General features: G+C 43.8%; 3 protein-coding genes across 6 annotated transcripts in view; 1 reads left to right on the forward strand and 2 right to left on the reverse strand.

Annotated features, from left to right (window-relative positions):
- Positions 1 to 489: 489 nt before the first annotated feature.
- On the reverse strand, positions 490 to 28,455 carry POLR1E (RNA polymerase I subunit E). Its single transcript, XM_074953561.1, has 12 exons — positions 28,341 to 28,455; positions 26,371 to 26,474; positions 22,813 to 22,889; positions 17,912 to 17,997; positions 17,034 to 17,089; positions 14,391 to 14,535; positions 12,998 to 13,105; positions 12,265 to 12,361; positions 10,399 to 10,532; positions 6,694 to 6,775; positions 3,809 to 3,940; positions 490 to 989 (listed from the first exon to the last, which is right to left on the reverse strand). The coding sequence occupies exons 1-12, from the start codon at positions 28,402 to 28,404 to the stop codon at positions 830 to 832; spliced, it is 1,245 nt and encodes a 414-aa protein (XP_074809662.1). The 5' UTR covers positions 28,405 to 28,455; the 3' UTR covers positions 490 to 829.
- Positions 28,456 to 31,949: 3,494 nt separating this feature from the next.
- Positions 31,950 to 52,251, forward strand: ZBTB5 (zinc finger and BTB domain containing 5). Of its 2 annotated transcripts, none has more exons than XM_074953562.1 (2): positions 31,950 to 32,234; positions 50,065 to 52,251. In XM_074953562.1, the coding sequence occupies exon 2, from the start codon at positions 50,069 to 50,071 to the stop codon at positions 52,094 to 52,096; it is 2,028 nt and encodes a 675-aa protein (XP_074809663.1). In that variant the 5' UTR covers positions 31,950 to 32,234; positions 50,065 to 50,068; the 3' UTR covers positions 52,097 to 52,251. The 2 variants fall into 2 exon arrangements, with proteins under 2 accessions (XP_074809663.1, XP_074809664.1); XM_074953563.1 differs by lacking the exon at positions 31,950 to 32,234 and adding an exon at positions 33,307 to 33,318.
- Positions 52,252 to 64,758: 12,507 nt separating this feature from the next.
- The window catches only part of GRHPR (glyoxylate and hydroxypyruvate reductase), a 14,300-nt gene continuing 7,349 nt past the window's right edge, over positions 64,759 to 71,709 (reverse strand). For 2 of the 3 annotated variants that reach the window (XM_074953564.1, XM_074953565.1), the window contains exons 6-10: positions 71,097 to 71,201; positions 69,824 to 69,959; positions 68,559 to 68,689; positions 65,412 to 65,537; positions 64,759 to 65,070 (exon numbers count right to left, since the gene is read on the reverse strand). In XM_074953564.1, the coding sequence (XP_074809665.1) occupies positions 64,949 to 65,070; positions 65,412 to 65,537; positions 68,559 to 68,689; positions 69,824 to 69,959; positions 71,097 to 71,201 (620 nt within the window). In that variant the 3' untranslated portion in view covers positions 64,759 to 64,948. The remainder of the gene's footprint in view (positions 65,071 to 65,411; positions 65,538 to 68,558; positions 68,690 to 69,823; positions 69,960 to 71,096; positions 71,202 to 71,709) is intronic. The other variant, XM_074953566.1, reaches the window with a different exon arrangement.

Raw genomic sequence — 71,709 nt, forward strand, 5'->3', positions numbered from 1 at the left:
CTGTAACATTTTTGCCGAGTGCTTTGGTGTAGAAGAATGAAATCAGCTCTCTACTTAACTAGAAAAATGCTGAACTTCCACTGATTCCCTCTTATCACATTTAGCAATGATGGGAAACTGCAGAAGTTCAGAGAGCCAGAGGCATGTGCAGGTTAGTAACAATATGCTCCAGCCAAAAACAACTGAAATAACACCAGCTAACGCTGTTGCCAAAGGTCACAAAGCAAGTAAGGGTAGGAATCAAGATTAGGAGGAGTTCCCATTCCCCCAGCTGACTAGTTAGAGGGTGAGAACTTCCTTTTAATATTAATTACAATACGCTCCCAGAGGCACAGACAGCAAGAGAGGAAGAGGAGCTGATCAGGTTAGAAAGTCTGGACTCCTTTTCAGATGCACAGCCACAAACCACATTTGTTCAGCAGACTGCGTTGGCCACAGAGCATTCACTCTCCTGCCTGCCTTCTTTCACAGACTTGATGTGCCCACAACTGATCCAGGACTAATGGAAGTTTGTGAGGTCTGCATGGCCTCTCCTATCTTCTCCTCCCTTCTTGCCACCCCCTATCCCCTAAAAGCATGGGTGTAGCTGTGTAGAAAGGAGGAGAGGGTTTTGGTTTATTTTCAAAAAGGACTGATTACAGAGATGAACGTCAGCCAAACCCATTACTAGTATCAGCCTTGTCCAGTTCCACTGTCTGGCAAAATAGCCCTTCTAGGAGCTCAGATTTCAAGTGGGATCAGGGAACTGGCATCAGCTTTGTTCTTGCAGAGGCTCCTTCCCTGTCCTTTCAGCCAGTGTTCTCCTCAGTGAGATGTGCACAGTATTCCTTTATTTCATCTTCTTGCGCTTCCGCTGGCTCCCTGATGGCTTGTACACAGGTAAGGGCAGAGAGAGGGTGGCCAACTTGTGGTCTTCATCGTCCGTGAGTCCTGACGGCCCCTTCCTTTTGGAGATCTTCAGCCTCATGGCTTTAGCGATCTCCAGTATTCTGACAAAAATAAAAACATCCATATCAGTGAATGCAAGAGTGTACATTCCTGTGTCAAATCACAAACACTCAGTAGCGCAAGGCAGCCCCCTGGATCAGAGCAATTAGGCTTTCACCTCGGAGGAGCAAGAATCAGGTCAGACGCAAGCAGTAACTTGGCTCTATGGCTGTTCTCTGGAGCAGTGACTGGCAATATGGCTGGCCTGCCCAGCTTTGGGTAATGAGAATAGCCTGTTGCTTTATTTAGTGGCTCATAATCCCAAGTGTGTGGAAGTTATTCAGTCCATGCCAGTCCGGGGAGAGATGAAGTAAAAGCAATCTACATTTTGTAACGGGCACAGCTCAAGTATTTATTGATTGATAGCACGGCACGCTGCCCTGCAGGAGAGCCCAGCTGATTTCCAGACACTCAGGAGGAAAGAGAGAGAATGTCCTGTGGTGCTCAACTGCAAACTCTTTTGGCTGTCTAGGATGCAGCTCTGATGGCCTCTAAGGGCTTGTCTATACTGCCCGCCGGATTGGCGGGCAGCGATTGATCCAGCGGGGGTCGATTTATCGCGTCTAATCTAGACGCGATAAATCGACGGCCGAGTTCTCTCCCGTCAACTCCGGTACTCCACCGGAGAGAGAGGTGCAGGCGGAGTCGACCGGGGAGCGGCAGCTGTCAACTCACCGCAGTGAAGACACCGCGGTGAGTAGATCTAAGTACGTCGACTTCTAGCTGAAGTTGTGTAACTTAGATTGATGCCCCCCATCCAGTGTAGACCAGGCCTATGAGACCTCGCAGTAGAATTAAAGCAGTAACACGTCAGCAAGGAGAACATGTAGAACTTTTTAATCAGGGATGCAAAATCCTTACTCAGAGAACTAAATCACTCCTGAATATAATGATCACAGCAATTTCTCATTCTTCCCGTGGCACATGGCGCATCTGAATGTGATTAACAATGCTGCCTGTTCTAGTAAAAGTCCTAGGCTCTCATTTTAGTGTATTCTGATTGATCCCCAATGCAAGCTTTGCATCTGTGTTTCAATGAACAATGCCGTTTGCAAGGAGATTAAAGAAGTGGCTTTTTTCCAGTTTGAGGCTCACTCTGACTTTCGTTTTTCTGACTTCTCTTCACTCATTGTTTCAGGATCCCCAAAAAGACAGCTGTACAAGTCAAGAATCTGTTGTATCTAATATGGCTCACAAAAGGCAGCGTGACCTTTCCAAAAGCCATTTACTTCATCTTTAAAAATGGGGTCTAACCGGCTTCAAACACTGCCATTAAAACCATTATTCCACATCAGTTCCAAACAGCAAAATTACTGGAATCAGCAACAGCATCCACTGCCACAACATGTACAAATGGAGTCACCCTCTGAAAAGCCAGGCAACTAATAGGTCGGATTACTTCCATTTACCATTGGAATTTAAGCTTTCTAGTCGAGAATCATTTCATTATTTTCTACAGGATTTTGTTATGGGGAATAATTGATTTCTTGTTGAAGTTGTTAATTCTGCAGGACACAGATCTCGAGATGGGTTTTTCATACCCTGCAATAGCATCTTTAGAGATCTTGTCAGGGAAGGGTCATCCTTATGAACCAGGTCAAGCTACAAAGCATGTCCTTGGAGTTGCTATTTCTCCCACTGAGGTGCAGCAAGCTAAGCATGGTTGAACTCAAATTGCTGACCGGGGGCCAATACATTTCAATTCCAGATGGTATTATGCAGCTGCTCTCTGCTAACAGCCAGTCTCCCCAACCTGCATGTCAAGGATTCCCTAAGCGAGTCCATTAGATTAAATCAAGAATTGATCATAATTGTATTCTCCAATAGCCTGAGTCACACCCCTTCAAAGTCAGTGGAAAGACCCCTCTGAGTTTTATGGACTCTGGATCAGGCCCTGATTGAGACCTGTTGATAAAGGCACACTTTACACTTAATACTCAGTAAATATGGCACAGACATACTTCTTGTCCCATGGGAAATTAAGCGCTAGGAAGTAACTTCTCAATGAAGATACCGGAGCAAGTGTTCTTCATTAAGGACCCAATCCTGCCCCCACCACAGTTGTCCTTGCTAGTCCCAATTAGCCAAACTCTCATCTCCTGATGCCATGTGCAATTACCCTCCCCAAATTTCAGGAAAACACGTCTCCTCTGCACCAGGCGCAGGCAAGGCATTTAGGGGGGACTGGATTACTGGCTGTGCCAAGGGGGCATGTGCTCACAATTGGTTTTGTTTAAAAACCTGAGTTCCAACCTTTATGACAGAGACTGTTGCCTCCTGACAATTAAACACGGATCACGGACCCAGCGGGGAGTCAGAACTCCGCTTCCCCCTTGTTGTGAAGAGGAGGAGAATAGACTGGAAAACACAGAGGCATTGTTACTCAGTGGACAGAGCACTGGATTGGACTCAGAATTCTACTGGCTCTGTCACTGGCCTGCTGAGTGACCTTGGGCAAGTCACTTTCCCTCCATGCCTCAGTTTACCCATCTGTAAAAGGGGACAAGGATGCCAAACTCCTCTGTAAAGTGCTTTGAAATCTACTGATGAAAAGTGTTCGATAAGAGCTCAGTATTATTAGTTATTTTAAAAATTACCCCATTACACCCCAATCCTGCACTGAGCACTGCCTGGGTGCACCCCACTGACAAGAACGGGGGGAGCCTGTATGGCACTCAGGGCAGCATCTGGATCAAACACCCAACTGCTCAATCGAGGAACTGAAGACAAACCCCCAGTGCTGCCTTCCTCCCCTCCCCCCCAAATTATTAAAAATGACTGAACGCTTCGTGTTCTTTCAATTAACAGAAACGTCACTCACCTGTTCTCGCGGAGTTTCATGTCCCTCTGTAGCACAGTCAGGTCTGTTTGGAAGTTGTTAATGTGCAAGGCTAAGGCTATGACGTAGGCTGTAATTTTAGCTTTCATCGAAGCAGAGATTAAATTCTGGATACTTGAGAATAAGAGGGTAGGGAAGAGACAAAATGTGACACTTTTTAACAGAGCCAAAAGCATAACCCTTTGGGACTGTGTCTGCCTACATCCGATGGCAAAACCTGGGATTATATTCCTAGTAAAAGGGATGGGGAATACTGGTGACAACAGCAGCATTATCTCCACTACCAGCCCTTTTGTGAACGACTGAAAAACTGTGTGTGTCAAATTTGCAAATAGTTTTGGGTTGACCAAAACTGCAACTTTCATCAAATCTAGTGGGCTGAAAGATTTCACCCAGCTCTAGTTATAAATCAACACAGCTCTCACAGCAGACGGGTCTAGAGGATTGTTTTTCATGCTGACGTTGTACATTTATGTTCAGAACTCCTGGCCCCTTCATAGTAACGCCGATAAAAAAAGTATGAAGAGACAATGACTGTAAAGCAAAAAAGTTTGGCCCTTCTGCACACAGCCACCTCGGTTGCAGCCAACAAAATTCAATAAAACCACAAGCAGCTTCTTGGAAACGTTATTAAACTAAAACAGCTTCCCAGCGGACCGCCCCCTTGGCAGATGCTTATTTTAATTACTTTCCATGTGTCCGTGTCCTTTGGACAGCCTTTCCTAACTCAAACCTCTGCATTTCTAAGTGTGTGTATTCTGGCGCCTCCGGCTGGCAGTCACTAAACTGCTGAAAGGCTGGTCTATGGCATGCAGGCAAAGAATCTAGTGCCCAAGAAGAGCAGAAGCCAGTGCCACAGCTCTGACCAGTGTCCAGAACTTTTCTTTTAAAGCTGTAAACTGGAGAGCTTGGTCAGAAGCAGGCATCTATCATGGGGAAGAGGTGAAGTCCTAAACGTGCTTTAGTTTGGTGATCTGGGACCAGCCTGCGCCGCCAGGCACAGCAGGGGTTGGGGACCTGCCTTGACTCAGTGGTGACACCAGAGGGTCCTGGCCTGGGAGGTACAATGGCAGCTGGAGCTCCCTGGCAGTACCTTAGGAGGGTACAGTGTGTGCTCTCCTGCTTTCCACTCATAGAGGTGTCTTCTCCTGGCTAGCCCACTCTATGGCACAAGCGAGAATTCCTGGGTTCTATTCCTAGCTTTACTGCGGCTGACACTACCACAATTCACTACACCTCCACTTATTGGGCTAGCTTCTCTGCTCTGCAACATCATGCTCAGAGGACCAAGGAGACTGGAGGAGCATCACAGTCTGGCTACTCCTCCTGCCAGCCTGACATGCTCCCTGGGGTGGGGGTGAGGGAGGAGGCTGCGAGAGGGTGCACAGGGGCTGCGCAACTCCCCAGCCAATGAGACATAGCCGGTCTTTCCTTCCACTGTGCTGCCGGAGTAGGGCAGAGAGTCTGCCCTGCCAAGACAGCAACGATGGTGCGCTAAGGTCGCAGGCTGCTGGCAGGTTTCATTCACGGATGTCTGTAAAATGCTTCAGAAAGAGAAGGCCCCAGGAAGATGTAGGCCTTGTCTACACACACACACACGCACTGGTTTCATTAAATGGGGTTAGTTAAACTGACACAGGCCCCTGTATGGGCACACCTAGGCCTAGTCTACACTGGAAAAGTTTTGCTGGCATCGCTACCCTGGCATCATTATACCAGCAAACCCTCCGAGTGTAGACACAGCTCATATCTGCATAAAAGAGCTCCTGCCATCTTAGCTAACACTGGTCCCCCAAGAGAGAGAAGCTACACTGGCAAAGCTCTGATTCCAGTATAACTGCATCCATGCTAGGGCTAGTTCCATCATAAAAGGTCACACCTGTAACCAACACAGCTATACCAGGACACGTTTTAAATTGGTTTCCAACTGGTTTTATCGGTTTAACTTCTGCCTGAAATCCGACATAAGCCAGATTTAAACGGACTGAAGAGCTTCCGAGTGCAAAGTTGCATTGACTTACTGCCTCAGGGCAGGGCTAGACTGGAAACTTCAAACGCTGTCGTGGGAACGCTCCCGCGGCAGCCCTTTGCAGTGCGAGGGTGGCCGCGCCAGCGCTGAGAGCTCTCCCAGCGCTCCTGGTAATCCACCTCCACGAGCGCTCGGAGCCTGTCCACACTAGCGCTTTAAAGCACTCAGACTTGCTGCGCTCAGGGGGGTGATTTTTCACGCCCCCGAGCCAGCAAGTTAGAGCGCTATAAAATGTAAGTATAGCCAAGCCCTCAGTTTCAAATCACAACTTTAGTTAAACTGGTGTGTAGTCAGGGGTTGCATTTTCAGTAGTTCCCCAGTGACCTGGGATCCCAAGCCCCCAGTGAGTTCAATAGCACTTGAGCTCCTAAGTAGCATGATCTCTTACAAATGGGGCTGGGTTCCTAAGTCACTCAGATGCTTGTGAGCATTTTACCCCCAGCCTTTGTACGATGTGAAATAAAATACCTGATTTTAAAATACAAGCCATTGGGCCAGAGTCTCCTCTCACACTGGTGTGACTCCACTGACCTCAACAGAGCCACTCCTGATTTACACTGGCATAAGGCTGAGGAGAATGAGAGCCAGCGTTTCCACACAATCACTGCCTGAAGTACCGATGATTGCTCAGCATGGTGACAGCCCCTTCCATTTTCTACACAGAAAAATCTCTGTACTGAAATCTACAGGCATTAAGAAGGGAAGATGCCAATAATTCAGATTTCTTTATATTACTGTTGAGATGATTTCCTGATAACATGGGCAGAGTTATGATCCCTTGATCTGAACTTTCCTGTGTCACGAACATCAATTTCAAACAAAACAAACCATTCGCTACCTGCCATTGTTGTACGTCAGCACTGTGAAGTTTTTCATGAGTTTGCTGTTAATGATGTGTGGACAGTCAGGGCCCATTGCATCTAGAAGAAAAAGCTTTTTGCAATAAAATGATAAACACGCATTCTGAACATAATGGGGCTTCAATAAAATTAACACTTAAGAACTATGATTACACTGTGCTGGTTTTATACTGCTTCTATGACATCTTTAAGGGAACAACTTAAAAATATATAAAATCAGTGTCTTGACAAACTACTTAGAGCTTCTAGGGTAAGATTTTCAAACCGTGTCTAAATGATTTACAATCTTAAACCCCATTTTCAAAAGAGATCTAGGTGTTTACAAGCCAAAATCCCACGGACTTCAATCAGACTTAGGCTCCTAATGGCCTGTCACTTTTGAAAATGGGACTTGGAAGCTTTTGAAAATTTTACCCCTAGAATGTAGGGCAAGCTTCTGTACCATCTATGGACTGTCATTTTGTTCTTTGTTTGTACAGTGCCTCGCACAGTGGAGTCCTGGTCCAGAATGAGGACCCCTAGGCACTTTTTAAAAAAATATTAATAATAATAAATTAAATTACATAAAGTATTAATACGATATCATTCCTTCCTTATCTGTGTTTCCATTACCAGAAGGTTATTAACACAAATAGTTTTTCAAAAAAACTGAATTTCCTTTTCACCACTTAGGGGTTGTCTACACTTGAAATGCTCCTGCTGCTGTAATGCTTCAGTGTAGACATTACCTGTGCTGAGAAGCAGGGTTCTCCCATCGGTATCGTTAATCCACCTCTCCAAGAGGTAGTAGCTAGATCAGTGGAAGAATTCTTCCATCAACCTCACACTGTCTACACTGGGGGTTAGGTCAGCTTAACTGCATCATGCAGGAGCGTGGATTTTTTCACACCCCTGACCGACGTAGATGGGTCGACAACTTTTTTGTGTAGACTGGGCCTTAGAATGGTGAGGTTCACTTTTATTTCATACCACTTTGACTTTTGGACTCCCATGCATCAGGGTGGCTGGGTTCCCAATACAACTGAGGAATGTTTAAAGAAAGTTTTTTCTACAGAAATCTAAAGCGAAGATTTTCAAACCTGCTCAGCGGATTGAGAAGCACAATTTCCGCAGAAGACAATGGGAATTATGCATCCAAATCCCCGTTGAAAATCCACACCTCAATGTTTTGTGTGGAGCTTTTAAGAACTGTCGTTACTGCACCTTTAAAAGCAAGATCATTTTGGATGCAGAGTTCAAAAGAGCTTGTTAGTTGCAACCAATGGAGGAGAAGTTGGCTGGAGACTGAACGTACAAATAAAGTGAGGCTGGATAAACTTGTAAATAAGGGATACCCTCAGTTCTGCAAGCTCTCGTCAAGTGTCTCATGATATTTGGTGTTTTTCTTAAATCTCCAGCTGCTGGAATCAGGAGATTGGATGAGAATCTCAGCTTTCATTTAAAAAAAAAAAAATCCTAACCTTCTCGATTGGGGAGAAAACCTTGAAAACATAAAAGTGTGATCCTGAAAGCCCAGAAACTAGAAAGCAAAAAAAATCCGCCAAAAATTTATTTAAAAAAATAAAATCTCATTGTTTTTAAACCAATCATTATTAAGAACATAAGAACAGCCACACTGGGTCAGACCAAAGGTCCATCTAGCTCAGTATCCTGTCTTCTGACAGTGGCCAATGCCAGGTGCCCCAGAGGGAATGAACAGAACAGGTAATCATCAAGTGATCCATCCCCTGTTGCCCATTCCCAGCTTCTGGCAAACAGAGGCTAGGGACACCATCCCTGCCCATCCTGGCTAATAGCCATTGATGGACCTATCCTCCATGAACTTATCTAGTTCTTTGTTGAATCCTATTATAGTCTTGGCCTTCACAACATCCTCTGGCAAGGAGTTCCACAGGTTGACTGCATTGTGTGAAAAAATACTTCCTTTTGTTTGTTTTAAACCTGCTGCCTATTAATTTCATTTGGTGACCCCCTAGTTCTTATGTTATGAGAAGGAGTAAATAACACTTTCTTATTCACTTTCTCCACACCAGTTGATTTTTTTGAGATCTATCACATCCCCCCTTAGTCGTCTCTTTTCCTAGCTGAAAAGTCCCAGTCTTATTAATCGTTCCTCATACAAAAGCCGTTCCATACCCCTAATAATTTTTGTTGTCATTTTCTGATTCTTTTCCAATTCCAATATATCTTTTCTGAGATGGGGAGACGACATCTGCACGCAGTATTCAAGGTGTGGACGTACCATGGATTTATATAAAGGCAATATGATATTTTCTGTCTTATTATCTATCCCTTTCCTAATGATTCCCAACATTCTAATTGCTTTTTTGACTGCTGCTGCACAGTGAGTGGATGTTTTCAGAGAACTGTCCACAATGACTCCAAGATCTTTCTTGAGTGGTAACAGCTAATTTAGACCCAATAATTTTATATTTATTCTGGGGGGCCTGGCTCACGATTTTTGAATGGGTTGGGTTGGCAATGCTGTGCTAAGGTGATGATTTTGACACCATTCTGAACCAATTAACAAAAAAACTGTTTAAAAAAAAAAAGACCTTCTTGATAACAGCATGAGAAAAAAGCAACATATGAAAGAATATTTGGTTCAATGTCGATGCCTCAAGGGTCTTCCCAGTGATCTGCACAACATGCGGAGAAAGGGAAGATTGTATGATAGCAGAAGGCTGGAGTAAATGTCATTAGAAGAGCCAGCTGGGTACTGGAAGTTTAGATGTGCATTTCCCACCAGATTTCTAAATTATTTCTGTCCAGAAACAAAACCAAACAAAAAATTTCAAAATTTCCTACAAGACATTTCCAATAAAAATTGTTTCAGGCTGAAACTTTTAGTTTGGATAAAACCCCCAAAAAATTATTCTGAATTTTTACCTTTTAAAATGTCACATTATGGTTTATAAAGTGAAAAAAACTGAAATGAAAAGTCATTTCAAAATAGACAATCAAAATGTCCTGTGTTGAAAAATAAATGGGAACTTATTGGAATCCTCTGTTCCAATCCTCCCCCCCAAATCTCATGGAAACAGACATGTTTCCGAAAAACCAGCATTTTCTGATGGAAAAATATTCAGTTGGAGCATTTCTGACAGGAGTTACTCTGGTCTTCACAATACCCTGATCTAAAATGGCAAAGTCCCTGATGAATGAAAATGGCAAGTTTACAGTCTTGAATTATTGGGGCTTCTATAATTTCAAGACAACGTACATTTTAGTGATAAGAAAATGCCATTTCTACTTCGTTTGTGACACGAACGTGTCAATTTGTTCTACACTCTGTTCACTGTTGAGGCATTAACTGCACAACACATCTCACTACTTGCTTTCAAGCTTGTGTCCCCCCCACCCCCCCATGCAGATTCAGCAACCGGCGCCGTGGGGAAAGAGAAAGGGTTCATTTTTCGTCAGTGTTTTTAGGTTGAGATTTTCACAGCATTCCAAAGGGCTTTGGGCACCAAATTTGTGCCTAACTGCCTTGGACTGCTTTCAAAATCTTAACCTTGGCCCAAAAGTGTACAAACTGCTACCCGTGTCTGTTAAAGCTCATCTGTCATCTTGGTGGAATTTTATTTCTTTTCTGGATTTAAGACTCCATTAGTTACAATACAAACCCCAGTCCACAGCTGAAAGGTAAGCAGGGCAGAGAGATGCTCCTGTTATTAACTCACGTTTCTTCTTAATCACTTTCTGGAAACTGAACTTGATGAGGACATCCAGAAACCACAGACACCGCGCCTTATGGTCCGAGCTGTCCTCACTTGGAGGCATGGACTTCAGTTCTTCTAGAACGAAGGAGCAATGGCTAAAAGGAAGAGAGGGAACATCCCTTAGAGCCAAGGGCATAAAGAAATGGGGTTATGGGTACAGCACACTAGGACAGGGGATGCCTGAGCGTAAGGAATACACAAATAAGGCCAAGTCTGCAGCTAGTTTAAATTTACAGAGCTCCACTAACTTTGATATGGCAAAGCCAATTTATGCCAGCAGAGGATCTGAGCTCGTGTGTATTCCTTTGTCAGAGCAACCACTAACCTGTCGTGCTCTACCCAGAACCTTTAAATGCACTAATGCTTAATGATGAAAGGCAGGAGTAGTATTCTCTGACCAGACAGGAGAGTCATGAGAAGGACATTTCCACCTAGGGAAGATATTGCTCTGAAAAGAAGTGCAGATGATCCTACAGTATACTAATATGGCGGACAATATCTGTCCAACCTGTGGGCCTGTATACTCTAACCGCAAACTTCACCAGAGCACAACGCTGTCTGCATCCATCCACGGTCTATGTGGGCCTTTCATCTCCTCTTTATGGTTCCCCCTAGCCTAGACTCTCCAAACTTCAACGCATTCCCTGTGCGGCAGCTCGTCTAGAACAGTGCCCAGAATGGGGCCATCTGCCCACCATGCTCAGAATCACCATTTGCTTCCTGTTCATTTTCATATCCTTGCTAGTCTTCAAACCCTGAGATTTCCCACCCAGCTCCCTCCTCTGGCCCCCTGCACTTTTCACATTTACCTATCCTACCTCATCTCTTCCTATTTGCTAGCAAGTTCCTTACACTTCTCTTATTCCCATTCCCCCAAACAGCAGCCACCCTGGCTGCACCTACACAAGCCGGCAGAGACTCTGCCTTTGGCTTCTGGCTGTTTCCTAGGTCCCCCAGCTCTCACTGTTATAAACTCTGCACACACAGATGCATGCCCCAAATTGCAGTCATCCCTCAGCCTGCTTCCTAGATTCCAACTCCTCCCACTGGGGCAGAGTTCCCAGATCAGGTTATATTCCAGGTTCACAGTTCAGGTTATATCCCACCTTGTGATAAAGAGATCACAACAATGAAGGGGCTCATCTTATCCAGCGTAGGAACCATAACTTTGAAGTCAGTGTTAAGAGGCTGTTATTACATCACTGAACATATTATTTTAAGAAAGAAATAAGTCTTTTTGGAACAAAGATAAACCTAACAGCCACAGTAGAAAATGTTAATAAGAACATAAGAACGGCCATACTGGGTCAGACCAATGGTCCATCTAGCTCAGAATCCTGTCGGCCAATAGTGGCCAGTGCCAGATGCTTCAGAGGGAGTGAACAGAGCAGGGAAATTTATCGAGTGATCCTTCCTCTGTCTTTCAGTCCTGCTTCTGGCAGTCAGAGGCTTAGGGATATCCAGAGCATGGGGTTGCATCCCTGGCTATCTTGGACAATAGACACTGATGGACCTATCCTCCATGAATGTTAAATGTCTAACTCTTTCATCTAATGATCTGGTTCCAGTTGGCTAACAGGGTTTTGAAACAGCACTGACCTTATGCATCTGCTGATTCCTGGGGCTACTGGTCCATCAGATGAAACAGAATAATTCTAATGAAATCTGTCTGGAAATTCCACCAGGTATATACAGCTTCCTACGTGTCAACTACAGGTTCTACAGGTGTTTTCCTTCATGCTAGAAGCTACTCATTTTTTCAACTCATTTCATTACAAGGAACTGACCACTATATTTGCCCCATCAATAAGCCTAGAGCACCCTTACCTTTTCTCTTCTGTCTTCTTAAGGATCGCCTCAGGAGTAATGCTAACGAAAGCTGCCGCTGGAGTCTGCAGCGCTTCATATTCAGCAGGGGAGAGGACTGGGGAGATTTTAAGAAATCATAAAGAACACTGTGCTCTTTCCCATTGAGGATCTAGAAGTCCTTAACGACCATTAAGTTTCACAGCAGCCCTGTACGGTAGATTTACATTACACAAAGGGCTCACTTCATCCATTGCGCAACGGCTCACAGCAACTACCATCACTAATATCTTAGAGCAGTTAAGACAGTATGTCTGAGTAACGCAGCCCAGGGAGATGTACTATAGAGGAACAATCACAGGGACTGGAAGCCAGCCAGGATTAATGTCCCTGTAAGTTCTGATTTCATGATGAAGCATCTCCTCTGGTACTTGGGTCCACAGTCCAAATTCTACCCTTCGCTCCCCATAATACCCTTCATAACACTTACAGTTGACATCTACTTCACATTCGCACAGGGGAAGGCACCAAAGCATCTCCTCTGGGAATAGCCGCTCAAAAGGCAGGATATGTGACTTATAGGCCCAAAGCCCTAAGGCACACACTCAAATCTTCTGTCCCCAGCGTTTTGGTCACGAACAGAAATTACTCCTCTCAAATGACACACAACTCTGCTGCTCACCTGAGTCTGGCCCTTTCCTTTAACTCAGTATTTTCAGCTGGGTAAAGCAGTGCCCTGCCCCATAAAGGATACTGTCCTCAAACCTGTAGACGTTCTCTGGTCTGTCAGCATCTTCCTGGCAGGGAGGTAGGAAGAGGGAGACATCTTGCACGTCATCCTGAGCGGCGTCACTGACTAAAGCTTTCAAAGCAAGCCGGAGATGAGAGAGTGCTTGAGCCAATGCTAACGTGAACAGACCCGCAAAGCGAACGCTCGTGTTTAGTGTCAGTCTGTGCCAAGGGAATTCTTAGCTAAAAACCGAGAACTCTCCTGGTTAGAGTTTTAAAGCTCGAAATGTGGTATGGAGTGTGGGGGGGGATACTGGAAGCTTTTGAAATGACTAATAAATCAAACTCGCGACAATGATTCTGCGAATTTCTATTGTTTTCCCCACTCTAAGTAGAGTTAGCTACGGTACACAGAGCAGTCTTGTGTGTGCAGAACACAGTGCACTCTCCTATTGGGAGCTCTTTGGGATCATAGAACTGGAGGCCTGGAAGGGACCTCAGGAGGTCACCTACTCCATGCCCCCACACTGAGGCAGGATTAAGTATACCAGACCATCTGACAGGTGTCTATGTAACCTGTTCTTAAAAAACCTCCATGTGACAGAGGGATGGGGACTGTCTTCTTATTGTCCGTTTGTACAGCGCCTAACACAGTGGGGCCCCAATCTCCACGCAATACTGAAATAATATTACTATAAATAAAGAGCCTAATTCACCATGGCGGTTCGCCACAGTTTTATGTCGTTGCTTGCAACTCTAGGGACTTGCAAAACCCCATCTGGAGCACGAAACAGTGCGACACAATACTGTGGAACTGGAGCAAGAGCAGCCTTTGCTTCTGCTGCTCGTCTGATCCGAAGCCCAGACCCGCAGGACTGACAGGGTGACTTAGCTTGTCGGTTTTAAAGCTTTGGGGTCAGCTGGTCCTTTATGCTGGCTTGATGCGGTATCATTCTTTAAAGGATAAAGCGTGACAGGTTCTGTAGACAAACGTTCTAAGCGAACAGCTCACAGAACAGATGGAGAGAATAACTTTCCAGGACCCTCTGCTCTGCTACCAGAGAGTTGCGCTGGGCAAGGAAAAGAATGTATGATTCACCAATTTATAAGCATCGTGATCAGAACGAGAAGATTGGATTTCAGTGTGCTTGTAGCAGAGAGGGCTGCACGACTCTCTCCCACAATGGTCGTTTGTTAGTTTCCAGCTGCTCAAATTTCTCCAATGCCACTACTATAGAGTTCACCACTCTGCTTCATTTAACACTCAAGGCAAAGCCGCCTCTCCCTCCCCTAGTCCTTGAGGTGGGAGAATCCTCTGAATACATTAGAGGAGGGAATAGACACAATGAATTAGCAAGTCTCCAAAAACCCAACAGGGAGGCTTGCTGCTGCTCTTCTGCATCACTCTTGTTACTTACCAGCAACACCTTTTGTCTCTATGATGTTTTCGGCTGCTTTTGTCACAGCCACATTTAAAGTCTCACTGCCAACTTGGTGCATCCTTCGAGAGTTCAGGGCTCGCTTCTGCTTGTTGGTGCCAAAGGCTTCAATACACGAATCCACCTGCACAAGAAACCGATCCAAGTTACTGCACCTAGAGACAGAGGTATGCTCTTTGGAAGGTGTTGGAGGGAAGCAGGAGATAATGCACCCTGAATAGGACGGGCTGCTGTTGGATTCTACCTTTCAAAGGAAAGGAAATACCTGTCACAGATCTGTAGGACCAAATTCGCTCCTCTACTGGTGTTAACCAGTATGAATGAAAGGAAAACTCAGCCTTTAGATTACAGTCCAGTCCAAGGCAGAGACGGCTTTTTTTTTTAAAAAAAAGCAAAAACTAACAAGTACAGAATGAATGAGTCACTAGAAACAAAAAGAGGGGAGGCATGATTTTCAGTATGCCCCCGCAGTGACCAAGTGCTAGTGAAGCTGAACAATAAGCTGCGAACTAAGACCATGATCCTGCAAATGGATCTCCATGGGCAAATCTGTGGGAGTGCACTGGTTTCAGACCCCAAGCTGACAGTGGTGTCTGCCTGTCTGGATCTGACCACAAGACCATGGCCTAATGCCCATTTGTAAGGGGGCCATCATCTAATGGAACATTAGACAAGATCTATAAACAGAGATTCTATTCGATGTACAGTAACTAAATACAGAGGGTTGGGAAAGCTAGCGCTCCTTTATTAAAAACTGTAAATTTCACTTTTGCTTTGAGCGTCCAAAAGGGTGATCAGGTTGTAGCTATGAAGTGTAGGGTCTAAAAAGAAGTAACAATAGAGTTACATTGGAACAAAAATGTATTTTTCCCCTCTCTGAGATAGTGATTAAGGCCCTGATTCTGCAAAGACTTATGCACATGCTTAACTTTACACATTGCAAGTAGTCTTCTTGTCTTCCATGAGAACACCCACCATGCATAAAATTAAGGACATGCGTAAGTCACTGCTGCCGTCTGTCTACGTTTAAGGGTTAGAATAATAGAACTACGGGGCTGGAAGAGACCTCAATAAGTTATCAACTCCAGCCCCCAAACACTGAGGCAGGACCAAGTAAACCTAGACCAACCCTGGCAGGGATTTGTCCAACCTGTTCTTAAAAACCGCCAGTGAGGGGATTCCACAACCTCCCTTGGAAGCCTCTTCCAGAGCTTAACCCTTAGAGCCCTTAGAGTTAGAAAGTTTTTCCTGCTACTTAACCTAAATCTCCCTTGCTGCAGATTAAGTTCATTATTTCTTGTTCTACCGGCAGCAGACATGGAGAGCAATGGATCCTTTGTCCTCTTTGTAACTGCCCTTAACAGATTTGAAGACTGTTATCAGGGTCCCCCCCCCAAGTCTTCTTTTCTTAAGAACAAGCAGTTTTTTAATCTTTCCTAAAAGTCAGGTTTCTAAATCTTTTATCATTTTTGTTGCTGTCCTCTGGACTCTCCTCAGTTTGTCCACATCTTTCCTAAAGTATGCCCTTCCTCCCCGTCCCCCAGAACTGGACCCAGGACTCCAGCGGAGGCCTCACCAGAGCAGAGCAGAGCAGGAAAATGACCTCCCATGTCTTACACAGGACACTCTTTATACACCGCAGCGTAACAGGGTTTTTTGCAACGGCATCACACTGATGCCTCACTCAGTTTGTGAGCCAGTCCAGCACCCAGATCCTTCTCAGCAGTACCACCACCTCGCCACTGACTCCCCACTTGGTAGTCGTGCAGTTGTTTCTTCCTTCCTAGGTGAAGTACTTTGCACTTGTCTCTATTTCATGTCATGTTGCTGAATTCTGACCAATTCTCCAATTTGTCAAAGTCCTTTTGAAATCTAATCCTGTCCTCCAAAGTTCTTGCAACCCCTCCTCCAATCCCCCCGGTTTGGTGTCATCCACAGATTTTATAAGCATATTCTCCACTCCACTATCCAAGTCATTAATGGCAATAGTGAATAGTACTGGATCCAAGAACGAACCACGTGGGACCTCACTAGATACAGCCTACCAGTCTGACAGCGAACCATTGATAACTACTCATTGAATATGATGTTTTCAACCAGCAGCGCACCCACCTAATAGTAATTTAATATATTCCTCATTTCCCTAGTTTGCTTACAAGAACATCATGCGGGTCTGTGCCAAAACCCTTACTGAAAAGCGAGCTATATCATGTCTGCTGCCAGGGCCGTCCCTAGCTATCCTGGTGCCCTCACAGCTGCGTACTTTGCGTGTCTACCGCTTCCCCCCACGAGGCCACGAACCCTGTCAAAGAACAATTCACATTAAACTTGTTCTTTGTGAACATGCTCTAGGTAAACTTAAAAGAAATCGGCGAATACACCCCAACGTTTTGGTGGCCATTAATCTATTTAATGTTTAGCCAGTTCATAGAACCACCCCCAAAGCTACGATAATGATACAACTGCTGCTGTTACACCACTTCAAATCTATGGCTCCGCTTCCGAACATACTAAAAATGCTGAACTACACCCATTAACGGCAAACGTGGACAAACCATTTCTCGACTAGGATCGTTTGCTGAGGGTTGCCCGGTGATTATGTTAGAAAAACGAAACTTTTACCTTCTCTCTGTAGGATTTATTCTGATACTCTGACGGGTCGTCATCTATTAAATCATCTACAAAAAGACCAAAAATGAGTACACGTAGGTATAACTGTGCTACTGTGTCTTCATTCACACTGTGCCGGAACCCGGCAGACAAGTTCGCAGGCTCTCACACCTGATACTCGAGAATTTAGAAAAGGATAAACTGAGATGCTAGACAGCATCTGAGAGAGACTGGGCAGTCGTGTTACTACAAAGAGCATTCATACTTTGGTTTGATACATCACAAAAGGTGTGTCCTGGATTATACCAATATCAGGATCACCTCGTGCACCAAGGAAACAATTCATTGGGGATACTCAATATTTTCCTCTAGGCTTGCGGCAATAAAAGCAGCCCTGCTGAAGAACTGTGCTGCCAGGGATTATTTTATTTCCCAGAAAGTGGCGACTCAGTCTCTGGGCCTGTTTAGTTCTAGCCTTCTCCTAAGCAGAAGACACAAAAGACGATAACACCAAAACACGACCTGAAACCATTGATTGGGATTAAGTTCAACGTTTTCCACCTTCCACCCTGATTTACTCGAACTCACCCCCCCCCACCACACACACACACACACACACACAAAACTTCCTAAATATCACCTCGTAGCTTGCAACGTGGAAAACAGTAAAAGGGAGAGTTGTAGCTAGTTTGTTAAAGCACTGGAAAAAAAGTGTATTATGGGGGCATTCTCCAATCAGCTTGCGCTCTTTCACTCAGGGACCAATAAGAATATCTGTGACGTTGGACTGATGGAGACAGGAGCCAAACTGTAGGCAGCAGATGGAATGAAATGCACACGGAGTGCAGATGTACCGTGCCGTCGGTGGCCGAGTTCAGTCTTTTACTTACCTGACAACAATGGCTGCATGTTGAATAATTCAGCATTATAGACTTCCATTTGTCCAGCGTCCTTATCTAACACACCGACAAAGTACCTGTGGAGAGCATAGTGAGGGATGATTAACCAGAGATGATCGTAAGTGAAATACATTAGCAATATTATATGGCCCAGTGCTCTTCATGACCCTCCTTCTCCCTCCTGTCCCCAGGAGGGACCAATTTTTTCCATCGCAACAACTAGAATTTCACAGTAAAATGAGTTCCATAAAAGTCACATAGGAGGCCTGATTTTTAACCCTGGAGTCTCAAATGAAGGCATGTAAATTAGCCTCCAGGCACACAGAACGAGTATTGAGGTGCTTAAGTGTCATCTTCTATTCTCTTTCTTGTATGTATTTGCAGGGATCCTAACAGCTCCTCTAAGCAGGATCTCATTAGGTGCACTGTCTGGTTTCAGAAGCTTAAGAATGAAGTTTTTCTAGGGCTGCCTGGGCTCAGGATCTGTACTATCTGGAATTTAAAGGATAAAGATATTTCAAACGCTGACTTGGTTCTCAAGCAAATAATTAAAGATTGGATGGCTCTTTTTAAAGCTCAGATTCCACGTGGCCATTTTCTGATTATTAATGGCCCCTTGAACCTAAGGTTTGGGCTACACTTAAAACAAACACCAGCATAGCTGCATTAGTCAGAGGTGTGAAACATCACACCCCCAGCCAACATAGCTATGATGACAAAACCCTCCAGTATAGACGCAGCTATGCCAACAGAAGAGTGCTTCTGTTTGGGGAGGCAGTGTTCCTACATTGAAAGAAAGACTCCTTCTGTTGGTTTAACCTGTATCTATGTTAGGAGGCTATGCCAGCATACACGCATGTCTACACTAAAGCCTAAGTCTGACAGCATCCCAGAAACTGACTCTACTTTCTCCACTACTGAGAAAACAGATTTTTTTGCAGGACCAAAGTAGCTCATTTTAAAGAGATCTAGCCCTCCCTTTCTTTCCAGCCAGCAGTTCAGAGGGATAAGATGGATGGTTCACTTTGCTGCTGTCCAGACCCGCATGGCTTGAGAAAATGTGCGTTTCTCCCATTTTCGCCTAACTCTGAGGACCAGGCTGGATCTTTCTCTCACCCACCTGGCAGCCTAGGACATTCATTTAATGTTGCGTTTGGCAAGGTTTTCAGCTGGCTTGTGCTGGATCTGCCCCCCTCTGCCATTTTTAAAACTGGAACTGACTTGGTGAGGACCAAGTATGGCTACAGCATTACGTCAGGCATTCAGGTGTGCTGAGCTGGGGGAGGAATTCTCTCTACTGCCTCGTCTATTTCACGGGAGCAGTTCAACTAAAGGCATAATTTCAAACTGATTCAGTTCAACAGTGCATCATCGAGCTAAGCTGAACCGACATAAGCCGCTTCAAATTGAATTCAGTGTCTCTGCAGGGTTTAGACAGGGACTAAGAGCAAAAATACAAGTCTAGTAGCTAATAAAACTTGGGACATTTCAGGAACAACTATGGACGAGTAACTGCTAGAAGCTTGATGGAGGCAATGCCTGGTCTTTGGGTTGTGGAGAACCGCAACCCCATTGGTAGCTCCTTCAACTAGACCAGAGTTGGGCAAACTACGGCCCGCGGGACCGTCCTGCCCGGCCCCTGAGCTCCTGACTGGGGAGGCTAGTCCGGCCCCTCGCCTGCAGTTTCCCCTCCCACGCAGCCTCAGCTCGCTGCACCACCGCCGCAATGCTCCAGGCGGGGGGCTGCGAGCTCCTGGGGCAGTGCAGCTGCAGAACGACAGCCTGACCCGGTGCTCTGTGCTGCACGATGCGTGGCTGGCTCCAGCCAGGCAGAGCGGCTGCACCACCGCCAGCCACTGGTGCTCCAGGCAGCGTGGTAAGGGGGAAGGGAGTGGGGTTGGCTAGAGGGCAGGGGAGTTCGGGGGGGGTGGTCAGGGGCCGGGGGGGGCGTGGATAGGGGTTGGAGCGGTCAGAGGGCGGGGAACAGGGGGGTTCTGGGGGCAGTCAGGAAGGAGGGGAGGGTTGGATGGGGCAGAAGTCCCGAGGAGGGGGCCATCAGGGGGCGAGAAGCGGGGGGGCAAATAGGGGGCAGGGGCCAGGCCAATCCTGGCTGTTTGGGGAGGCGCAGCCTCCCCTAACCGACCCTCCATACAATTTCTGAAACCCGATGCGGCCCTCAGGCCAAAAAGTTTGCCTGCCCCTGAACCAGACAAAAAGAATGAGTCACACTAAGTTGAATGGAGAGGAAAGGAATAAAAAAAGGGATGGGGTCTGAAGCCTCTAAACAAAGAAAAACCCACAGAAAGAAAGAGCACCCTACTCAGACTAGCCAGGTGTCCTCACACCTAAGGAAGCTACGTTTCCACCCCTCCAGCTTCAAGAACTGGCCTCACATTAGCCAGGCACATGTCTAGGGCTCTGCAGCAGCTGTTCCAAGGATTGATTACATCATTAAAACGGTCTCTTAATCATGCCCAACGATATGAGTGTTCCGAGATGGAGTCCTACGCTGGTATAAAATAGCATATCACTGATATTTGTAGCATAGATGTTCATTAGACTAATTGGGTCTCAATTGAATTCTCCAGACACAAGTATAAAACCGCCCCCAGAGTCTTGTTGCAGTGACAGTATTGTAAATTAAGTTCTGTCAAAATTAAAGTCACAGCTCTCCTCATTTCATTTGAGACAGAGGAGAACAAAACCCCATGACCAGCATGTAATCAATCTCTTTCACCTTTTAGACGATTTGAGTCCTGGATTTCCTGCTACAGCCACTCTTGGGCTGCTTAACAAAATGGTGCGTAGCAGAAAGGGACTTGCTTTTAATCGACTCCTCTAGAACCCAAGCACATCAGAAAACTCAAGTTTAGAAATCCCATGTCCCTGCTCCACTCTCACATGATCCAGAACAAACACCGAGCGGATTTGTTCTCGTCCCACCCAGCAATATGGAAATTGTTACGAGGCACAGAATCAGCAAAAGTATGTCAACGCAGGTCTGTTACCAGTACAGATGTGACTAGGACTCAGACTTGACAGACATTTCTGAAGTCCACCCTTTTCACCCTCCACTGGTATATATTAAATTTAAGAGACACATCACGTCAAATTTGACCCCAAAATGCAGGTTCTCTAATAAAATATAATTGTCTCTAAATCTAAGTCAAAACTAGCTGCAAAGTTCAAGTTGTGAGCACCAGAGGCAAATGTTTTAGCTGCATCTGCCTGAAAATCAGTTTAGTTGGAGGAAGAGAAACCCAGTTCTAGGGTCTTCTCTGCATTCCACATCTAAGGCAGGATTTTCACAGCTGCTTTAGGGATCTGGACGTTCAATTACCAACGGATTTCAGTAGGATTCCTCACAGATAAGCATATGAATAAGTTTTTGCAGGATCAGGGCCTTATATGATTTTATTATCCAGTTCCTATGGCAACAAACCTTGTTGTACTGTTAGGACTATTGCCTGAAGTCATGTAAAAGCTTGTTTTGTTCTTTTTCTTTCACTAGTTATGTACACAACAAAACCTAAATTTAGGCTGAATTTGACCTGACAGTGTCTCTTAGGAATGCTCCTCCTTCTGACTGTGCACATATTAAACTTCCTTTGATATTAATGGGAATGTCAGTGAGCCTCAAGGGAAGAACAGATACCGTTAACCGATCCAACAGGATTATTTGCTGTTGATGTTTCCTGGATCCACTAATTCCAAAGGTTTCTATCAAAACCAGAGGTGTCCTTACTTACAGTTCCTAGATCAAGCAAGACTTGATAAAACATTATTACTACTAACATAAGCTTGGATGTGCCAGTATCTGTTATCTTTTTCTTAACCTTCCCAATGAAAATACCATCACTTCATATGTGTTTCCCTTTCTGATGTATGGCAATGGTTCTCAACCAGGGGTACATGTCCCCCCTGTGGGTACGCAGAGGTCTTCCAGGGGTACATCAACTCATCTAGATACTTGCCTAGTTTTACAACAGGTACATAAAAAGCACTAGCGAAGTCAGTACAAACTAAAATTTCATACAGACAATGACTTGTTTATACTGCTCTATACACCATACGCTGAAATGTAAGTACAATATTTATATTCCAATTAATTTATTTTATAAATATATGGTAAAATGAGAAAGTCAGCAGTTTTTCAGTACTAGTGTGCTGTGACGCTTTTGTATTTTTGTGTCTGAGTTTGTAAGCACGTTGTTTTTAAATGAGGTGAAACTTGGGGTATGCAAAACAAAATCAGACTCCTGAAAGGAGTTCAGAAGTCTGGAAAGGTTGAGAACCACCAGTGTATGGAACAGTCAAGTAGATCATCAAGATTATCAAGCTGTTGTCCTGCAACTGCCCAGTGATCATGCAAGACCAAGGAATCCTCTGCATATATCAGGTACAGATTCTGCCAAATTTGAAGGGTGGGTTATTAAACTGGATTCTGCAACATCAATGTCTCTCCTCGGTGATGTTACTTACTGTTTTTGGGGGTTTTTTAACCCAAATCTTCTTAACCTGATGTACATATATATTGCATGGCCATATTTTTCAGCAGCACTCAGCACCTCTTATTGAGAACAATCATAGAATATCAGGGTTGGAAGGGACCTCAGGAGGTCATCTAGTCCAACCCCCTGCTCAAAGCAGGACCAATCCCCAACTAAATCATCCCAGCCAGGGCTTTGTCAAGCCTGACCTTAAAACAATGGGAGCTGCAAGGCGCTGAATGCTTGAAAATCTGCCCCTCTTTCTTTCCGATCCTCAGCAAAAGCTGAGCTCTTCTGAAAATCTGTCCCCGCATTTATAAACAGCACAAATGAAAAGGAAAAGAGAAGAATCAAGTAAACAGAACAACTGCTTTACCCTCCTCCTTTGCACACACCCCATACCTGCAGAGGGAGTTACATTTCAAGACTCCTGAGCCGAAGTTTTTTCCCACATAAGAAAGCCTGTCTGTCTCCAAAGTCTAAAATACAAAGAAAAATAACTTTAGCGGTGGGGTACTTGTGACACAAATTCTCCATGTGCACTGAACTTTCTAACCAAGCTATTACGTTCTTTTTTGCTGGGTATCAGATACCAGTTCTCCGAACAAAAGACGTTTTTAACTTGTCTACTTTTAGGGAAATTTTCTCATCAATTCTATTAAAAAACAACACACCAATATTTCCCAAATAAAGTCTTAAAAGAGACAACATTTCTTATGACTGAAAGAACCCAACCTTGTAAATAATGCTACCTTCATGTTCACCTAGAGCAGTGGTTCCCAAACTCGTTCCACCGCTTGGGCAGGGAAAGCCCCTGCCGGGCCGGTTTGTTTACCTGCCGTGTCCGCAGGTTCGGCCGATGGTGGCTCCCAGTGGCCGCGGTTCACTGCTTCAGGCCAACGGGAGCTGCTGGAAGCGGCACGGGCCGAGGGACGTACTGGCCGCCCTTCCCGCAGCCCCCATTGGCCTGGAGCAGTGAACCGCGGCCACTGGGAGCCGCGATCGGCCAAACCTGCGGACACGGCAGGTAAACAAACCGGCCTGGCAGGGGCTTTCCCTGCCCAAGCGGAGGAACAAGTTTGGGAACCACTGACCTAAAGGAAGGTAAGAACACTTTACGTGGAAGTTATTGCCTTCACAGTGCTAACAGTATTTCTGGTTATCTTCTGAGCAGGCTTAGCATCGTCGTGAACTCTGGAATTTAAAAACACAGCTAGAACGTCTTGTCCACAATAGTTAAACCTAAAAGCGATGGTTTGTAATAGAAATGCTGTAACTAGTTAGAGCTAAAAATGTAGAGAAATTAACCATCTTTGCTATTAAATTTAAGGTGTTATTTCAGATGCTTTAGTTAAAGTTACATCCAGCCTTCCATTGTAACTGTTGCTCATAACTTCCTGAAAATTAATTCTCCTCCTGGATGGAAAATTGCTGTGTTTTGTCTCAATTCCAAGGTTATTCCTGGGGGAGTGGTAGTGCGAGTAAAATTAATTCAGTGATTTTTTTAAATGTAATTTTAATACACACAAGCCCACACTATCATTATATAAACACACACGCTTTTGAAAAACTGGACTTGTTTATGTGCCCTTGGACTCAAAAATAACTGAACTTTAAAACTTCATTGCATTGTCAGTTTACATCCCCAATCCCGACAGCTGAGTGCGAATCAGCCACTCTGAAGAGTTCACAGGATCAGGGCCTACATTTCAAAATTATTTAAATAAAGAACGTTGGTACATCTGCAGTACAAAATCTGGACCTAGTCTGTGCTTGAATAGGTGTATACTAGTCAGTAGTACTAACTGCGTAACTCCACAATAACTCAGGTAAGGTTTTTCCTTTTCTGGCCTTTGGCTTGTTTCTCTTTCCACTAAAGCCAATGCAAGGAAAACTTTCACACAAGAGAATTCAATCATAACAAAAACTACAGCAATGCAAATGTTAAGGTTAGAAACGTACACATGAAAGAAATCAGAAAATGCAACATGGTTTTTGCAGTCATCTTAGCCGGCCAACTCTGCAAATAATAGCTTTACTTTTTTATTAGGTATGTGTTAACCATATAGCCTAATATATACAGTATGTGCAACATGGGAAAGTCAATATTACTTTCAGAATCCATGACTTTGGGTGTTTAATTTGGTAACCTTAACTCTATTACTGCAGTGGTATTTTGCATTTGACATATGAGCCAGAGCAATTCAAACTTGCAGCGTACTGCATTATTGAACCCCGTTACCATCCCTTTATATAATTGGTATTAATATACTTGAAGTACATTGTTTGGTAAGCTATATGGTGTTAGGTTCATTCTGTGTCTGATCATGAATTGCTTTGACAAAGCAAAATTATGCTTTCATACCTGTCAACACACTAATACTCAGTACTACTTCCTGAGGTTACAGTGACATCTTGTGGTTTTGTAGACTAAAGACTCCAGAATACATGCTTTTAGAGACTTGAGGAGCTCCAGGTATCCGTGCACAGACTATTCCTCATATTAACATGGCACACAGCTGGGCTAACTCAAAGCTACAGGCAAAAGCTCTTACCCCCTCTCCCCCGATGCCATTGTTCCAAGCAGCGGCTTTTTCCAGTTAAGCTTCTGCTACCACTTTCCCTCGACCCAGTCTGATTTCTGCTGCTAAGAACAGTCTCTCTGCCCTGCAAGCTGAAATAAGGGTCTGGACATATCCAGAATCTCATAAAATACCATAAAGTGGAATGGTTTAATTTTGGGGTTTGTGCTTTGTTTTTAATTCACATGGAGGGTTCATCAACAAAAGGCTGTTACAAGGAGGAGGGAGAAAAATTGTTCTTCTTCACCTCTGAGGACAGGACAAGAAGCACTGGGCTTAAATTGCAGCAAGGGAGGTTTAGGTTGGACATTAGGAAAAACTTCCTGTCAGGGTGGTTAAGCACTGGAATAAAATTGCCGAGGGAGGTTGTGGAATCCCCATCATTGGAGATTTTTAAGAGCAGGTTGGACAAACACCTGTCAGGGATGGTCTAGATAATACTTAGTCCTGCCATGAGTGCAGGGGACTGGACTAGACGACCTTGTCCCTTCCAGTTCTATGATTCTATGACTGGCTACTTTCTCTTTCAAGGGGCACCACCAATTTGAAATCTAGACAATTTTTTTTTTAAAGTTAGTTAAAAACTGCTTCAGTTACTACACCTGCTTACATCCCCCTCCTAATTTATGATGCTTTACAATCACATTTGTCTGAATGATTTCCTCTCCACTGCTGGGGCGGGTAGGGGTGGAGACCTACAAAACAACAGCCCAACTAAAGCCCTGCTCCTACAATCAGATCCATGCCAGTGGACCCACAGACAACCCTACTGGGAACAATGAGGTGCCATGCAGATCCAATGTCAGGATTGGGGCCTATCTCCTTATACAAGAGAACCAGTGAAAATGACTGTACATGAAGAGGATGTCAAATGCACAAAGAAAACAAAAACTGGATACAGAACAGAGATTTTCCTTCACCATGGGAATTCACAGACTGGATCAGACCCAAAATTCATCTAGTCCAATATCTGTCTCCAAATGTGGGCAGTTCCAAATACTTCAGAGGAAGGTACAAGAACTCCAAAATAGCAGATGAGGGATAATCTGCCACCACATTAGAGCTCATCTTGATGTCTAATCGCTTAAAACCTGAAGCAAAAGGTTTAACAATCGTTCAAAATGTGTTAATCACTATAATGCTACATATTTTATATCCATACAATATCTTTCATTTCTTGTAATCTTAGGTGTTACACCTGTAACAGTAGCAGGTTACAAAAATATACAAAAGTGAGATTTTTTATTTCAGTGTCCCTTTACATATTTTTCAATACTTCTTGGCAAAAACATCCTGACTGACAAAGACAAAAACCTGGTAATAAACAGGGATCTGATGTTTCACTGCAGAACTCATGTACAATGACAAACAAACTTACCAAGATTCTTTGGTGTTTCTTTCTGGGATTAGTCACGTCTTTGCTTTTGTATAAAGTAAAATCCATGTTTTCAGAATTCTGCAGTTTTCCATTTGAAAATTGAACTGTAATAAATTTGTAAGGAGAAAGCATTTGAAACAGTACAGACAAAGGTAAACCTATGTTTAAAATAAAAATGTTTATAACAATACCAGGAAAGAGGTTGTTCTTAATGAGAATTTTGGGCAGCCTGAGTTATATCAGAGTTAATTTCAGAATACAAGTGTTTTTTTTTTTTTTCAGAATAATTACTCCACTTTGGAAGCCAACTAATTATTCTGGAATAAAGTGACTTTTCTTATGGCACAGTATCCACGCAGGAAGTTAGTCTGGAATATCTATTGCAGAACAGTTTACTCTGCAATGGTTATTCTACTCAATTTCCGAGCATAAACAGGACATTATTATTGTACTACGGGTGTAGAGCAAACGGAGGGTCACTAACGCCCTATACCTGAGATGTCAGTAATTTGTCCTGAGTAAGATGCCATAGACTCTCCCTGGCAAGGCTAGACCAAGCTTGACACTATAGAAGGATCTCATCAGACATGATTTGAAAGATTCTGCTATTTGCCCGAACTGAGATAAGGGCCCGCTGTCCTAGGAGCTGTACAAACACAGTCAGAAACAGACTCGGAAGAGCGTACAATTCCTCCATCACTGACAATTTTGAAATCAAGATGGGTTGTTTTTTCAAAAAGATCTGCTCTAGGAATTATTGCGGGACAAGACTTTGGCCTGTGTTATGCAGGAGGTCAGACTAGATGATCGCAATGGTCCCTTCTGGCCTTGGAATCTATGAATTTCAACAATCTTTTGGATGTAGACTGCTCCCTGAATTTAACTTCAACAGTTGGAAACTATTTGTATAATGTTCCATGCATATTTATGTTCATGAATCTACATTGACTGCAGACTGCAAAGGGACCATGCACACGCATTCACTCATTTGCTTTCTTGGAGCAGGGCCTGAATGCAGCACAGTGCAAAAAACACACTGTAATAACAAGTTTCAGAGTAACAGCTGTGTTAGTCTGTATTCGCAAAAAGAAAAGGAGTACCTGTGGCACCTTAGAGACTAACCAATTTATTTGAGTATGCATCACGAAAGCTTATGCTCAAATAAATTGGTTAGTCTCTAAGGTGTAATAACAAGGCTGGTGTCAAAACACAGCAAAGGAGCAGCTTAGAGACAAGCAGCCTGCCCCTCCAGAAAACTGCCTTCTAGCTTTATTTGTCTTTCACTGACTTTAATTTAGGGTTGATTATTTTTAAGAATGTATTTAATAGCTAAAATTCTGCATTTTTTTCTTGAACTCCCACAGGTTAATATTTGGTCACGCCTCCAAAAACTGAGTTCAGCTGCACGGTGGCGCATGCCAGGCCCGCGTAGCGCCTCAATCCTCCCAGACATCAGCTACAGACGCCTGCGGTGGCCAGAACAACTCCAGGGAGAGGGCTTCACCCCTGAGGTCAGCAGAGCGGTTCCCTTCCCCTGCCAGCAGGAGGAAGGAGCAGCCCACCGAAAGGACTAATCCGACCAAGGTGGGATCAGCACTGGCCTGTGCAACGTTCAGGAGGACCCAGGGGAGATCCCACGGGCCAGCTGGGAAGGATGAAACCCACCAAGCCAGCAAATGTCTCTGAGATGAAGCCCGGGCACCGGCTACACGCCCACCCCGAGCCCGGGCCGCCGGCCCAGCGGACAGCCCCGGCGAGACCCGTGCAGGGCAGGGCGGGGGGGTGGCTGCGCGGCCGGTGCCCCCACTCCCGGGCGGCGGCGGCTGCTGCTGCGGGGCGTGGGAGAGCAGCGCCCCCGGCCGGGCAGCCCCCGCGCACCGCGTGGCGCAGGAGGCCGCGCAGCCACGGCCCGGGGGCGCACGGACGAGCGCGGCCCTTGCTCCACCCCGCCTCAGGGGCGCGACTCTTACCGAGCGGGGCGCTCTGGGCCTCCTGGGGGTCCCCCCGGTAGCACCAGCGGGCGGCAGCGGCCATGGCGCGGCTCCTCGCGGCTGGCTGGAGACCGCCTCCCGCCCCGCCCCGGCCGCGATCGCCGCCTACCGCCGGCCGGCGCACGGCGCTGGAGACGCCCCCCGCCGGGCCCGGCGCTGCGCTCAGTGGCCCGCTGCGCGGCGGAGAGCTGCCCTGCCGCCGGGTCGGCGCGCCGGTCCCCGGGCCGCTCAGCGCTGGTCTCCCCCTGCCTCGGGCTCGCAGCTGCTCCGATTCACGAGGAAAGGGGGTCTGGGGCCATCTCATTTCTGGGGCCGCCTCTGCATCTTCTGCGGACAGTGATATTTTTGTAACCTGTTTTGTGCCTGGCCATGAGTCAACCCTAAGAGGACAAGAGGAATTGCAAGCCGTGGGCAGTATCAGCATTAACTACAGCAGGGTTGGAGCAAGCTTCTGAAGAGCTTCCGAGGAAATACGTCTCCTTACCACGACATGGCAAATGTCGGGAGACTGCTACAATCAAACATAACACACTGACCGAATAGATCGCTTGGCAACAGACCTACCACCATCTGCTTCCTTTGGTCAATAACACTTTCGCAAAGAGACCCCGTCTGCTGTTCATTGCTGTTTAATTTCAGTCAGAGTTTTGCCTGGTTTACTAAGAACTTCAGGAGTTGCCCCATTATATTTATTATTTGAAGGGCTGAACGTTATGAGTGTGACCCACAATTTTAAACTGTCCATCTTAAGCAAGAGCTGAGGTGACTCTCTCAGGAAGAAATGCAGAGTGTGGGGGGCGGGGGGAAGGGTGCATTTGAGAGAAAGGAGACCCTCTTTCACCAGAGCTCATTTGAACTCGTTTCAAAAGCCTCTTTTATCATTTGGGGCTGCACCATAGTTTAGTCCGGTCCAGAATAGTTATTTCCTTTTTTGCCATCTGTTCTTTTGCGAAACCACATCCCTATTTGACAACTAATGATTCTTCCTGTTCCCAAATGTACATAAATAGTTGTCAATATTATCCTTAAGCACTCTGCTTCCAGTTGAGGTCCCCTCACACACATATACCCCCTTTCTCTAGGGACAGTTGTTGGTCTACTTACAACTATCACTTGGCTAACAGTCAACTTTAAACATTCTTCAAAGAACATCGTAGTGGCCAGTCTTTGGTTACATGTTAACTGGAGTGTGTGTCCCCTAGACCAGCTTTCTAGACCAACAGTTTTCTGTCATGCCAACAGGAAAAAAGTGTAGACAAAGGATATTAGGTAGAATTTTGATATTAATAAGATAAGAGATATGAGGTGTCTTTGGATAGCAATACAAAACAATTCTAGGAATAATATATCCAGATACAGGTAACTATCATAGATGACAGGTTTCAGAGTAACAGCCGTGTTAGTCTGTATTCGCAAAAAGAAAAGGAGTACTTGTGGCCCTTAGAGACTATCGTAGATGTTGATGAGTCTCATTGGCTGCAGGCTGCTGATTCTTTAAGAAGTGAATTAAAACAATCTGCATGAAGGGAGGGAAAAGCTGAATGATAGATGGTGCCCATAGCCATTGTCTCCTCTTGTTGTCACAGCCTGTGTCAGTCTGTCACTTCAGAGCCTATGGTTGAGGTAAGCTTATTTTAGATCACAGAGAAGCAGGACACTGTGTTATTTCTGTTTTAAAATAAGTCACACTGTACAGGTACTTGAACTCAAGCTTGCAAAATCCTTTGGGAGCTACCACTGCTCCTCCTGGCCTATATTGCATGATGTCATTTGTGAAATTGGTGGCATCCATAGGAAGACCTTGACACAGCACATTGCAGTGATGGATGGAAGGAAGAAAATCCTGCTCGCACTGCAATGTTAATTTTTCTTCCTGTCTACTGGCTGGTTCGGGCAAGAGGATAGAGTCTGCTGCTACCAACCAATGGAATTATTACTTTTTTCAGTTCAAATGATAAAAGCTCATTGCTTTAGTGCTGAAGTTTGAGATTCAAACCCTGCTGAAGACCCAAATGGAGGAAGGAGAGGAGAGTGCTGTTACCTATTGGCATCCAACATGGCGTGTAATTTTATAAGGACCTGTCTACTGTAGCAAACTGATTCATTACCGACAGTGGGTCTGTGTCTTAATGGCTGGGATTTAAAGCGATTTTTTGTGATAGTTCTGTGCAGGGATTTCTAGCGGTCTGGCTTATTAGTATTTTTGTATCTGTTCTTCCCAATGTCTGATGCATGATTGATTTAAACTTTCATCTAATGTATTTGTAAGCTGCTTTAGTTAAGATGGCTCTAAATGTTGTATTATTTTCTGAATATTAATAAGGGAGGAGAAACTCGTCCTTGTTCTCTGCAGCCATTATTGGTGTTGGAGGAATGCCTGGTACTGGGACAATCTATACTCATTGCTATATTTGCTTTCCACAAGCTACTCTTAGTATAACTTTTTGAGTGATGTACCCAAATATTTGGATGCTAATATTTTAATGGTATCATTACATTTATTAACCTTAATTTGGGATATTACAGATTATATACAGTATGTTTTTATGTTTTATATTTTATGACTTTTAAACCAAACTTTGTACTTTTATATAATTTAAGCATTATACTCAGATATATAGAAACTGTTTTCTTAACATGTGTATTAGATAATTTTAACATTATCTTTAATAACACTTTTAAATCTATTTGTTTTCTCGTGCAGTTTGTCCCAATCAGTACAGTTGGTAGTTACAGTCAGGCCCGAGAATTTTCTCCTGTTTTTGGAATGGGTTGAATTATGCTTCTGGAAGACTTTAACAATCATTTATAGATAGGTTTTTACTTATTTAGTGAAGTGTTGCCGACTCTTGGGATTTTTATCATGCATCTCACAATTTTTGATGTTTCCCTTCCAGCCCCAGCTCCTGCAGGCACAGAATTATGTGAAAATCTCAGCTTTCGTTTTTATTAAAAAGCAAATTTGTGGCCTTCACAAATGCAGATAAAACCTTGGGAACATGACTCAAGTGCAGCCTAAAGGCTCAAAAACCAGAATGCAAAGGAAAACAACCCAATGTTAATTTTTTAAAAGAGTCTCATGATTTCTAATACAGCTTCATGATTTTTGGAGCCTGACTCATGATTTTTGAACGTCTGGGATTGGCGACAGTTCTGCTTTTACAGCGGCTGGAAAACACCCTGGAGCATCGCTTTCCAAGCCCAGGTAGCTAGGCCTCGGATGAGCGTGAGTGCAGAGTTTCCATCCTGCTTTAACAGGCTCTGGGCTCTGATGTGGGGCTCTGGCTGGTCCTGCAGGGTGGTGGGTGCATTGGGGTCCAGCTCAGGATGGCCAGGGTGGGATGCCAGGCCAATGAACGTGGGGTAAGGGAGAAGTGGGGAAGCCCTAAAGTGGGCGAGCGCTGAGGCTCTTGGGAGGCTGCAGTTCTGGTGGGGAGGGAAAGGGGCGCTCCTGAGCCTCAGCCTAGAGTGAAATCACGTTCTGATTGGATTATGGAGGACATGTCCAATCAGCGAGCAGTTTATTGATAAACCCCCTGGAGCACTGTGGTGTTATCAGCAAACCGATGGCTGACTGGCCAAGGCTACGCCTCGGAGCGCTCAGGGCAGCGAATGGCGCCCTGGGATTGGCTAGGAGTTTCGCATCCCGGGAGGCTCCGGAGCCTTTTTTCTTCTCGTCCCCACCCACCCCGCTGATTGGCCGCAAAACGATGGCGTCACTTCCTGCTGCCGGCGAGGCCGTTGCTGTGTCCGGAGTGGAGGGGGGAGGAGACCGGAGCGAGGTGGAGAGGAACCCGCCGGGGACGAGAACGACGGCCCCCCCCCGGCCCGAAGACGCAGAGCCGCGGGAGGGGAGGGGACGGCACGGCGCAGGTGAGGCAGGCCCGAGGCGGCGCGCGGGAGAGGCTGCGCGCGCTGCGCCGGGGGCGCGCGCAAGACGGGGTGGGCGCGCGCGCGAGCTGTGTTTGGGGAGGCTTGTTCTCTTGTCAGCGCTTGTCTCGCCGATGCGGGGGAGGGAGTGAGGAGGGGGACCGGCGTCTTGCGCATGCGCCGGGGCCTGGGAGACGGCGCGATTAGTGTCACCGACACTAGACAGTCTGAGCGGGAGGGGCGGGGTCTCGGCCGGCTGGTGAGTGACAGGGCGGCGGCGGGGGGGCCCTCTGGCCAGGGCTCGGGCTGGCACCGGGCCCCCCATAAATGCCCCTGAAGGCTGCCCTCCTCTACCCCCCGGTCGGGACAGACAGACCCTAGCCCCGCCCCTACCCCCGCAGTCTGCCCTCACCTACCCGTCCCTGGGCCCCCTGCAGGGACAGACACCCCAGCCTCGCCCCCCCTTAGGCTGCCCTCATCTGCCCGCCCCACCCCCGCAGGCTTCCCTCGTCTCCCTGCCCCCTGCAGTGACAGATCTGTCTGTAGGCGCCCCCCACTGCATCCTTCCCTCATCTGTCCACCCTGAGCCTTCCCTTCAGGCTCCGATGATCGCCAGACCCTGCCCCCGTCCCCACTCCATGCAGGTTCCCCTCGTGTCCCGTTAGCTCTTTGTTACTTGTTGGGGAGAATTGAGTCCCAAAATTCTCCAAGACTGGAGGTGGGGAGAGCTGTAGTGACGTTCCCCCAGGTTGGGTACCCCTGAACAAGTGTGTACATGGGGGGGATGTCTGTCGTGAAAACCACCAGGTCTGAAGATCTGTCTTGTGCACGTAGGTGGAATTCATATGGGGAGTGGGTTGGCAGTCATACCTGCAATCTCTCACCATTTGTGCTGGAAATTCTACCCAAGTCCTCACATTTGTGCAGCTTTGTAACAGGTGTTACAACCTGGAAGTTGTAGTAGACACATTGAAAAATAATTATAGGGCCAGGTCCGGTCATTCTGAACTGAGCAAAATCTTGCTGACTTCATTGTGGTGGTTACCTGCGTGAGTGAAGGACTGCAACATGGAACCCCTAGTTATTGGTTAGTGCTACTGAACCAATTGTGGTTGCATAAGAATACTTAAGTAGATGATAAAAATGTGGTGTGAGTTATATTAAAAACACAGCTACCGGTTAATGTGTAATTTGCAGAAAACCAACTGGAGCTTTTTTATACTTATATCCGCCTTTATACTTATGTTGCAGTATAGATTTTCTCTTGGCAATTCAAATATTTGTCAACTCACACAGATCTTTCACTTTCAAGGCATCATTCATGCCACTGAGACTTCTAAGCCAGAAGGGAATGAGGTCTTCCAAAACAGCATTTGACATACTACAGAATCTAGTGAAATGAAGTTGCCATTTGATCTCTGCTGCAAGACTCTATGAAACACTTTTTTAAAAATGTGTGATTCTAAGCAAATCAAGTGTTACAAAATCATGTGACCAAGTATGTGAAGCAGAGTTTTCAAAAAAGAACCTTTTGCAGATTTTTTTTTTTAAAAACTTGGATAGTGAATGATCAAAAGTGAGAAATGTAGGGGTAGTGTGGAAACCATTCTAAATCTGTACTACTATGAGTGACTTGCTGTTCAAGTAGGTGTGAAACAAGTTTTGGCATAACTTAGTTCTTTAGTTTGGCACCAGGTTACCTTTCTAGTGTACCCACTCACTTCTAACAACTATTCCTCCCCCCTTCTCCCAGACCTCCCCCACTTCTGGTTTGATTATTTGGAATTTTCAGAGAATAAAGATAATTTTAGGTGACTGTTTTAGAAATACTATTGGCTTACATTTATAACATTGAACTAGTTCTAGCAAATGTAATGGAAGGTACAACAAATGGGTGCAATGTGTTACAAAACAAACTGCCAAAGTACAAAAAGATAGTTGTCTGTAGACTGTATGGAGGTCATTTGGCAGCTGCATTTTGTGATGACCTGTTCTGTTCATTCCCTCTGGGGAACCTGGCTTGGCCACTGTCAGAAGACTGGATTCTGGGCTAGATGGACCTTTGGTCTGACCCAGTATGGCCGTTCTTATGTTCTTTTATTTATATGTTTAGGATCTACATTTTTTTTACACAATCGTACTATCAAAGACAAATTCGGCAAAGGTCAAACTAGTAACCATGTGGCTACTGTTACACTTTGATATAAAATGAAATATGTAACACAGCAAAGGGAGCATGTATATATTGCTGTGTTCTAAATTTAGGCAGCCTGTTAGTTGCTACTTTTTTCTATTAACTTTGTCACTGTTTAAATTATTCAGTGATTGTAACAGTTCATTTCTAGTTCATTATTTCCCATAACTAAAAGTAATTAGTTTAGACATGATAAATGAATTTCTCTTTAAAAAACAAACTCGGGCTGCGGTTTTTAGAAGAGTTAAAATTACAAAATTATGGTTGTTACTTCGGCCAACAATATTTTTATGAATTAGTACATGCTAAAATGTCTGGAATCCTATTATGGATTTGAATAAAAGCCTGTACAACACAGACTTTCCGTTAATAGTGGTTCAAATTACACTGCCATGAGAAGACATATTCTTGAAATAATTTTAATATTAATAGGTTTAAGGAGGCCAGAAGCAGGAGAGTATGTCAAATCTCAGTTAAAATGCAGTATTGATTTGCTGGAGACATGCCTAATTTATAGATAAAATAATCTGCTTTGGAAGTTAAAATCATGAAGAAAATTGATTGAGCCCATGTATCATCTACAGTGGAGAAGGCACAAAGGATATTTGTCCCTTTGGCCTGCTTTAAATTTTTCTGGTAAAAATGTATTTCTCCATTCTGAGTTAAACTAAATCATCATTGGTTAGATGACTAGAATTTAAAAACTGCATGAAGAGATTTGTAGATTCCACAGCCAGCAGAAACCACTATGATCATTTATTCTGACTTCCTGTTTAACACAGGTCATAAACTTCCCCAAAATATTTCCTAAAGCAGATCTTTTAGAAGAAACATCCAGTCTTGATTAAAAAATTGTCAGTGATTGAGAATCCACCACGAACCTTGGTAAATTATCCATTGGTTAATTACTCTCACTGTTAAAAACTTATGCTTTGTTTCCAGGCTGCTTCAGAATTAGCAAGGGTTGAGAGAAGTCCTTGAATTTCTAGTAAATGGTAAAGTGAGGTTGATGCATTAGGTTTAGAAGTGTAATGCCCTGTTTGGCAAGATGGTATCATGCTCAGGTATCTGTGGCTGCTTTTTCTCCTGGGATACTTAAATGCAGCTCTCTTTGGCTCCATATGGTATTTGAGGTTAGATTCATGGACAGAGGATTGCTTTTAAATGGGAAAGCTGGAAACTGAATTTTCTTTTTAAAGTTGGGGCCTCCATTTGAGAGGCAGGTGGTAGATAGCAGAGAGGCCATCCTATGGATTTGTTCAGCTTTTGCAGATCAAGATGGAGATTGGGAATACAAGTGTCATGTTATGATGCAGCGGTAGCAAGGCCGTAAGTAAAGTTACAGGAAAAGTTTCATTTTTATGGGAGTGTTAAAGCTTCATTTTTCAGAAATGCTGTAAAACTGACAACAGATAGAAATTAAAACTGACGTAGTATCTGAAGTTTTCATGGTGGTTTGGTGCTGGTCAGGCTGATACAAATGGAACAATAAAACAATAATCATAGAAATGTAGACATGTATATTTCAGTAGAAATATTGAAAGAGGCCACCTAGTCTTAGTTCTGCTGCTCCCCACCCTCGACCCTCACACACACTCTCTCTCTCACTCACACACACACACACACACACACACACAAGCAGGGTTAAATATATCTAGACTGTCCCTGAGAGCCGTTTGGCTAACCTGTTTTTAAAAACCTCCATTGATGGGTATTCCACAACCTCCCTACGTAACTTGTTCCAGTGCTTAACTGTCCTTTATAGTTTTGTTGTTGGGAAAAACTTTCTATCTAAATATCCTTTGCTTCAAACTAAGCTAATTACTTCTTGTCCTACCCTTGTTGGGCTTGGAGAACAATTGATCACTGTCCTCTTTAAAACAACCTGTTACATATGTGAAACTACCTCTTCTCTAGACTAAGCATGGAAAGAGTGAAAGAATTGGACATTTTTTCCAAACATCTAATTATTTTTGTTGATCTGATCTTGACTCTTTGCAGTTTGTTCTTATCTTTCCTTAAAAAGTGATGCCCAGAGCTGGACGCAGTACTCTAGCTGAGGCCTCACCAGTGACAAGTAGAGCCGAACAATTATATCCTGTGTGTTACATATGACACTGCTGTTAATGTGTCCCAGAATGATCACTTCTGAATGTGGCATCCCCCTTTTTTATCCCTTTAGACAAGTGTGTAAACTCCTTGGATCTAATTTTTGCGTCACACGTTACCCACATCTGCAGAGTAGGTATTTGTTTCTATTCTTCTTACATAATTTTCACCAGTTTCAGTTTTTATATATACCAACATGAAGTGAACATATGGAGCACTTTTGAAAGTGAGTTGCCTATATGGAACTTAATACAAGATAATGTTTCTGCCATCCCCAGATTGTTCTGTAGCAGTTAGAGGAAGAGAGAGAGAGTGCCACTATACTGGTAGTTCAGAGAACAGTTCCCTGAGCTGAGAACCAGAGAACATGACTTCAGATCTTACACAGTTTATAGTTCCATGCCCCTCACCACCTTTATTATCAACCAAGGCCATGACCCCAACCCTACAAGTCAGTCAAGTATAAGTTGCCACCTGTACCTTACCTCCACACTTTCCCTTTAACAAATAGATGTTAGAAAAGGTCATTTCAGATGCACTAAGGCCAGGTCTACACTTAGAACATAGACTGACCTAGCTAAATTGCTCAGAGCTGTAAAAAATTTCACATCCTGGATGAAGTGATTAAGTTGACCTAACCCCCACAGTAGACACACTAGGTAAGTGGAAGAATTCTTCCATTGACCTAGTTACTGCCTCTCGATGGAACAACTCCTGGCAACATAGAAAGTGTCTATGCTACAACAGGTTTCAGAGTAACAGCCATGTTAGTCTGTATTCACAAAAAGAAAAGGAGGACTTGTGGCACCTTAGAGACTAACCAGTTTATTTCAGCATAAGCTTTCGTGAGCTACAGCTCACTTCATCGGATGCATGCTGTGGAAAGTGTAGAAGATCTTTTATACACACAAAGCATGAAAAAATACCTCCCCCCACCCCACTCTCACAAATCCTGGGAGACAGGCCAGTCCTTGCCTACAGACAGCCCCCCAACCTGAAGCAAATACTCACCAGCAACCACATACCACACAACAGAACCATTAATCCAGGAACCTATCCTTGCAACAAAGCCCGTTGCTAACTGTGCCCACATATCTATTCAGGGGACACCATTACAGGGCCTAATCACATCAGCCACACTATCAGAGGCTCGTTCACCTGCACATCCACCAATGTGATATATGCCATCATGTGCCAGCAATGCCCCTCTGCCATGTACATTGGTCAGACTGGACAGTCTCTACATAAAAGAATAAATGGACACAAATCAGATGTCAAGAACTATAATATTCATCAACCAGTCGGAGAACACTTCAGTCTCTCTGGTCACGTGATTACAGACATGAAAGTTGCAATTCTTCAGCAAAAAAACTTCAAATCCAGACTCCAGCGAGAGACTGTTGAATTGGAATTCATTTGCAAATTGGATACAATTAACTTAGGCTTGAATAGAGACTGGGAGTGGCTAAGTCATTATGCAAGGTAACCTATTTCCCCTTGTTTTTTCCAACCCCCCCCCCGCCCCCCCGTTCCTCAGACGTTCTTGTTAAACCCTGGATTTGTGCTGGAAATGGCCCACCTTGATTATCATACACATTGTAAGGAGAGTGATTGCTTTAGATAAGCTATTACCAGCAGGAGAGTGGGTTTGTGTGTGTGTGGGGGGGGGGGGTGAGAGAACCTGGATTTGTGCTGGAAATGGCCCAACTTGATTATCATACATATTGTAAGGAGAGTGGTCACTTTAGATAAGCTATTGCCAGCAGGAGAGTGGGGTAGGGGGAGGTATTTTTTCATACTTTGTGTGTATAAAAAGATCTTCTACACTTTCCACAGTATGCATCCGATGAAGTGAGCTGTAGCTCACGAAAGCTTATGCTCAAATAAATTGGTTAGTCTCTAAGGTGCCAAAAGTACTCCTTTTCTTTTAGCTTATCTAAAGTGATCGCTCTCCGTACAATGTGTATGATAATCAAGGTGGGCCATTTCCAGCACAAATCCAGGGTTTAACAAGAACGTCTGAGGAACGGGGGGGCGGGGGGGGGGGTTGGAAAAAACAAGGGGAAATGGGTTACCTTGCATAATGACTTAGCCACTCCCAGTCTCTATTCAAGCCTAAGTTAATTGTATCCAATTTGCAAATGAATTCCAATTCAACAGTCTCTCGCTGGAGTCTGGTTTTGAAGTTTTTCTGTTGTAATATCACAACTTTCATGTCTGTAATCGCGTGACCAGAGAGATTGAAGTTGTCTCCGACTGGTTTGTGAATGTTATAATTCTTGACATCTGATTTGTGTCCATTTATTCTTTTACGTAGAGACTGTCCAGTTTGACAGAGAGGCATTGCTGGCACATGATGGCATATATCACATTGGTAGATGTGCGGGTGAACGAGCCTCTGATAGTGTGGCTGATGTTATTAGGCCCTGTGATGGTGTCCCCTGAATAGATATGTGGGCACAGTTGGCAACGGGCTTTGTTGCAAGGATAGGTTCCTGGGTTAGTGGTTCTGTTGTGTGGTATGTGGTTGCTGGTGAGTATTTGCTTCAGGTTGGGGGGCTGTCTGTAGGCAAGGACTGGCCTGTCTCCCAAGATTTGTGAGAGTGTTGGGTAATCCTTCAGGATAGGTTGTAGATCCTTAATAATGCGTTGGAGGGGTTTTAGTTGGGGGCTGAAGGTGACGGCTAGTGGCGTTCTGTTATTTTCTTTGTTAGGCCTGTCCTGTAGTAGGTGACTTCTGGGAACTCTTCTGGCTCTGTCAATCTGTTTCTTCACTTCCGCAGGTGGGTATTGTAGTTGTAAGAATGCTTGATAGAGCTCTTGTAGGTGTTTGTCTCTGAGGGGTTGGAGCAAATGCGGTTGTATCGCAGAGCTTGGCTGTAGACGATGGATCATGTGGTGTGGTCAGGGTGAAAGCTGGAGGCATGTAAGTAGGAATAGCGGTCAGTAGGTTTCCGGTATAGGGTGGTGTTTGTGACCATCGTTTATTAGCACTCTTGTGTGGACTTGACCAGGCTGAGGTTGATGGTGGGATGGAAATTGTTGAAATCATGGTGGAATTCCTCAAGGGCTTTTCCATGGGTCCAGATGATGAAGATGTCATCAATATAGCGCAAGTAGAGTAGGGGCATTAGGGGACAAGAGCTGAGGAAGCATTGTTCTAAGTCAGCCATCAAAATGTTGGCATACTGTGGGGCCGTGCAGGTACCCATAGCAGTGCCGCTGATTTGAAGGTATACATTATCCCCAAATGTAAAATAGTTATGGGTAAGGACAAAGTCACAAAGTTCAGCCACCAGGTTTGCCGTGACATTATTGGGGATAGTGTTCTTGACGGCTTGTAGTCCATCTTTGTGTGGAATGTTGGTGTAGAGGGCTTCTACATCCATAGTGGCCAGGATGGTGTTATCAGGAAGATCACCGATGGATTGTAGTTTCCTCAGGAAGTCAGTGGTGTCTCGAAGGTAGCTGGGAGTGCTGGTAGCGTAGGGCCTGAGGAGGGAGTCTACATAGCCAGACAATCCTGCTGTCAGGGTGCCAATGCCTGAGATGATGGGGCGCCCAGGATTTCCAGGTTTATGGATCTTGGGTAGTAGATAGAATATCCCAGGTTGAGGTTCCAAGGGTGTGTCTTTGCGGATTTGATCTTGTGCTTTTTCAGGGAGTTTCTTGAGCAAATGCTGTAGTTTCTTTTGGTAACTCTCTCAGTGGGATCAGAGGGTAATGGCTTGTAGAAAGTGGTGTTGGAGAGCTGCCGAGCAGCCTCTTGTTCATATTCCGACCTATTCATGATGACAGCAGCACCTCCTTTGTCAGCCTTTTTGATTATGATGTCAGAGTTGTTTCTGAGGCTGTGGATGGCATTGTGTTCTGCACGGCTGAAGTTGTGGGACAAGCTGCTTTTCCACAATTTCAGCCCGTGCACGTCGGCGGAAGCACTCTATGTAGAAGTCCAGTCTGCTGTCTCAACCTTCAGGAGGAGTCCACCTAGAATCCTTCTTTATGTAGTTGTTGGTAGGGAGGTCTCTGTGGATTAGTATGTTGTTCAGAGGTGTGTTGGAAATATTCCTTGAGTCAGAGACATCGAAAATAGGATTCTAGGTCACCACAGAACTGTATCATGTTCGTGGGGGTGGAGGGGCAGAAGCAGAGGCCCCGAGATAGGACAGCTGCTTCTGCTGGGCTAAGAGTTTAGTTGGATAGGTTAACAATATTGCTGGGTGGGTTGAGGGAACCATTGCTGTGGCCCCTTGTGACATGTAGTAGTTTAGAAAGTTTAGTGTCCTTTTTCTTTTGTAGAGAAGCAAAGTGTGTGTTGTAAATGGCTTGTCTAGTTTTAGTAAAGTCCAGCCACGAGGAAGTTTGTGTGGAAAGTTGTTTTTTATGAGAGTATCCATTTTTGAGAGCTCATTCTTTATCTTTCCCTGTTTGCTGTAGAGGATGTTGATCAGGTGGTTCCACAGTTTCTTTGAGAGCGTGTGGCACAAGCTGTCAGCATAGTCTGTGTGGTATGTAGATTGTAATGGATTTTTTTACCTTCAGTCCTTTTGGTACGATGTCCATCTGCTTGCATTTGGAAAGGAAGATGATGTCTGTCTGTATCTGTACAAGTTTTTTTTATGCAGTTGATAGATTTCCACTCCATATGGCTAAATGCAGTGCCTTGCATAATGACAGGTTTCAGAGTAACAGCCATATTAGTCTGTATTCACAAAAAGAAAAGGAGGACTTGTGGCACCTTAGAGACTAACCAATTTATTTGAGCATAAGCTTTTGTGAGCTACAGCTCACTTCATCGGATGCATAATGTGGAAAATATAGAAGGTGTTTTTATACATACAAACATGAAAGTTGTGATATTACAACAAAAAAACTTCAAAACCAGACTCCAGCGAGAGACTGTTGAATTGGAATTCATTTGCAAATTGGATACAATATTTCCAACCCCCCACCCCCAGGCGTTCTTGTTAAACCCTGGATTTGTGCTGGAAATGGCCCACCTTGATTATCATACACATTGTACAGAGAGTGATCATTTTAGATAAGCTATTACCAGCAGGAGAGTGGGGTGGGTGGAGAGAAAACCTTTTGTAGTGGTAAACACCCATTTTTTCATGGTTTGTATGTATAAAAACACCTTCTGTATTTTCCACAGTATGCATCCGATGAAGTGAGCTGTAGCTCACGAAAGCTTATGCTCAAATAAATTGGTTAGTCTCTAAGGTGCCACAAGTACTCCTTTTCTTTTTATGCTACAACAGCACAGTTGCAGCGCTGTAGCTGCTGTAATGTAGAACCCAGGTCTCTAGTATCAAAACCCAAAATTATCCACTCAGCCATGATGCCTTTCAGAATGTTCTTTGCGTTTTTTCTTATCCTATCTCTGAGTATACCACATTGCTGCCATGAAGTCAGGGATAGAATCCAGAACCCCTGTCTCCAATTTTCTACCACTATTTAGCAAACCCACTAGGAAAGTGTGTGTCAAGTCCCCCTTCTAGTGAGTGTTCCCTTACAGGATAGCAATTACACCTGTAAGCCCAGGTGGTAAAGGTCTTGGCTAGGAATTTGCAGGGCTAGGATTCAAATTGACAACCCCATCATGATGTTATGGATCCACTGAGAAAATCTTTTAAAGATAATTTAATTTTCTTAGTGAAAAAACAATGTTTTTACTTAAACCATTAGAATCTGTAACCTTTGGTGAGATGGGCCAAAATACAAGTGTTTCACATTTTAATCATTTGTCACACTTTGCTTTCAAGTGTCAGATATTGCAGGTTTGAAAGCTGAGAGATACTCTTCACAGGGGGACAGGGCAAGGGACCTAGAAAAAAGAGGAACACACTATGTAGCCCTGCTGCCAGAGTGCAGGCTCGCATACGCTCTGCTGCTACAGTTGCTTTTGGCTGTGTCAACCTCCAGAGGTGTATGAGAGGCAATGTTGTGTTTCAGGAAGCAAGTGATGATGCTTGCTGCTTCGACTGATAAACTATGCATTGCTGTTAATTACAGTAGATTGCGTTTGGACTCTGTAATTTCAGTAACTTTTAAATGGTGGTAAAATATTAGGGACAAAAGCTCTCCTGAGCCATGTCTCAGCCTTTTCTGGAGGGTCAAGGTGGCAGGAGCAGCTTTGGCAGTGCAGCTTGGCCCTCTGATTGCCAAGCAACTGCAGCTCACCCTCCCTGATACTGGGGAGTTAACCAGTGAGCTACACCAACTACCAACCCTGGATTTAAAAAAAACCCAAACCACAAAACTCTAGGAAGCTCCCACAAACTCCATTTAGTAATAAGGTTGTCAGTTTCATTATGTTTGGGTACATATTGCTTCTCTTTATCTGTTGGAGGTGGAAGTGAAAACCTGACGGAGTGTGCCACTGACCGTGTTCTTGGCAGTGTGAAGGTGACAGAGAACACAGGAGATGATTCCCTCACCTTATTTCCATGCTTTTAAGGTGTTTGGATGGACGGGGTATGTCCAGATGCAACCTTAGCTGTCACTAAATTAAGATTTTGCGTGTGTTTAACCAGAATATAACTTTAAAACTAATGACCTGTTTAGCTCCTTGTTCAAAGAGTTAATTCACTGAAAAAGTCAACTTCTTTGAGATTTTTCTCCATGGCTTATTAAATAAAATAAAAATCCAAGTGTTGAGGGACGAAAAGGAGAAAAAAGCATTCTTGATTTTCACTATTTAAGTACCTGGACTTAAGTGTCTATTACGGTCTCCAAAGGAGTTTTCTGTGGGTTTTGATACTTTTTGGCACAACAGGTGAGCACAGGACAAACACATTCTGACGTTGGCGAGATACAACCTTTTTGTTTAAGTTCTTTAATGTACCTTGGGCATCTTTTTGTGTATTAATTTTGTGCTAGGAATCCTTACAGATTTGGTGTCTGACACCTCAAATATATTTTAAATATTGAAGGTTTAGGGAGATGGGGAGGGGGTGACTCCAAGTAGTAAACTGCGAGCTGTTGGCTAGCAAGCAAGAAGCAACCCAGTTGTAATACTGATAATGATTTAGAGTGTTGTTACCTGTGTGCCAAGCTCCCTTTGATATTCAGTTTAACTATGGCATATCTGAGACCGTTGACACTAGGCCATGTCTACACTACTGTGTATGTCGGCAAAACACGTCGCTCAGAGGTGTGAAAAAAACACCCCGAGGGAAATAAGTTTTGCGGGCATAAGCGCTCATGTGCACAGCACTATGTCGGCAGGAGACACTCTCCCTTCAACATAGCTACTGCTGCTCGTTTAGGGGGTGGTTTTATTATGTCGATGGGGGAAGCTCTCTCCAATTGGTATAGAGCAGCTACACAAGCAATCTTACAGTGGCACAGCTCTATCGGTACACCTGTGCCACTATAAGCTTGCTAGTGTAGACATGGCCTCCCCTCTTATGATGCAAAAACCTAGACTATCACACCATAAATGCCTTCTTTAACCCATGTCAAATTTTTTTGGGGGGGAACTATAGGTTCAGTTTGTAATCTTTCTTTGGACGAGTGCTTTCAGTTATGATCGGATATGTCAAAAAGGATAGTTGGCGTAATAACTTTGAATGTCTTTTTAATTCTCACATTGGCTTTGGACAGAGCAATAAAAGAAATAGACTAATTAAAACCTATTTGTTAGGTTTTCAGCTTTTGGAAGACGCTATCCTTTTAAGTTAACATGTGTCATTCTTATAAAAAAAACAAGCCTAGATATATTAAAATGGAAAAAGTAATGTTTTTATGTGGGGGGTTTTAATTTGGCCCTGAAACAAGTATTCATCCATTGGGAATCTTTCAGACTAGCTTTTTTTTTTTTAAACTTCAGGCTTGTCTAATGAAGTTAAATTCCTTTTACCCATCTTTGGTTTAGAAGTGAAGTCTGTACAGTTCATAATTGATATTTATTGCCTATATCAAAATAAATTGCTTTGTCTCATTTCTGTTGGAATGCATGAATCTGGAATTCTGTACATGCATAATGCACTTAATGCATGACTATATGCATATGAGAATATTCAGGTACGTGGTTTGAGTCTTACATGACATTTTGAAGTAAATGCATGGAATTGTAAGCCAATGTAAACATTAACTCTTTAAATTTGGAGACTGTCTCTTATATCTTGGGAAAGGAGTCAAAATTATGTTTCTGTGATTTGCCAGTCTTAGCTGTTTCTATAGGGTCTGGTAGTCTCTGTCCTATAATATGCTTCAATATTACTATTGGTCTGTTTGTTTAAAAAAAACTCTCCTGTAATCTTCTTAATCAGAAAGGTACAGATAGTGAAAAATGCCTTTTTTTAGGCAAGGGTCAATCTATAACACACTGAGATATTGTTTAACTTTACAATTGTATTAATGGAAACTTAAAACCCCAAACCTTAACCACACTTCTGTTGTTGAACAGTGTTCATGTTGCTAAGCATACAACACAGTTTGGGTCCTGAGCTAGCAGGACCAGAAAGATCAGTGGAAAAATTATTTACAGAGAAAATAGGATCTTGCTCTTAAGGTTCACTAAATGTTTTTCTCCTAGATCTTACTACCATTTGTTTTTTCTTTTTTCACTGGAGAAAGCAGAGTGTATACTGTCCACTTCTGGCTCCGGTATGTCACTAGACATACAGCACAGGTGAAAAATTTATTGGACACTTGCTAGCTAGAGGCTCCTGTGAGTTGGGGGAATTCCAGGGCTAATACTGTAGTGAAAAGCCCACTGTCCAGCATCACTGCTGAGATGGCTGATGACACTGGGATTTCTATCCCTAGAGTCTGATTCATAGACTCCAAAGCCAGAAGGAACTAGGGATGTAAAATATTAACTGGTTAATTGGTAAGCATTAGTTTTACCATTAACCCACCCTAACTGTTAATCCCCAGCCCATGGCCGGAGCAGCTGCGCCAGCCGGCCGACCCCGGCCCCAGCTAGAGCACCCCACCTGCGCTGGCTGACTGGAGCAACCCTGGACGGAATGGCCCCGGGCCGGCCAGAGTGGCACCAGCCCCTCTCCCTTTAATCGGTTAAACAATATAATTTTAATCCGTTAACCGGTTAAATTTTTAAACGATATCTACATCCCTAGAAGGGACCATTGTGATCATCTAATCTCACCTCCTGTATAGTACAGGCCATAAAACTTCCTCAGAATAATTCCTAGAGCATATCTTTTTGAAAAACAAGATTGGGGCCTCCGTTTTCAGTATCAATTTCTGGATAGTTGATGTGCGCCAGGTGTGAAGATGACCCAGCCTCCAGCTGCTGCAAGAGTGGAGCATTCTTTTCCACCAAGTGTTTGATGCTCTGCCTTTCCTTCAGCCTCCTTTTTTGGTGGTGTCATGTTCTCCTTCAAACAATTCTGGTATCTGCCTCTTCTGCTTGGGAAAACTGTAGCAGTAGCAAAAGGAATAAGGTATGATTTCACTTGTGCCTACAAAGTTCTGAATAACAACTGCAAATCTCATGAGTCTTAACTCTGAGCTGCTGCTGATGATTGGAAAAGCAATATACAGCAGTCTCAAACACTAGAACAGTCTGTAGATGAACAAAGACAGCATTACATTTGTTTGTTTGGAGGATTATTTCACATCCTTAAGGGCTAGCTATTGAAATGAAAACTTACATGTTGAAGAAAGTAGTGGCTTAGTATCCATGTTTATGAGAGCTTCCTGCTGGCTAGTAGACTTCTTTTAATCCTTGACAGATCACTTACTATGTTAGTGCCCAGAGGTCCCAAATGAGATCAAGGCTCCTTGTGTATGTGCATACATAGTAGGTAAGACACTCTGCCTTGAATAGTTTACCATCTAAATAAGCAAGGCAGACAGCATAGGCAAAAGGAACTATTACCCCAATTTTCAATCTGTAAAATGGGGATATGGGGTAAAGTGAGTTGACCAAGATCACACAGGAAATCTGTGGCAGAGTTGGGCGTTGAACCCAGATCTCCTGAGTCACGATTCAGTGCCTTAACCACATGACCATCCTTCCTCTTCCTCTGTTTTTTAACTAGGGCATTGTAGGTGAATTTCCTTGTCCAGTTTGATATAAATATATATTTGTGAGAAGGTTAAGGTTGCAAAGACAAGCACACAAGTTAGGCAGTGCCAATATAAGGTTTGTCTGTGCAACTTTAATTTGGCCCCCTTATGTATATGCTTTGATAACCTTTGATTACATAATCATATACTGTCCCCTCCTCTCTCCCTTCCTCCCACCCAGTGCCCCTGCCTTGTTCACTGGATGGGTAGTTATGCAGTATTTCTTTTATCTTCCACATTCAATGTAATATGAGCGTGACATAATTAACGCCAATTAACATGGCATTCATGATATTGCAGACAAAATAGATCTTGTCAAAGTAACTTGATATCTTGATTTGAAGAGATGACAAGTTTGTTTGGTTTTTTTTGTATTCTTGTGCTTAGGAGTCCTAGTCACAGACCCCATTGTGATAGGCACTGTACAAACACATGTAACAGACTTCTGTAAGGTATTGGACTTGGCACCATGTGATCTTTTGATTGAGGAACTAGAGTTATACAAAATGAACATGGTACATGTTAAATAAATTAAAAACTGGCTAATAGGTTGGGATTGGTTCTCAGCCTTATGGCATTTAATATTTTTATGAATGACCTGGAAGTAAACATAAAATCATGACCGTTAAAGTTTGAAGATGACCCAAAGATTGAGGGAGTGGTAAATAATGGAGAGGAGATTGAAACAGAGCAATAGAGATCACTTGGTCATCTGGGTGTAAGAAAATGATATGTTTCAATATGGTCAAATGTTCAGATCACACATCTTGAAACAAAGGTATCCTGTCAAGCAGTGACTCTGAAAAACATTTGGGAGTTATGATGGATAATCAGCCGAATGTGAGCCTCCAGACCAACTCTGGCCAAAAGGGTTAATGTGATTGTAGGATGTATAAACGAAAGTGTCACGTAGGAGTAGGGAGGGTTTGTTACTTCTGTATTTGGCTCTGGTGCAACTGCTACTGGAATACTCTGTCCAGTTCTGATATCTACAGTTCAAGAAGGATGTTAATAAATTGGAGAGGGTTCAGGGAAGAACCACAAGAATGATTAAAAGATGGGAAAATTATGCCTTAGATTAAAGTGAAATATGCAAGGAGCTCAATTTATTTTGTGTTTCTGAGAGAAGGTTAAAGGGTGACTTAACCACGATTTATAAGTACCCTACATGGGGAGCAGAAATTTGATGGTGACGGGCTCTTCAGTCAACAGACCTAATATAACAAGATCCACCGACTGGAAGTGAGAGCTAGACAAACTTAGGCTAGAATAAAGGAACACATTTTTAACGGTAAGGGTAATTAACCACTGGAATAGCTTACCAAGGGTTGTGGTGAATTCTCCATCGTTGGCAATTTTAAAATCAAGATTGGGTGTTGTTCCTAAAAGAGATGCTGTCATTCAAACAGGAATTAATTCAAGGAAGTCTTATGGCCTGAGTTATGGAGGAGGTTATAATCTATTAATGTGTGGACCTAGTCTTCATTTAACAAACCCTGCGCTTAATACAAAATTATCAGTTTCCTCGTGCACATTTCTGTGGTGCTCTCCATAACATCTGTGAACTTCACAAACATTAATATGTCTTCATAACCATCCCTATGAGATAAAGGCCAAAATCATCGAGTGTCCATTATTTTTGGGTGCCCAGGTTGAAACCATAGGGCTTTCAGAGTATTCAGCAGTTTTATTGCACTTTATATGTTCAGAGCACAGCTCCAGTTGACTATAGTTGCAATTGTGAGTGCTCACCAAATCTGGTAGCAGAAGTTTTGTTTTGGGCATTCAGAAAATGAGGAACCCACAATTAGAAGACAGCTGTGAATATTTTGACTTACATGACTTGTCCAAAATCACACAGGAACTCTGTGGCAGAGGCAGGAATAGAATTCAATTCTCTAGAGCGGCTTTAGCATCCTTAACCATTAGAATATCCTTTCTTTTCCTACAGTCCCCTGCCACATTCAGTGAGCACCTTCCAACTTCTGCAACAAATGGAGAATGTGCCCTACAGGCAACAGCCTAATTCACTATGCAACCCTGATTCATTCCCAGAGCACTGTCCGTCCAATCTGTGCACTGAATGAGATAGGGTCCTGGGGTAGAAGTGTAGTATGTGATCACGTAATTAAAAACTCTAATAATGCATACACACAAAGGAGCTGAATTGTGCAACCTTGATTTGAGTATTTCCTAATTTTTTGAGTACTTGACTGCAACCTCCACATTTTTCTAATGTGGATCTTATGTGACTTCCAATTTTTTTAATTTGGTTCCACATGATACAAATTAAATACACACATACAGTGACCGTCAAATTAGGTCAGTAATAGGGTTTGGATCTTTATATCCACAGCACAGTCCTCTACCACTTGAGCTAATAGAGTAACCGGTAGTGGTAATATGCTGTTATCTTTGTTGATAGCAGAAGAATGCAGAGACTGAAAACTCCTGGGTTAAATCCAGGTTTTGTAGGAGAGTGTTACCTAGTGGTTATAGATCCTTCTATCTCTCCCCCCGTCTGCTCCTCTCTTCTATCCAGTCCACCTGGCTCTTGCTCCCACCATGCACCCCTACCGCCTTTTTGCCTTCTGATTTGTGCAACACCTCTCCTTATTCCTCACCCCTCTGCATTTTTGGCAGGCAGCTTCCTCCTCCATGCTGCCTGGGTGCCAGCAGAGGGGCCGTTGAGAACACAGGCAAGACAGGCTTCCTGCTGTCCGTTCTCTTGGCTGCTGGGAGGAGCAATTTCAAGGAAAGACCGGGGCTGGATAATGCTCAGTGAAGATGGAATCTTCAGAGAATTTAACTGCCACATTCTTAACAAGTCTGTATTGACCATGTGCTAACTGAGATTTTGTAGAGCCTGGGTGAATTTTTACTTGGGCTGCAAAAAGGACATCTCTAACCTCCTTGCCCTCCCACACCCACCTCAAACTTCACACCCTTTCTTCAAAGTATGGAGGTGCTAGAGCTTGTCAGTGAATGGTTGCAATAATTTTTTTTTTTTTTTTTTTTTTTAGCATGAGGAAACAACATATTTTCTCCTAATCTCGGTCTCAAACTGCTGAACTGTTTTAGCTAAGGGAGAGACCAGGCATGGGAATTTTAGCCTGAAGGGTTAAAGTTTGGTGAAGCTATAAGCAACTGAAAGTAGGGTCTTTATAATGGAAGATATCAGACACCTTTAACTATAGGTTGTGTTACCAACTCTGCTTATAATATGTTTGATACTTAGCTGGGAAGTACATTAGAGAAAATCCTGAAAAAAGAATGAGTCTAGCAGAAGCTGCAGTTTTTCTGTGCTCCTTCACAAGGTTGCCAGCATAAGTATTATAGCAATATGGTGGTGGTAAGTACAAGATCAGTTATTGATAGTTTGCCTCTGAGCCACCTGCATTCAAATTTTAACCCCTGGTTCATTGTGATAGAAATAGAACTTCAGCCATTTTTGTCTTACATTTTCCTCTTTTTTTTATTTTGTAGGATCATGGATTTTCCAGGACATTTTGAGCAAATCTTTCAACAGCTAAACTACCAGCGACTTCATGGTCAACTTTGTGACTGTGTCATTGTGGTGGGGAACAGGCATTTCAAAGCCCATCGCTCTGTTTTGGCAGCATGCAGCACACATTTTCGAGCTCTCTTTACTGTAGCAGAGGGAGACCAGACCATGAACATGATCCAGCTGGACAGTGAGGTAGTGACAGCTGAGGCCTTTGCTGCTCTGATTGACATGATGTACACCTCCACACTCATGCTTGGAGAGAGCAATGTTATGGATGTCTTGCTGGCAGCTTCTCACTTACATTTGAACTCTGTTGTTAAAGCATGTAAACACTACCTTACTACAAGGACACTGCCAATGTCGCCACCTAGCGATAGAGTTCAAGAACAAAATGCACGCATGCAAAGATCTTTCATGCTTCAGCAGCTTGGACTGAGTATAGTGAGCTCTGCATTAAATTCCACCCAGAATGCAGAGGAACAACAAAATACTATGAACTCATCAATGAGAAGTAACATAGAACAGCGCACTACTTTTCCTATTCGGCGTCTCCACAAACGTAAACAGTCTTCTGAAGACCGGGCCAGACAGCGAATCAGGCCTACCATAGACGAGTCCATCATTTCAGATGTTGCCCCAGAGAGTGGGCAGTCAGTAGTTCATTCACGGGAAGAATTTTTTTCACCAGATTCGCTGAAGATTGTGGACAATTCTAAAGCTGATGTTGTGACCAATAATCAGGAGGATAACACCATTATGTTTGATCAGTCTTTTGGTGCCCAAGAAGATGCCCAAGTGCCCAGTCAGTCTGACAACAGTGGAGGAAATATTTCACAAATGTCCATGGCATCTCAAGCAACACAAGTGGAAACTAGCTTTGATCAAGAAGCTACTTCTGAGAAAAACAACTTTCAGTGTGAAAATCCAGAGATCAGTCTAAATGAAAAAGAACACATGAGGGTGGTGGTTAAATCTGAGCCCTTGAGTTCCCCAGAGCCTCAAGATGAAGTGAGTGATGTCACTTCCCAAGCAGAAGGCAGTGAGTCTGTTGAAGTGGAAGGAGGAGTAGTGAGTGCAGAAAAGATAGAACTGAGTCCTGAAAGTAGTGATCGTAGCTTTTCTGACCCACAATCTAGTACTGATCGGGTTGGTGACATCCATATTTTGGAGGTGTCAAATAACCTGGAACATAAGTCTACTTTCAGTATCTCAAATTTTCTGAATAAGAGCCGAGGTGGCAATTTTGGTGCTAATCAAAACGATGACAATATTCCAAATACAACCAGTGACTGCAGAATGGATGGAGATGCCGCTTATTTAATGAGTCCAGAGTCTGGGCCTACTAATGGCCATTCCTCTGCTACTGTGTCTCATGTGGAAAATCCATTCAATGAATCTGCAGACTCTCACTTTGTTAGACCTATGCAGGATGTAATGGGTCTTCCATGTGTACAGACTTCTGGATACCGGGCAGCAGAACAGTTTGGGATGGACTTTCCAAGGTCTGGCTTGGGACTACACTCTTTATCAAGGGCAATGATGGGCTCTCCAAGAGGTGGAGCTAGTAACTTTCCCGGCTACCGTCGCATAGCCCCCAAAATGCCTGTTGTGACCTCTGTTAGGAGCTCCCAAATGCAAGATAGTACATCTAATTCCCAGTTGATGATGAATGGGACCAGTTCCTCTTTCGAAAATGGACATCCTTCCCAGCCTGGTCCACCACAGTTGACCAGGGCATCTGCTGATGTTCTTTCAAAATGTAAGAAGGCCTTATCTGAGCACAATGTCTTGGTTGTAGAAGGTGCTCGCAAATATGCCTGTAAAATCTGCTGCAAGACTTTCCTGACCTTAACAGACTGTAAGAAGCACATCCGTGTGCACACAGGAGAAAAGCCTTATGCCTGTTTAAAGTGTGGCAAACGGTTCAGCCAGTCCAGCCATTTGTATAAACATTCCAAAACCACCTGCCTGCGGTGGCAGAGCAGCAACCTACCCAGCACTTTGCTTTAATCCTTCCCCCCAAGCCCATGCAAATAATGCCAATACAAATTGTAGGAACGTGAACTGAACTATGTCTGGAATATTAACACTATTTTGTTCAAGACTGCAGGTTAAGAAGCTGCCCTTGTAGTAAACACTTAAGTGTGATTGTGCGCCCCCCCCCCCCCCCCCCAAAAAAAAGTCTTGGTCCTGTAAAATGGGGATAATACCATACCTACCTCACAGGGGTGTTGTGAGGCTTAAACAACTGTTTGGACGTGCTTTGAGATCCTCTGAAGGAGGCACTATAGACGTATTAAGTATTATTATTATTATGTAAATGCAGGTCTTGGGCTCATGGGGATGCAATCCCTAAAACCAAGTAGTTCCTTTGCTGTGGGGGGAGGTGGGAGGGAAGAAATAGGTAGGAGGGAATGGGTGAAAATGTAGCCAGCTCCTAATTATGTTAAAGTAGCACGTTTCAAGGATGAGAAACTGAAGTGCACATTTTTTTTAGGAATTTTGTAAAATTGTGAAAGTGTTTAAATAAATAACTTGTAAAATAAGTTGATACATTATGTGTGTGAACAAAAATGCAAAGAGCTCTTTACTGTTACTAATGCAGATTGCATATCCTTAAAGAAAAACAATCTTGGATACACCTGTCTACCACAAAATGCTTTAAAGTGTTAATTAGGAAAATAGTTGTAGGGGTTCTGAATGTATTTTTGGCTGTTTTCCTGTAATGGACACTGTAATGAAGGTGCTTACCTTGAGTCCAAGACAAGTAACGTTTGGACTGTTAGATGTGTATATAGTTTGAATACAGCAAGATCTCCTAGGTGTTTCACCATTTTTTTCTGTAAAAACTTGTAATGAGTGATAAGTGACGTACTGTTTCTGTATGTGCTATTCTTAGCAGTATTTTAACCAACTTGTATTTCATATGTTAAAACTCCATATACATAGATGTCTGAAAAGAGCTTGTTATTGTCTACTTTATTTTAAATGGGAGATATGATCTGTGGTGGCTTCTTTTATTGTATAAGATAGTCTCTTACCCTTTCCAGATGCTGACAGTCAATCTGATCCAACTTATTGTGTAAGCAGACTATCCTTTTCTGATGCTCTTATCTTCAGGCTTTTTAATTTCCTTCTCCATATACTTATTGTCCTCCCAACCATGGATTACTTTGATCTGAGGAACAGTCAGGAATAAGAGCCTGTCTTGCCATATTCATATGCCTCTCTGGATAAAATGTAGCAGTTGACTCTAATTCTTCAATTTAGAGAAGTATCATAAATGTACTTTCCCACAAGTAAAAATCCAACACAAATTTAATTTAAAAAATAGCACTCTACACCTTGTAAAACAAGTTCAGTAATCTGTTTCCTGTGAATCTCACAGATCTTATTTTAATTTCCTCTTCTTTGATACCATTGTAACTAAAAAAAAAAAAAGGAAAGTAGTACTTGTGGCACCTTAGAGACTAACAATGGGTTTGGTTTTTTTTTTAAGATGCACATCAACTAACTCCTGGAGTTCAACAAACTGGGTTTCTATTAACATTTTGGAGCCCTTCTGTGGACCAGCGTTACTCCGTTTATGCAGAATTTGGGTTAGTGCTTCAGCACATCTGTCATATCCAGAAGAGACAGATCATGAGCATCTAATATAGCTAATTCTCAGAAGCAGCAGTTGGGGTTTTTTTTAATATAAAAAAAGCATTTGCAAACTTTCCAACCTCCTCCTCTTCAATCTGTTATGTAGCAAACTCATTCTGTGTCTGACTTTGATTAAACCTATGCTATTTTTTTAATAGTGATGTTGGCCTCCTGAAAAATCTTGGATTTATTTGAATGAAAGCTGAAAATTTAAATCCTTATTTCTCAGTTCTGTAGCTAGTTTAGTCTTGAGTGACTGAGACAGTTGAAACACTGGAACTAAACAATCATGGTCAGTACCACAGAAACAAGGGACTCTGTATGAAACAATATCTGGCTGAGAGAGAAATAAAATGTACTCTTCTCTCCTGCTTTGTGGTGAGAAAACTGCCTAAGGGGTGTTAACATTTGATTTGCAATTTAAGCTTCTAAGGTAAGCAGGAACTTGGAACTATTATGAATGACATGATTCATTTTTTTTAAAACCTCACAGTCCCATGACTGTTTTTTAATGGTTACACTTCTGGCTTTTGTTTTTTTTCAGGCACCAAGGAAATGTGCCAAGTTCATGAATAACATTAGAAAATGCTGCATTTTATGTGGTAATCATGTTGATGTCAAGGGACTAACAGTATTGTACTATGTCAGTCTCACTGCATCTCCATTAAAACTAGATCATCACTACAATGCAGTGTTTTCTAATTTAATCTTATGTTGATGTGTTGCCTTATTGCTAATCTCTTGCCTTTTTCCAGTTTTGTTCCAAAACCTATTTTTTTCTATTTTCCAGCTGTTTTCTTTATCTAGCACCTGTGTCTAAAACTCTCCCACTCACAGGAAGAAAGCAGAGATGGGGGTGGGGCAATTAATGCACTTAATTTTAAGAATGAATATGAACATGTAAATGAAACCTATATTTAACTGTACTTCTGGATCAGTTTTTATAATAAAACATTTGTGGTTATGTGAAAGGCCATAGTGGTAGGGAGGGCTGCTCTCTTCAGAAACAACAGAAAAAAAATTAAAATAAACCTTGAATCTTTTAGATGTAACGAACTTAGTTTTCAGCATATCAAATTATAGTGTTTCTAGGAGGACATATTACAGCTTCAGTAACCCATGTCTGACTGCTGTTGCTTTCTTGGTCTTCCTATGTGAAGCAATATCTCAGAATAAGCACTCACTACTGAACTGACCCATCTTGTAAAATGAGCAATATCTAATCTCCAAACCTGACAATTACAAAAATAACCTCACCCTGCTTGTGTTCAGACTTAATAGCCGAGCACTATAGTGCCATCTCACATGAAGCTATCAGTATGTTTATAATGTTATGAGATACATCTGAAAATAAACACTACATTTTTGTGCTGATGTGTCTGATTTGATTTAATTATTCACTTAATCCTGACTGGAACACTGATGGCCTGCAGTGGGTCTACCAGTCGGTGTGTTGGTCTCGGTGGAGTTGGTTCTCCCCTACAAAGCCCTAAATAACCTGGGACGGCCTTACCTGAGGGCTTGTCTCTCTCCCTGTACCATGCTGCCATTTGCAGGAATGCCTGAGCTGGAACCCTCTTGTAATAAAGCAAAGCAGGTGGCTGGCAGGGCATTTGGTGTGTGGGCTTGAGGACTCTGAACTGTCCAAATTTGGTGACCTGCCAGGTATGTTGTAAAACACATCTGTTTGGGTATTTTTGGAGAAGGTTGAAGGTATGATTCCTAGAAAATGAAGTGTCTGAAAGGAGGTTGTCTGGCTGCCTGAGTTCCCATTCACTTGATTATTTTAATTGTATTGCTAATGCTATGCTAGGGTACTGAGATCCTTGCTCAGGTGTCTCTTGATTATTTAAATCTAAATGAAAAACAAATACAATCCTGTAATATTACCAACACGACCTTATTTGTCTTGAAAACGATGCCCCTTGTTGCCAACTCTTCCTCTCTTGGGCAGAATGCTATATGGAAGTAAATAGCTGGAAATATCTGGTGAGGCACCTATAGTGGAAGAAAAAGATTTTGAATCAGTTGTGACATTCCTTAGGGTGCAACGTGAATTGCTGGTCTGTTATGTCCCCTTAGATCTCCAGCCTGGATTGCCTTTTACACTGCCTTACTGTCAGAACAGCAACCTTTCCAGGCTCTGTTCACTCACAGCCCCTAACATGTAAAGTCATTCCTAGTTGAACACGAGTGCTATGCCCAGCCAGCCATGAACAGATACAAGGTGACACCAGCATATCCCTTGGTCCCAGCCTTGCCCCCTAAAAAGTCTTGTACTATTCAGTGGCCCACTGGAATGTACTAGCTCATAATTAGTCTGTCATTCCAACAGTGGATAATGAATATGCACCAGCCTTGTTTCAAGTGTGGGTTTCCCAGACACTTCAAACAAACACTGGTTTTGATAAAACAGTAAATCATGTTTAACTAGAGAAAGACAGATATTTTAAGTGATTTACAGGTGATAAAGCATAAAAGTCAGATTTAGTTACAAAAGAAAAAGATAAAACCACAATCTAATTTCTAGACTTTACCTAGGCTAACTCTAAAAGCAACATCAGTTGTCTTCCCATTAGATGCAATATAGTTCACAGGCTGGTGCTTTTTCCAGCCAGGAACTACTCCCCTTCGTTCAGTGTTCTTCAGATATTTAGTAATGTCATGGGAGAGGAGAGGTGGCCAGAGGCTTTCTCCCTCCCACTTCTTCTACTCTAACCCTTTGTACTGGAAAAGTCTTTGTGGGGTCATGGGGTCAGCAGTTCCATTGTGAACTTGTTCTGCAAGCTGTCCTGTGGCATTGTAAATAATTTGTTTATAGCTCCCCTTCTGGTGAATCTGTCATTAAGCAGGCAGAATGACAGCATATTTCAGTAACAATCATAGTAAAATCTCATAGCTCCATGTACAATCTTGATATGTTAACAGGACAATGTTGTTCTGTAGACTGAGTTTTCAAATGATACAAGGCATACTTCAAACAAAATATATCATGACCATACAAAAGTGGTGAACATGGGGTGCAGGGTGTCACATGGGGTACAGTATATTCCACCAATTTAAAAAGTCCCTTGGTGTTACAATAATTTTTTAAACTTGCTCTCCTCTGTCATGGAAAAAGGTCTTAGCTAACCTAGCATCAGTCGGTCTACTGGAAAAGTTTGACAAGTTAGAACACATTTGTTGAGTTCTCTGTCTAAACATACATAACACCATTGTTTGTCACTTGGTTTATCTGCCTGTAGCTTCTCTATAGTGATACCAAGAGAGAGTCTTACATTTAGATCCATCTGCCAGTGTCAATTGCTTATAATGCAAACTTGGCTTAAGCGCAACACAAACAAGCCAATGGTGTCTCTGTGCACTCCACACCAGGGTTATGGTGCAGGTGATGGTGGTTTAAACACCAAGAAATCCTTGGACATTTAATGGCAATGGCTGTGATACTCCCACTTCTTATTTGATCAGCTGCCCCTGGGATGACCAGATGCCTATGTCTACACTACAAAATTAGGTCAATTTTATAGAAGTCAATTTTTCAGAAGCAATTATATATAGTCAATTGTGTTGTATCTAGTCAATTGTATAGTCAAAGCATATTAAGTTGGCGGAGTGCGTTCACAGTACTGGGGCTAGCGTTGACTTTCAGAGCGCTGCACTGTGAATAGCTATCCCACAGTTCCCGCAGTCTCCGCTGCCTATTGGGATTCTGGGTTGAGCTCCCAATGCCCGATGGGGCAAAAACATTGTCCCAGGTGGTTTTGGGTACGTCATCAGTCGTCCCTCCCTCCCTCTGTGAAAGCAACAGCAGACAATCGTTTTGCGGCTTTTTTCCTGGGTTCACTGTGCATGGAATAGAATCATAGAACATCAGGGTTGGAAGGGACCTCAGGAGGTCATCTAGTCCAACCCCCTGCTCAAAGCAGGACCTATCCCCGACTAAATCATCCCAGCCAGGGCTTTGTCAAACCTGACCTTAAAAACTTCTAGGGAAGGAGATTCCACCACCTCCCTAGGTAATGCATTTCAGTGTTTCACCACCCTCATAGTGAAAAAGTTTTTCCTAATATCCAACCTAAATCTCCCCCACTGCAACTTGAGACCATTACTCCTTGTTCTGTCATCAGCTACCACTGAGAACAGTCTAGATCCATCCTCTTTGGAATCCCCTTTCAGGTAGTTGAAAGCAGCTATCAAATCCCCCCTCATTCTTCTCTTCTGAAGATTAAACATCCCCAGTTCCCTCAGCCTCTCCTCATAACTCATGTGTTCCAGTCCCCTAATCATTGTTGTTGCCCTCCACTGGACTCTTTCCAATTTTTCCACATCCTTCTTGTAGTGTGGGGCCCAAAACTGGACGCAGTACTCCAGATGAGGCCTCACCAGTGTCGAATAGAGGGGAACGATCACGTCCCTCGATCTGCTGGCAATGCCCCTACTTATACATCCCAAAATGCCATTGGCCTTCTTGGCAACAAAGGCACACTATTGACTCATATCCAGCTTTTCGTCCACTGTAACTGCTAGGTCCTTTTCTGCAGAACTGCTGCCGAGCCATTCGGTCCCTAGTCTGTAGCGGTGCACGGGGTTCTTCCGTCCTAAGTGCAGGACTCTGCACTTGTCCTTGTTGAACCTCATCAGATTTCTTTTAGCCCAATCCTCCAATTTGTCTAGGGCTCTCTGTATCCTATCCCTACCCTCCAGCATATCTACCACTCCTCCCAGTTTAGTGTCATCTGCAAACTTGCTGAGGGTGCAATCCACACCACCCTCCAGATCATTTATGAAGATATTGAACAAAACCGGCCCCAGGACCGACCCCTGGGGCACACCACTTGATACCAGCTGACAACTAGACATGGAGCCATTGATCACTACCCGTTGAACCCGACAATCTAGCCAGCTTTCTATCCACCTTATAGTCCCTTCATCCAGCCCATACTTCTTTAACTTGCTGGCAAGAATGCTGTGGGAGACCGTGTCAAAAGCGTTGCTAAAGTCAAGGAACAGCACGTCCACTGCTTTCCCTTCATCCACAGAGCCAGTTATCTCCTCATAGAAGGCAATTAGATTAGTCAGGCATGACTTGCCCTTGGTAAATCCATGCTGACTGTTCCTGATCACTTTCCTCTCCTCTAAGTGCTTCAGAATTGATTCCTTGAGGACCTGCTTCATGATTTTTCCAGGGACTGAGGTGAGGCTGACTGGCCTGTAGTTGCCAGGATCCTCCTCCTTCCCTTTTTTAAAGATGGGCACTACATTAGCCTTTTTCCAGTCATCTGGGACCTCCCCCGATTGGCATGAGTTTTCAAAGATAATGGCCAATGGCTCCGCAATCACATCCACCAACTCCTTTAGCACTCTCGGATGCAACACATCCGGCCCCATGGACTTGTGCTTGTCCAGCTTTTCTAAATAGTCCCGAACCACTTCTTTCTCCATAGAGGGCTGGTCACCTCCTCCCCATGCTGTGCTGCCCAGTGCAGTAGTCTGGCAGCTGACCTTGTTTGTGAAGACAGAGGCAAAAAAAGCATTGAGTACATTAGCTTTTTCCACATCCTCTGTCACTAGGTTGCCTCCCTCATTCAGTAAGGGGCCCACACTTTCCTTGACTTTCTTCTTGTTGCTAACATACCTGAAGAAACCCTTCTTGTTACTCTTAACATCTCTTGCTTGTTGCAACTCCAAGTGTGATTTGGCCTTCCTGATTTCACTCCTGCAAGCCCGAGCAATATTTTTATACTCATCCCTGGTCATTTGTCCAATCTTCCACTTCTTGTAAGCTTCTCTTTTGTATTTAAGAGCAGCAAGGATTTCACTGTTAAGCCAAGCTGGTTGCCTGCCATATTTACTATTCTTTCTACACAGCGGGATGGTTTGTCCCTGTAACCTCAATAAGGATTCTTTAAAATACAGCCAGCTCTCCTGGACTCCTTTCCCCCTCATGTTATTCTCCCAGGGGATCTTGCCCATCAGTTTCCAGAGGGAGTCAAAGTCTGCTTTTCTGAAGTCCAGGGTCTGTATTCTGCTGCTCTCCTTTCTTCCTTGTGTTAGGATCCTGAACTCAACCATTTCATGGTCACTATCTCCCAGGTTCCCATCCACTTTTGCTTCCCCTACTAATTCTTCCCGGTTTGTGAGCAGCAGGTCAAGAAGAGCTCTGCCCCTAGTTGGTTCCTCCAGCACTTGCACCAGGAAATTATCCCCTACATTTTCCAAAAACTTCCTGGATTGCCTGTGTGTGCAGATGCCATAGCACTGCTAGCCGTCCTCATCAATGGTGTTTTGCTCGCTCCACCGCTTCCGCTGCAACTCTGCTATCCTGATCTCCTGCGAGCTGGAGGCTTCTGACTCAGGCTGCTCTCCCAGCCGGCAGCACCTACCCCTGCCTACCCCTTGCTCCCATGGCTCATGAAGCCTGGACAGTAGTAAGGAGCAGTTCAGCTATAGGCTGAGCAAGTGCGGAATGGTGGTAGAATGTGCCTTTGGACATTTAAAAGCTCGCTGGCGCTGTTGGTCAGACCTCAGTGCAACCAACATTCTCATTGTTATTGCTGCTTGCTGTGTGCTACATAATATCTGTGAGAGTAAGGGGGGAGATGTTTATAGCAGGGTGGGAGGTTGAGGCAAATCGCCTGGCATCCGATTTTGAGCAGCCAGACACCGATTCGAAGAGCACAGCAAGGTACGCTGCGCATCACAGACTTTAAAAAACAATTTCATGACTGGCCAGGCTACAGCGTGACAGTTTTGTGTGTTTCTTTCTCCTTGATGCAAACCCACCCCCTTTGTTGATTTTAATTCCCTGTAAGCCAACCACCCTCCCCTCTTCGAAATAAAGTAACTATTGTTTTGAAACCATGCGTTCTTTCTTAATTAATTACAAAAAAAATGAGGTAACAGACAAGGTAGCTGCTGGTGGTTTTGGGTACATGTCATCAGTGACCACTCCCTCCATCCATGAAAGCAACAGCAGACAATCATTCCTCGCCTTTTTTCCTAGATTGCCTGCGCATATGCCATAGCACTGCAAGCGGGAGCCCACTCAGATCACCGCTGCGGTTGTGAGCATTGTAAACACCTCGCATTTGCCCTTGGAGATTTTGGCATTACGTCTTTTGGAACGGAGTTCTGATAGCACGGATTCATCTGCCCCTACAGCGATCAGATCCAGTTCCTCCTGTTTGGTCCATGCTGGAGCTCTTTTGTGATTCTGGGACTGCATGGTCACCTGCCCTGATGAGCTCGCCGTGCTGGCCAAACAGGAAATGAAATTCAAAAGCTCTCGGGGCTTTTCCTGTGTACCTGACTAGTGCAGCTGAGTTGAAAGTGCTGTCCAGAGCGGTCATAATGGAGCACTCTGGGATAGCTTCCAGAGGCCAATACCATCAAATTGCATCCACACTACCCCAAATTCGACCCAGCGATGTCAATTTTAGCTCTAACCCCCTTGTCGGGGAGGAGTACAAAAATCGATTTTAAGAGCCCTTTAAGTCAACCAAAATGGCTTCATCAGGTGGACGGGTGCAGGGTTAAATAGACCTAACGCCGCTACATTCGACCTAAACTCGAAGTGTAGACCAGGGTTATGATCTAATTAAGCAGTGAGATTTGCCAACTGCTGAATATGTTTCAACCAGGAGCTGAGGCTAGCAGAGCATAAAAATATCAGATTCCCTTAGAGTTAATACTCTACTCCATGGCTCTACTTATCCTGCACCACTGGTTCCTTGATATGTGGCAGTTTTAATTGTGCTTATAGATTACTGTTTGAGGTTCCAAACCCTTTCTGATGGACTCAATTTCTCAGACTTGCTCCTGTTTGCTAGGCAACAAGAGATGGAGGGACTATTCCACTTCCTCTTCCATTTTCAGGGGGAGAGAAAGCCCCTCGCACAAAAGGCTGTAAAAAAGAGCAGGAAGACAAAGAGATCAAGAAAGGACTCTGTAGCTTCTCATTCCTGGGAAGGACAATTTTCTAAATCTGAGCTAAAGCCCCCAGAGGAGGAACCTCAAAACAAGTTGTTTCAAGAGGAGTGTTTTGTTTCCATCCTGGCAAGTAGTGTCAGGCACTGAACAACCCCTGGAAGAACCTCAAAAGGAGGAGGCATCAAAAGATGAGATGAATACATAGAATAGATCTAGAAAGAAAAGGGAGTGAAACCACTCAAATACTTTCTCTCAGTTCAACATCTCAAACCTATCTCCCTCTACATACAACACTAGAAGATGTAATTAGGGCTGAATGCAAAACCCAGCAAGAGCTCAGAGGCTGGCCAAGATGCAGTATCATGTTCATAGATCCAATCCAGACCTAGTTACTCTACCAAATGTGGATGCAGCCCTGTCATCCCTTGTCAAATACAGGATGATCCCAGTTAAGGGTGATTTCTTCCCCAAGACCAGACAGAGAGGAAGACAGATGGCTTAAGGAGGAATTCTGAAGCTTCCTCTGACACCCTCTAGGTATCCACAGCCTCCATCTCTTCTACTTGAGCCATTCTGGCATGGACTGATTCTCTTTCAAGATCAGAAAATACTTTTGTGTGGGAGCCATTCTGAGAGAGCTTGCTTAGCAGCAGCCTCTGTAGCAGGCACCTGTGTGACAGCCTCAGATTCACTGTGAGGACAACGGGCTGTGACCCTGCCTCATGTAATCACTTATGGCTAAGGTCATGGAAAAGGCTGATGCTCATGGCAGACAGATGCTGGCCAAGGCTATTCAGTGAGCCTCTTGACAAATCCACAGCAGGATCCTCTAAATAAATCAAATGACGACTTTCCTGACATCCAGGTCCTCGAAAAGAGAATGTAGGCCTTATTTATTACAGATCACATTACTCCTTTTGTTCCTGCTCTGCTAAGTATCTGTGGAGGGACACCCAACCACCCCTTGGCAGATGGAACAGGTCCAGGAGCACAAGGGGCAGTCGTGATCATTCTGGAAAAACCCAATTTTTAATCAAGCATGACCTGGGGCTGACCCCATGACATGGTCACTCAGACAGGGAGCAGGCAACAAGAATCTGCAGCTGGTTGCATCCACACCACGTCAGACAAACGAGTCCTGGATGGAGTCTGCCTGGGTTATGCATTAGAGTCATAGGTGAGTCCCAAACCTAGGTTCTTGATCTCCTGAGCTTCCCCCAACTAGATGAAACACAGCTGCATGAAGATGGCTATAGATTACCTTGCAACCACCCCCAGACTATTTACCCAGGTGCTAGTTATCCCAGCCTCTCAGAGAGGAGGGTGCATGCATATCGTTTCCTGTATGGTCTTCTGATCAGGTCCCACTCCTTGGAATGAGTACAAGAGACAATTTTCTGCAGAGCCGAAGTTCTAGAGCAGCATGGCTTCATTATCCACCATACAGACAGCCCATTGAGTCTAGCACAGCCCAAGTTACACTTGGAAGTCATGAGAGATACTGAGCTACACTAAGTTTTTTTAACAACAGACAGGATATGCAGGATGATAGATACTATCCCCCAAGTCAGCAATCACTGAACTTTATTACAAGGTTAATATCATCCCTCGATATGATGGTATCCTGCACAGATGTCCTGCAATAGTTCCTGATTTCTCTGGATCCAGAGGACCCATCAACTCTATCTACCTTAATCTCATTGCCCAAAGCAGTATTCAAATCTCTATCCTGGTGACTACAAATCAGCGACGCGGCAGACCACACTGTGGCAGAGCCGGAGAGAACTGTGGTGACAACCAATGCCAGTCTCAAAGCATGGGGAGCCCATTCAGGGAACAAATCCATCTAAGGATCGTGAATGGACAAGGAACTTCAGCACAGTATCAAATGGCCTCAAACAATCAGGAATGCCTTTAAATAGTGCTAACCACAGAGCTGAACAACTGAGATGTTCTAGTGATGTCTGACACCACAGCGGCAGTAGCTTCTGTCAGCAAATGAGGATGCACCAGATCCACAGCCATCCTACAGGAATCCAACTTCCTACATTAATGGGCAGAAAACAACCTTCTGTCCCTTTAAGCTCCCTATATTAATGTGGAGTTGAACACCCAGGCAGATTGGCTGGGCAGACAGAAGATAGAGACGGGGGAATGGAATCTTCACCCAGTCCTTTGACTCAATAGTCAGAGCCCTGGGTCACCCATCATGAGACCTATTTCCAGTTTCTTCTCTAGAAGGGATCTCTGAGCCATAACCAGGGATGCACTTTCCCCCGCAGTGATCAGGACCTGCCTCTCCACTTTTTGCAACACTCTCCAAGGTAAATCAGAGCATCAGTGTCTAAATACTCAGTTGTATAAAGTTAATTATATTATACCCTCCCTAACTACATGCTTCTATTTGACATCCCACTCTAAGGGATATGCAGACCTTCTCTGGCCAGAAGAATAAAAAAAAAAAAATCATATCTTACCAAAAACCTGCAGATCCCATCCCATGCGCTGAAAGTCATTCCTGGGAGACTAATTTTCCCTCTCTCAACTATTCTGCCCACATGGGTTAAGGCAGAATTCATAGTTGCTGCATAGTAGGAAATGTTCGTATTGGAAATTCTGAATTTCACTCTGTTCCTCCAGAGATCTGAATGTCTGAGTAGCCCGCCTATGGAGGTGTTTGACATACGCTGATGTGACACCTGCCCTCTGGGCTGACAACCTGGAGACTGAACTGGGGACCCTCACTGCTAAAATCATGAGTTGCTACAATTTGAGCTACAGAGCTTTGCTCTCAAGTTGAGAGCGATAACAGACCCATATCCTCTGCAGAACAGGCATGGAGGGGGTCACGTAACATGCCGGCCATTGGGTCACATCTGACATTAAGTATGTTTAAATCTTTTGCTTTATCAGAGCCATAAAGAATAAAGCCACCCATCTGATTATGATTGTTGCCTTCTTGTGAAAATAGGACCAACTGATGCAGGAAAGGCAGTGATTTTCTTTGATCTCCGAGTTTCCATCCACATACAGTTATGTGCTCTCCAGAGTCCCACAAGCATTCAGTTTTTCCCTTGAAATAGCACAATACTGCTTCCACATAACCACCACACAGCTGTGCGTTACTCAAGCCTGGTTTAATAAGTTCTACTTGCAGAACGAGAGAGGCACATACACCAACTTTACAGCAGGAACAAGTCAGGATCTGTGCTGCTTCTCTGGGCTAAGAGACAACGGTCATTTCTAAGGTATGACCTGGCCTAGCCAGCGATGTTCTTGGGATTCTCTTCACAGCTGGAGTTCACTTGGCATACTTTCCTCTTTCAAGCCAGCCAGGAGGTTGTTAGCAGCCAGCACAGACATGGCGCTTCTGGTGGCATAGGTAGCACTTCCAATGTGAGGCAAAATCACTATACAGGGGAGAGAAGACATATTTCAGAGATTGGTCTGTGCACCAAAGCAGTATGCTTGTTTACTCTAGCATGTACACTTTCCTTTTGTGGTGGCACTCTTGTGCCACGTCTCTGTAACAAGTCTCCATGTGGGATGGGTCTGAAGTTTAGCTGGGTTAATGCACCAGCCATGGAGTAACATGGGAGAAGAGTTTGGTGGGGCTATCCTAGTCACCATGGATGAAATCCTGGCTCCACTCATGCCAATGGCAGTTTTCACCCTGACTTCACCCCAGGTTTCCAGAATTACATCATCTCCCCAAACCATAGTCTATTAGCCGTGCTGGCTGTAGCTTTACCCGTGAACAGAAGAGCAAGGTGTTTCTGGTCAAGAGAGCGAGTGAAAGTGAAAGCCAACTCCAGAATGTCCTTGCTTTTGTTGGTGTCACGGCTACATGCCAGATGGGTTTGGTATCTGAGCAGCTCTGTCAATTAAATTAATAATACATTTTAAGCTTAATGCTTTTATAGGGGAGATGAAAAGCATTTGTGATCTTGTACCCTTTATGTAGTATAAAAGCTACCTCTTTAAAACTAAATATTAGAAAGCATGAAGTCATGACCTCTTGTTCCTAACACAGAATCACAGAACTGGAAGGGACCTCGACAGGTTGTCTAGTCCAGTCCCCTACACTCAAGGCAGGACTAAGTATTATCTAGACCATCCCTGACAGGTGTTTGTCTAACCTGCTCTTAAAAATCCCCAGTGATGGAGATTCCACCACCTCCCTAGGCAATTTATTCCAGTACTTAACCACCCGGACAGTTAGGAAGTTTTTCCTACCATCCAACCTAAACCACCCTTGCTGCAATTTAAGCCCATTGCTTCTTCTCCTTTCCTTAGAGGTTAAGGAGAACAGTTTTTGTCCCTCCTCCTTGCAACAACCTTTTATGTACTTGAAAACTTATGTTCCCTCTCAGTTTTCTCCTCTCCAGACTAAACAAACCCAATCTAACATCTCACAGTTTGACAAGAACATAGGACTGGAAGGGTCTTCCTGGCTCACTAACTCAAGTCCCCTGCTATCCCATTCCTGAATTTAGGAAGGGTTGCTTTTATATAACATAAAGGAACAAATTATAACCATAAATTGTTTTAATTAGGGCTGTCAAGCGATTAAAAAAATTAAAAACTGTTTAACAATAATAGAATACAATTAAATATTTTGGATGTTTTCTACATTTTCAAATATATTGATTTGAATTACAACACAGAATACAAAGTGTACAGTGCTCGCTTTACATTTAGTTTTGATTACAAGTACTTGCACCGTAAAAAAAAACAAAAGAAATAGTATTTTTCAATTCATCTAATACAAGTACTGTAGTGCAATCTCTTTATCATGAAAGTTGAACTTACAAATGTAGAATTATGTACAAAAAAATAACTGCATTCAAAAATAAAACAATGTGAAGCTTTAGAGCCTGCAAGTCCACTCAGACCTACTTCAGCCAATCGATCAGACAAAGAAGTTTGGTTACAATTGCAGGAGATAATGCTGCCCGCTTCTTGTTTACAATGTCACCATCTGAAAGTGAGAGCAGGCGTTCTCATGGCTCTGTTGCAGCCAGTGTCACAAGGTACTTACGTGCCAGAGGCACTGAAGATTCTTATGTCCCTTCATGCTTCAACCACCATTCCAGGGGACATGCGTCCATGCTGATGACGGGTTCTGCTCGATAATGATCCAAAGCAGAGCGGACTGACCCACGCTCATTTTCATCATCTGAGTCAGATGCCACTAGCAGAAGATTGATTTTCTTTTTTGGTGGTTCGGATTCTGTAGTCTTTTAAGACGTCTGAAAGCATGCTCCACACCTCGTCCCTCTCAGATTTTGGACGGCACTTCAGATTTTACACCTTGAGTCAAGAGCTGTAGCTATTTTTAGAAATCTCACATTGGTACCTTCTTTGTCAAATCTGCAGTGACAGGGTTTGTAAATCAAACAACGTGTGCTGAGACTGCTATAACATGAAATATATGGCAGAATGGGGGTAAAACAGAACAGGAGACATACAATTCTCCCCAAAGGAGTTCAGTCACAAATTTAATTAACACATTATTTTTTTAACGAGTATCACCAGCACGGAAGCCTGTCCTCAGGAATGGTGGCCGAAGCATGAAGGGACATATGAACGTTTAGCATAATTGGCACGCAAGTACCTTGCAATGCTGGTTACAAAAGTGGCATGCGAATGCCTGTTCTCACTTTCAGGTGACACTGTAAATAAGCAGGCAGCAGTATCTCCTGTCAATGTAAACAAGCTTGTTTGTCTTAGCAATTGGCTGAACAAGAAGTAGGCCTGAGTGGACTTGTAGGCTCTAAAGTTATAAAGTTTTGTTTCAGTGCAGTTATGTAACAAAAAACAAAAGAAAAAAATTTATCTTTGTAAGTTACACTTTCATGATAAAGAGATTGCACTACAGTACTTGTATTAGGTGAATTGAAAAATACTATTTATTTTTTTTTAGAGTGCAAATATTTGTAATAAATAAATATAAAGTGAGCACTGTACACTTTGTATTCTGTGTTGTAACTAGAAAAGGAGGACTTTTGGCACCTTAGAGACTAACAAATTTATTTGAGCATAAGCTTTCGTGAGCTACAGCTCACTTCATCGGATGCATTCAATGGTTTTTCCACTGAATGTATCCCATGAAGTGAGCTGTAGCTCACGAAAGCTTATGCTCAAATAAATTGGCTAGTCTCTAAGGTGCCACAAGTCCTCCTTTTCTTTTTGCGAATACAGACTAACACGGCTGCTACTCTGAAACCTGTGTTGTAACTGAAATCAGTATATTTGAAAATGTAGAAAACATCCAAAAATATTTAAATAAATGGTATTCTATTATTGTTTAATAGCGCAATTAATTTTTTTAATCACGCGATTAATTTTTTTATTGGCTTGACAGCCCTACTTATAACACGCTCATCACCTCGGTATCTGAGCACTAAGGTCCCAATCCATTGATGTTAATGAGACTACTCATGCTCAAAGCTAGACAATGTGCTTAAGTCCCTTGCTGAAATGGGATCTAAGTTCTCTGATGGAATACTGAGATCAGTGAGATGTTTGCAAATGAGCAAATACATTTTAATTAACACACACACAGCTGACAAGGTTTTCCCTCCTCAGTGCCCCTCATATCACACTGCCTTGCTACGGCTCAATGCTATGAGCAGCTTGCTTAAGGACACATGGTTTGACTTTCCCTTGCCTGTGACTAATTAGCCCCTCATATTAAACCCTTGCTAGACATGAACCATGCCAAGCTCACCAGGACTGAAATTCCTTGTCAGGTCAGTGTGGCAAACAGAATAGCAAGAACTACATGAGCCCCCTCCTCTAGCCACTAGAAGCCACTGCCTCCCCATTAGAAGTGCAGGAAGTGGAATGTAAGAGAAGGTGCAAACAGCTGCTGTTTGCAAAGACGGTGGCTTACCACAATTCTTCAGGGAAAGGAGAGGGTGGTCAGTAGGCAGCGGCTCCGGGGTTGTGACATCCAGACCAGCAGCTGCAATCTGGCCACTAACCAAAGCCTGGTACAGGTCTTCCTGGTTCACCACCGCTCCCCTAAGAAACACAGTTTAAGCTATACAAGAGCTAGATATTGTTACTGGTAAGCCAGACAAGCATGGGATACAAACACTGCCACGTGCTTAACTTTACACACTCGAGTCATCCCACCGGCTTCAGTGGAATGACTCACCTGCCTGAGCGTTTGCCCCATCAGGGCCTTAGGCACGAATAATCAGCTCTGTATGTCACTCTGTGCCCGTTGTTCCATACCACTAACCATCAGGTTCTGCTTAACTGTTCTCTCCATGCTCTGTACCAGGTTATTGTAACAGTCACTGTACTCAGGTACAAACCTGGCTGTAGTCCAGGGGTTCTCAAACTGGGGCTCAGGACCCCTCGGGGGGGGGGGGGGTCACAAAGTTATTATATGGGGGGGTCGCGAGCTGTCAGCCTCCACACCAAACCCTGCTCCGTCTCCAGCATTTATAATGGTGTTAAATATATAAAAAAGTGTTTTTAATTTATAAGGGGGGTTGCACTCAAAGATTTGCTTTGTGAAAGGGGTCACCAGTACAGAAGTTTGAGAACCACTGCCGTAGTCGCTCACTGCATTCTAATCCCATTTGGACACACATAATTTGAAGTGTGTTTAAGCACCGTTTTAACCCTCAGCTGTAACATCCATGTAGATGGGACCGTAGCATCTGGCCAATCCCCAGGTGGCTCCTATCTTCCCTGGTGACAGCCCGCACACCCATTCCTGGGAGAAAGGCGTTTGAGTGTCACCACCAACACACACAAAGCTTTTCCACCCTGGAGAACAGCTGCAGCCACTTCCTCCCAGGAAGGAGAGACTCTAAGATGGCACCCACTTTGCAGCGTTTAGAGCGGCAATAATCCCATGATGTTCGCTGAACTCCACCCTAATGGGGAGAAAAGTTACTTTCTTGTTTACATTAATATAGAATATCCATTTAAAAGATAGTCGCAGCAGGCCAAGCTACAAGGCTAGCAAGCACAAGCTCAGAGCTGGTGCCACAAGCCAATACTTGACCCCCATGGCTATAGCAATTTCAGCATAATCCCTTGACCTCCATAACACCCGTGTATCAGGTACCTGAATATCACCCGCTTTTCCTTTTGCGCCCACAATCTAGTCTTGTTTAAGATGACAGTGAAGACTTTCACCTGCTTGTGTTGATAAACACAGACGTTTTCTTCATTCGGCTGAAGAAATCCTTGTTGCACACTCCTTTAGTGTCAGGAGTTAAGGAACAGGTAACAACCACAAAGTCTGACTCCTCTGCTAGCTTGGCGAGTGGGACTGGGGGGAAAAAAACCAAAAAAACCCCACATGTAATGAGTTTCCTGGAGGGGAAGGGGGGTCTTGTTTATTTTCACTAGTTTGGGAACTACCCAATGTCCATTAAATAGTCATTAGTGAGGGACTATTGCTTCAGGAAGACCTTGCTAACCTCACCCCATGACTGGATTGCCAAACCCAAACAAAAACAACATATAAACAAGGTGCCATATTTTAAAGGACCTTTAAAAAAAAAAATAGACCAGGTTTCATCAACCAAAAGAGGAAATTTACCTATGCTTAGCAAGTCCGTCTTCCACCCCAGAGGTGGCTGCATTGTGCATTTCAGGGGTGGTACAGATTAGTTAGCAAAATATTACCATAATATTTTAAACAAACATTTAGAAGTTTAGGGATCTGGGGCAAAAATTGGGGATTGGTCCTGCTTTGAGCAGGGGGTTGGACTAGATGACCTCCTGAGGTCCCTTCCAACCCTGACATTCTATGATGCTAAGTTCTGTAAGGCCTGAAGACAGATTTGACAACTCTTTCAGCTTTCACCCAAGGAAGGGAGGAGAGAAATAGGTAGAGTTCACTGGATTTACAAACCAAAAGATTGACCCCAACAGAAATTAATTTTTTTGGAACCGTTTATTTTTCAAACACAAGTCACAGCTGGGCAGCAGCTTAGGACTTTGCAGGACAAAGTCTATCAATGAGTTTGAACATGCAGAAAGGCACAGTACAGAGAATGTGCATTATTATAGGTAGGAAAACAAATACTTGATATAAACGTGACTATATCTGAAGAGAGTCTCATTTGGGAATTGCCAGTTATTTCTAAGAGGTCTGTGATGAAATCTTGGCCCCACTGAAGTCAGTGGGGTCCAGATTTCACTCATGACATCGTCACCACTTTCAATCAACAACATACGAAATGTGGTTGTGCTCTACACTCAAACACCAGCCACTCTTTGGGGCCTTAATAATAATTCAGCACTGCTACCCTGCGCTTGAGGAATCCTTCAAGTTTCCAATCACCACACCCAAGGACAAGATCTTCCCTGCATCAACTCATTTGTACGCTTTGTTATTCTGCACTTATGAAGAAAGTTTTGTTTCCAGAGCTGTGTTTCCAGCTTCATTTATGTCTCTTACCAAACTCGGCTTGAAACTCCACGGCGTTCTCTGGTTTTGGGCGACTTCCCGTATACAAAAATTTCTTGACCCCAAATGGCTTTAGACGGCGTGCCACTGCCTGTCCTAAAAACAAGACAAGGTCACGTCTCTGCACACTGAGATCACGCACTGCAGGAGGTATCTCACTAACCCTGCAATCTGACAGCCCAAAACCGAGTGTATTGCTCCTGCATCTTTCGGCAAGGCTGCAGAATGCATCCACTATTCACTCAACTGCAATGAAACCTGCCACTTTCATTAAGAGATTACTGTAACTTCCCCAGCTAGGATTGTGACTGAGGTTTCCCATTCATTTTGGAGCGAACATGCTCTCATTCACTCCGTGGGAAGCGAAGGAATTTTTGATTGGTAGGGCGGCTGCAGCAAAGGGAATGATGGGACATTAAATCTGAAGTGACATTTTGGAGAGAAAATTTAAGGGAGATTAAAAACAAAAACAAAAAAAAACCCCGAACATTGACCAACTCAACAAGCTAATAGACAAGCCAGCACTCCCGTACACCATGGACTTTGTCTGGGATATTTGTTTAACTGAAATAAAGCAAGAGAAAGTCCAGTTTGCTTTAGGAGT

Source organism: Natator depressus, chromosome 5 (assembly GCF_965152275.1).
Source record: "Natator depressus isolate rNatDep1 chromosome 5, rNatDep2.hap1, whole genome shotgun sequence".
Classification (NCBI taxonomy): domain Eukaryota; kingdom Metazoa; phylum Chordata; order Testudines; family Cheloniidae; genus Natator; species Natator depressus.

Coding starts and splice junctions, on each gene's coding strand:
- POLR1E (XM_074953561.1), bottom strand. CDS start 28,404: ATGGCCGCTGCCGCCCGCTGGTGCTACCGGGGGGACCCCCAGGAGGCC. Junction 17,998..22,812: donor AAATGTAACTCCCTCTGCAG/GTATGGGGTGTG, acceptor TGCTCTCCACAG/GTACTTTGTCGGTGTGTTAG. Junction 17,090..17,911: donor CATGCAGCCATTGTTGTCAG/GTAAGTAAAAGA, acceptor GTCTTTTTGTAG/ATGATTTAATAGATGACGAC.
- ZBTB5 (XM_074953562.1), top strand. CDS start 50,069: ATGGATTTTCCAGGACATTTTGAGCAAATCTTTCAACAGCTAAACTAC.